General features: G+C 47.9%; 2 protein-coding genes across 3 annotated transcripts; both read right to left on the reverse strand.

The window, feature by feature from the left end:
* Positions 1 to 3,267: 3,267 nt before the first annotated feature.
* Positions 3,268 to 28,205, reverse strand: CRY2 (cryptochrome circadian regulator 2). Of its 2 annotated transcripts, none has more exons than XM_032690398.1 (12): positions 28,149 to 28,205; positions 22,845 to 22,953; positions 19,160 to 19,302; positions 11,892 to 12,076; positions 10,510 to 10,598; positions 9,305 to 9,445; positions 8,505 to 8,816; positions 7,286 to 7,437; positions 6,959 to 7,161; positions 6,405 to 6,494; positions 5,747 to 5,888; positions 3,268 to 5,278 (listed from the first exon to the last, which is right to left on the reverse strand). In XM_032690398.1, the coding sequence occupies exons 1-11, from the start codon at positions 28,154 to 28,156 to the stop codon at positions 5,749 to 5,751; spliced, it is 1,572 nt and encodes a 523-aa protein (XP_032546289.1). In that variant the 5' UTR covers positions 28,157 to 28,205; the 3' UTR covers positions 3,268 to 5,278; positions 5,747 to 5,748. The 2 variants fall into 2 exon arrangements, with proteins under 2 accessions (XP_032546289.1, XP_032546288.1); XM_032690397.1 differs by lacking the exon at positions 28,149 to 28,205 and adding an exon at positions 25,730 to 25,937.
* SLC35C1 (solute carrier family 35 member C1) lies at positions 26,687 to 30,535 on the reverse strand. The gene is made up of 2 exons (XM_032690399.1): positions 29,922 to 30,535; positions 26,687 to 28,205 (listed from the first exon to the last, which is right to left on the reverse strand). Exons 1-2 carry the CDS (start codon positions 30,463 to 30,465, stop codon positions 27,646 to 27,648), a joined length of 1,104 nt encoding a protein of 367 aa, XP_032546290.1. The 5' UTR covers positions 30,466 to 30,535; the 3' UTR covers positions 26,687 to 27,645.
* Positions 30,536 to 71,128: the final 40,593 nt, after the last annotated feature.

Raw genomic sequence — 71,128 nt, forward strand, 5'->3', positions numbered from 1 at the left:
CACAGAGCTGACTGCCATCGAGACAATGGTATTAGTTCTTGGCCAAGACCCAGGATGTCAGCTGCTCCTCCAGAGAAGAACAAGCAGAGCCCTCCAAGGCATACAGTCCTGCTCGCTCTCTCAGGAATCTTGGTCTCCTGCCAAACTGGAAAGAGATGTTACTCCTGGGCCAGTGTGGAGACAAATACATGCCTACAGGATCACCATGTGCAGGTACCCCTGGGGCAGCCTCCTGAGGGGTGTCCCCTTCACCATTTGGATGCACAGACTGGTGCTGGACCCAAGAGACTCACCAGCATTCATTCAGGGAGTTTCAGGGGACCGTTGACATTGCTCCATCTCAAAGCATAAACCCTACCTACCAAAATGATTCTTCTACAGCATGACTGTCATTTGGCCTCTGACCTGGGGCAGAAGGGCCTTGTCCCACAGCCAGATCACCACCAGCATACCTCACCTTCTTGGACACCAAGCACCAGAAGCTCACCCCTTAGGTCACCAGGCCTTTCATCCCAGCCCTGGCTCAGGCTGGGCTGGCAGGAGACCCACTTTGGCCTTTCTGGCTGCATTACTGTTGGGTCATATCTGTTCCTTAGATGCTCAATAGAGCCCAAGGCCCCTGGGAGACTGCATGCACATCTGCAAAATAAGAGACTATGCTTCCATCCTAGCCGGCATCTCTGACCACAAGGCATCTGCTGACTTTTTTTGTTGCTTTCAATTTGTCCAACTGACCATCAGGTTCACTTCAGGCCAACTTTTGTAAGCCCTAAATGAAACCTGAAGAAAGGTTATGTGCTGAGAGAAGTTTTCCTGTTCCTCTCCTCCCGCTGAACCATCTGATCCCCTACTAGATGCAGCTGTGATACCAGACCAGCACTCTACCCTTTTGATCAGCCATCCTTCTTATTGCTCTTTCTCGCTCTGTTACAATGATCACATCTCTTGACTCCCATCTCTTCATATCCAGGTGTGTTTTCTACTTTCAGACCTTTCAGCCAGTCACTCCTGAAGCCACTCCAGCTCCTTCCTTGTGCAAACAGAAGACACATGGGGGAAGGACATTTTCTCGAGCACCAGCACATGGAGCAGGCAGTCAGTCTCTGCTAGAAATCCAAGGTTAGCCATTTTCAACCCTGAGGAACATCACCGTCATTCCTTTGACAGGGAAAACAGATATTCTGGCCAGCACAGAGAAGGAGCCTCAAACCCAACCTCTCCAGGTTTAATTTATATTATTACACTGTGCATAGAGAAAGCTGGACTGAATTTGCTGTCATCCTGGCTCCTCATCTTCTAAGATGTAGGCTGCTGTTTTCAAAAAGGTTTTTGTCATGAGAAGGCCACTCCAAGCACTGAAGTATTATTTTTTCAAGACCACAAGGTCCTCAATGAAAATGAGAACAATTCAGCAATACCATGAGCCTTGACTGCACACCCTCTCAGTTAACCATTGCACTGTACACATTGCCCACCTTGTAGACCAGACATGCTCTAGTAACTCCTGTTGAGAGGTATTAGTTGTTTAGCTTGAGTAAAAGAGCATGTGAGGGGCAAGTGCATGAGTCATATGGATATAATTGTCCAGGTATTTCTTTGTTTGGGATCCCTCCTTGCAGGCACCCAGCTCGAGTTGACCTGCTGCTGTACCATTGCATTAAATTATTTATAAATCTGACACCTGAGACTCTGCTACAGGAAATGTAAGTTTGAGCCTCAAGGAGGAATTGGCCTGAGAATGGGGTGTGTGTGCGCATTAGTAAGGGGTCCAAAAGTGCACCTGTCAGCTCACCGGAGCTGCCTGCTGCAAAGGCCCCTGGTCCGAGTAGTTAAAAGCCTCAGGTGGTACCTGTGTGATTCTTCAAATGGTGTGAGAATGCTCAGGCAGCAGCTTCTCCAGTAGCAGTCTGTGAAACACTCTAATCTGCATCTTCTAACATGTTTTTTTGTTTCAAACTAGCTAAGCAAATGAGACATCACATTTTAAATGCTTATTTACACAGAATTAAAACTGTGTCTTGGTTTGGTTAGCTTGTTTGCAATATTCGTTTAGCTGGTGTTCAGACTGGTGCTATCTGAACATGCCCAACTGTGAGGCACAGGCACTGCTGTCCTGCATCAGCCCCACTGCTGAACGTGGACAGGGAACTGCATGACTACATGCACTTCCTGAATCTTGCTAGGTACTAGGAAAGAAATGTACCTCATTTAATTCTCCCAAGATAAAGAAAGCTTCCAGTAACTGGCTCTACACAGGAGCACCGAGGATGGCATAACACACAAGAACTTGACTTCAGCTGCATCCTAGCTAGTTACTAGACTACCAAGTCTGATGTACTTAATCTCAGTTCATGACTTAGCTGGAGAACTGCAACAGCCAAGGCTCAGTCACCGAAGGAGACCCATCTTGAACAACTGTTCATAGCTCTATAGGACTCCTCTGCCCCAGTGCCCAACCTCAGTTGAAAAGAGCCTTCACGCCACCCCGGGGAGCATCCCAAAAGCCACTACTCTCAGAGCATCAAAAGGCAACTGCTCCCTCTACCCAAGGAATGAGCTCACACTATGCCTGCATTAGGGGTGCCTACGTCAGGTCATATATTGCCACCTAGCCCTGAGACACAGGAAACAGTCATTATCCCAGGAAACAAAGTGCCGCCAATCTGGCATCCATTTCATGCTGCTTCCTTTGTGTCAGCCTCCAGCAGTCCTCTGCTGCTTCCTGAAACAAAGATGGTATCTTCACTAACGCTTTTTCTTTCTCCATGAATTGGTCAAATTCTTTTGAACTCAGTCAAACTGTTAGGACCCATAACTAAAGAAGAACTTGCCACAAAAACTAAGGAAGGTGCAGCCTTGCCCATTCAAACACGTCCAATTCTAAATATTACTGAAAACAGTGAACATCATCCCCTACTCATAACAGTTTTACCCACCTTTATCATTTCAGCTGGGAAAAGATGCCACAGTGGACGAATCCGAGCCTACACAACAGGTTGCTTGCAGGAATTTTTTCCCTTATCTTTGGCTGGCCTGGTGTGTCTGTGTCCTTCCCAGTGCTACTATCCAAGGTGCAGCTCTTCCAAATGTCACCATCCATATTCCAGGTGCTGACAGAAACCTTGCAAATGTGATTTCCTCCTCCCCGACAAAGCCTTCTAAGAGATCACTTCGGAGATGTGGCCTCCCCTTCCTTTGACTCCTTACCCCACAGATCCAGCCCCAAAAATGCCACTTACCAAGTGAAATAATTTGGATGACAGGAAAGAGGGGGTTAAAGACATTTATAAAAACTTGTATTTACAGACCATTGCCCAAGCAAGAAACTCTCCAAACGACAAGTCACAACTTCTGTAACCTAAATGTACAAAGTTCATGTCTTTCCCCTTTCTTCTCTCTGCAGCAGAAGATGGGGGTGGGGGAGTATCTCTTTTTCTTTATACCTTTCTACCCCCAAGACAGTAGGAGTAATATCTGGGTCAGACTGAGAGGGACAAAACCTGCTGATGACAGGGCTATCCACCAGGCAGGCTGTGAATAGTAGTCTAGAAGAAAGTAAGGTTAGGAAGAGTGACTCTTTGTTTACTTGTTCAGTCTGCCCAATGGATTCCCTTGGAAAAAAGAATACAGAGTCAATTCCTTAGGGAGTGGGAAGGAAAGGTTATTCAGCTATTCAATAAATTTACTCACAGATTCAATTCAACCATTTCAGGTTTCTCAGATACATGAGTCAGTTTCAATTCACAGCCCTATTGCTCTGGGTTCAAACATGGGCTTCAAAACTGAATCTGATTATCCCAGTCAGAATGGGAGACAACTCTTATACTCCCCAAGCTGGTAGTTGCATAAGCTCACATATAGCCCCACACTATCTGTGCCAGGCACGGATGAAAGGTTTTGGACAGCAAATGAAAACTGTGCCAACAGCAGCCCATTGCACAGGACTAGCTACTCAGCCTAATCCCTCTTGAAAACAGCCACAAGAGAGAATCTTCTGCAGTACTACCCTCCCTTGTGCTTTTGGTGACAGGCAGAGGTGCTCTGCCAGCACTGTGCTGGAGTGACACGTAAGAGGACTGGGCAAGGAGTGTATGGTTAAGAGCCAGGACAGCTACACAGTCGTTCCACTAGGCTACAAAGCACCAGTGTGAATGCAAATGGCAAGGAGGAGCAGCCTGCAGGGCAAGAGGTACAGGAGTATACTGTGTAGAAACTCAAAACACAGATGCCAATACAGAAAAGAGCAAACAGAATGGGCACACAGAATGGACACTGGACTCTGACTTGAGGAAGACTCACTTCAAGGAGCTGATGTGTAATACATCCTCTATCAGTATGAGGCACTCCACAATCTACACACCAGACATAGGTCACTTCATTTGAGAGAGTACTCATTCAGGGAAGGAAATGCTGTAGAGTGCTGGGCTCAGGTGTAGCTCCCTTATTATTTGGACCATAGCTAATCTGAGACACTGCTTCATTCATATCAAGGCATGATCTTATTCTCTGCAGAATTCCTTTTCTCTCAGAGTGCCTCTTCCCCAGATGTCAAACACCTCTGAAGCTGCCCATTCCAGGCAACAGCACTATGGCTCACCTTGCAGCAGCAAGGTTCTTTTGCAGGAAAGTTTTAAGTGCCTTTTAAGTGTAAGTTTGTATCTGTTCCTGTGCTACAGTTGACCTTCATTTTGTTTCCATCCTATAGAAGCACTACCTTGATTTACTCAGAAAGCATTCCGATGGCAGCGTAGCCTAACCAAAGAAATACCAAGTTTTCCTTGTTCTCTCGTAGGATGGGTACTCTATTTTTGACATTGTAGCAGTTTCCTTCTCAACACCTACAATAATTTGAATTAATCAGCACACATCACTGCCTAGTAGTATTGATGAGAATGAATGTTCACTATTTGTGAGACACGCAGATGCTGATTCCTACATCAATGCATCAAGTCACATGCACTGAGCCACTGTCAGAAAATAAAGATACACCTGCGAGTGAACAAGTTGACAGAAGGCTCTTGCTCCCTTAGATGTGGGCAGATTTGGGGCATGGCTGAGAAGAGACATATTTGGCTCTTTGGAGGTCAGAAAGCCAAATATTCCCAAGCATAAGTAATGCAGTGCCCTTCTGCGGCAGCTACTGGAATTACACAGTTCTATGAGACCCCAGATTTTCTGTTGCAGTTCACAAGTTCCAGTCCCTCTGTGGCAGCAGTCCTACTCTTCTGGTCACCTCTGCAGCACTCTCCCTCTTCACTGGTAGGGTGCTCGTCGCTGGCTGTAGGAGAAAGCAGAAGAGACAATTTGCCTTGACCTCCTCTCTCATACTGAAAAATTGCCAAAACATGTGACCAGCTCTTTCCCTCCTGGTATCTGGAGCATTGGAGGCAGATGACTGAATCTGACTGTTCCCCTCCTCTAGCCCATATCCTCACCACATGGGCAAACCTGGCTGTGAACCCACTCTGTGGAAGGAGAAACAGCTTCACCAGAGCAAACCCATAACTGTGCTCCATGCCTGCTCCAGCAGCAGGGCACCGCTCTCCACTGGACAACTGAGCTAACAGCAAAACAACCAGTGGGCAGGCCACTGCCAAATTATAGGGTTATGGAAATACAGTTAGGAGCCACATCCCTCCACAAGAAGTCCACTTTGTTCATTACAATGCAGCAAGTAAATAAGATTGAGCCTTGTTAGCTTCCAGAACCAGGTAGTTTAAACCAGATCACACTAGGAACTACTCACAGTCATAAACTCTTGCCAGGGATCTCTGAAGCAGGGAGACCTGTCACTTTAGCTCGTTTGTACAGTTCTTCAGTGCATGGCTCTTCTGCTCCCTCATGTTTGCGTTTTGGAGAAGCTTGGTCTGCTTGCGACAGCCTCACCACTGCAGAGGAAGAAGAGTCATTGCAACAGTTCCCCTGCCTTTAGGTGGCCTCACACATACACCCTGGCCTAATCTGCCACAGGGCTGGGAGAAAGAAGACTGTGCAGTCCACAAACACAGAGATGTGTTGCCATAGGCTCCCTGGAAACTTTTAAAAAAATGCTTTGTTAAAAGTAGAATGAAGTCCCCCAGAACAAACATAAAAGCATCCTTCTTTGACAGAGGACAGCTTAATTTTACCTGATTAGCCCTACAGTGATCTGCACTTCTCCCTTAAGTGGCTGCATATGATCCCATATAGGCAGTAAAAGAGTAACTTTAATGAACTCTTATTCTTCAGCCCTTTTAGAAATGAAGGCTCACTGGGGACTTCTGAAGAAAGTTGAAAGGAATGTGAATGTGATCTATATTTTCCTAGCAATACACCCTCTTCCTATTAGAAAAGGATCATCTTCTCCTGCCTATAATTTTTAAGTCAACAGGAAACTCAAAAGCACACAAATAACTCCAACTCACCCGTACTGGTGCTGCAGCCCTGCCCTGAAGCCGTGTCTGTGACCGGGCCACTAAGATCTTCCACACATGAAGGGACTGATGCCAGTAAACCTAGAAAACAGCAAGAGGATATTATATTAAGAAACAAAACACACCTGGGGTGGGACAAGCCTTTCACATGGGAACACCCTAGTGATCACCAAACAGCACATCCATATCCCAAAGCAGGAGTTCGGAGCTGCGCTCACCCAGTGCTGAATCCTGTGATCCAGCAGCATATTTATTTAGGATGCACTGCCTAGGTTTTCTTCCAAAGTGAAGAATGGACCACTGGTGGTATATGGATGGTGACTTGCTACCAGCAGCTCTCAAAACTAATCAAACTCTACTCCTCTTAGCTGTCCAGCAGCTCAATGGAGCTCTCCCTGGAAACCAATTGAGCAGATTTGGCAGGGACTGCTTTCTCTTGCAAGGACTGGCCAGAGAGACAAGTGCTATCTATTTTAAATCATGACCTTTCCTCCCAGCATTTTATCTCGTATTAGACACAAACTTTTGCAATTGTTGGTACTTACAGAGGCCCCGATAGCGTGACAGCTGCTGGTAGATCTGCTTCATGCGCTCAATGTTCAGTCGGCTGGTCTCTGCGTGGTTCACCATAGGTTTGGGATAGTCCACCCCAATGATGCACTTGGCTGCCTTCTGAACAGACTCTGGAGCATTCCATGGTTCATAGATATATCGTGAGGGGAAACCTTTTAGTTTGGGCAGATACCTCCTGCAACACAAGTGAAAAGCAATGTAGCACACACAATGCACAGAAAGCATCATGCACCTGTCAGCCACTGATTGACTTGGGCTCACAGATCCAGCAACAAGGAAGCTGCAGTCATATCACTTACTTAACATAGTCACCACTGGGGTCTGTGCGACGTCCAAAGCCCACAGGGCAGTAACAGTGGAAGAACTGTTGGAAGAATGCGCTGCACGAAAGCCACATCCAGCTGCCTGCGTTTACACTGAAATCTGCATCCAGTAATAGTTCGTCAAATACCTGCAGCAATTGGAGGAAAAGGCACTGAGACCTTCCCCAGACAGGACTTTGTGGCAGTAGGACCCAAGATGCTATTTCAAATGGCAGGCACTGAGCTATGAGAACAGAGCGGCAGCAAAGAGGCGATCTGCTGGCTGAAGGCAGTTGGCTGGTCAATATATCTCACTTCCTGACACTTTCACATACGGAGGCATGGTCTGCTCACACTGATAAAGTGCTGGCTTATCTCTCATGCAGCTACAGACTAAATCACTACCTAGTGCTGCAGCAAGCTTTGGGTATTGATCCTAGCCTGGCAGGCATAACAAGTGCAAAGCATCAACCGTGGGAAGGAGAGGATGCTGCACAGAAGAACGTGCACCAAAGCAAGATGGAAGAACCCCTCTGAAAGTCCCAGAGCACACTATTACCGAGAGGCAGAAAGGTTTCAGCAATAACTCACTCACATCCATGCATAGATGCTGCACCTTAAGCAGCACTTTCAATTATGTTCTGCTTTGTCAGCTTCATGACTAGATACCCCTGCCTCCACTTTTTATGTAGGGCAGTATGTACACTGGGTAGGTTTCAAGATGTCTGTCCCTTCAGATGGCCCAAGAGGAGGGTCTTTTACCTCTTTCCTTGAGAGACTCTAGACTCAGATTTCACAGTCATGGAGCGTTCCCTGACCGGCACGGTGATGGATTACACAATGAGGAAAAAGGTCCGGTTAAAAAGTGGCATTAAACTTGCAAAGAAAACAGATGGACTGAGAGAATTTTTACAAAAAAAAAAAACCCAAAAAACCAAAAAAGCCCCCAAAACCCTAGTCCATATTTACCAGTGGGTCCCACATACATTTAGTTATGGTTACTCAAGGTTTGTGATACTGTCAGAACCTCACAGTAGAAGGCAGAAAGAAGTCAGGCTGTTGGCTGGCCAAGAGCCTGCTAGCAAATCCTCTCTTCCATGCACCTTTTACACATGAAGCAAAAGCCATACCTGTGTGCCCATCCTTGCAGCGAATGCCAGGGAGATTTTGTTTTCCTTTTGGCCTCCTGCAAATATCTGAAAATGCCAGGACTCACCCTGACTCCTGACTCCCAGCTGATCCAGAGGTCACCCCTGGTCAGGAAGCAGGCCACCGCGTGCCTAGCCAGATGATGGATCCATCCTTCTTGTCTCAGTTGGGTCATGATTGCATCTATCCAAGGGAAGCCTGTCTTGCCCTCTGCCCACTTTGCCAAGGCTTCAGGGTTCCTGTCCCAGGGAATTTGTATGCAGATGGGATTCCCTTCCATGCGATCAAACTTCGGGTTGTTGGTGGCTGCTGTGTAGAAAAACTCCCTCCACAGAAGCTGTCCGTACAGAGAGAGGGGGGGCGTGCTGTTCCGCTTCACCTGTGGAGGAGGGAACAAGGATATTCACAAGCACAGGAGGACTGGCTTCATGCAGCTGAGCCATAAGCCACCTAAGCATTTATACACATTTCCCAAGTCAGTTGCCAACCACTGCAATAAAGGAGCACTAGATCACCCCTTACCAGAAACCCTAGGTGGTTAAGTCAGAGCACTGTTTTTGGTTCACTCAGTGGTCACAAGTGACCAGAATTATGCAAAACACCAAAAGGCTCTACATGGCTTGTAATGCAGAAGTCCAGACTGAAGAACCAGGTACCAGCAGATTTAAGGTTTGCTTGAGTATTTACAGGAGAATCTCTTTTTCTCACCCAAGAGCCTCTTCTGTAATAGCAACAAGCTCAGCCCAACAGTCAAACATGAGGGAGGTAACTGGAACTTTTGTACCTGTTCTGGCACTGTCTGGGAACCAGCATCATGCTACATACATGCTCAAACCCAGCCTGCTCTCCACATCTCTTTTGTCTTACCTTCTTATACAGCTCCCAGAGACGATAGTAAAACAAGCGGCAGGACAAGCAGCCAAAACGCAGGTAGGGACTGAGTCCTGTAGGGCTGGCCAGCAATGAATTGGCGTTCATCCTTGGTCTTTCATAATTTGCAACCCACGCCTAGATAGATTCAGGAGAAATCAGCCAAAACCCCCATGTATTTGTGGGACATTGTTAAGGGCAGGCCTCTGTGCAGGTGGTGAGATCACTCAGGTCTGACAGCACAGTCTCTTCTATTCACTTCCAACCACTGCTGGGAGAGATCTCTAGTGGGCAATCCCAACCCCCATGCCCCATTCAAGAAATGCAAACCCTTTCCTCCAGGATTTAAACCAGTTAGTTATTTTGGCAAAGAAAAGGATTAAATTAGCTTTGCATGTAGGAGCTAATAACCCTGACAGTTCCTAGGGATACAAGATAATACAACTGTTTATGTCAAGGTATATCTATCTCATTTTGCACACTAAAGAAGAAAATTGGGGAAATTCCGACCTTTTTGTGGAGCATTATGTTGAAAGTTTAGTCCCCCTTCGGTGCAACTATTTATGCTTTGATTTTCACAACTACCACCAAGCCACCCAGCATTGAAGAAGTACAAACTGGTTAAAACTGAGCCATGCTTCTGCAGCTGGGTCACCTTTCATTACTTTGAAATTGTTTGCCTTATGCATAATAATCAAGAACATATTGAAAATAATTTGATTATTTCAGCAAGGGGTTCAAGGAATGCCAGTCTGTGAGACAACCTATTAGCAGGCTAAAGGACAAGGGGAAGGCATTCTTTTTTTAAGCATGTACTCGCACTAATACCTCAACTAAAGATAAAAAGAGATGGTGTGCAATGTGTAGCAGGGACTGAACAACTTACAGGAGAGTTTCCAAGTTTTCACTCCTCTAAAGGAAACTGAGAGGTAGAAACAAGGAAAAGAATCCTCTCTGCTTCAAACAGCAGCATTAATGATATACAGCTCTAATTCTTTGGGTCTGAGGAAGCCCAGGAGCTCCCTGCTCCACACACAAACCAAGATCACAGATGTACTCCAAAAATACCAAACACTCCTTTTCAGAGGCGAACGCTATGACCACTGCTAGGAAGAGCAGGGAACAGAGTAATGGGCAACCCTCTACATTTTTCATTTGGAGGCACAGTCTGCAGGAATCGCCACTTAAATAACAGGGGCTACCTTTCTTTCCAAGTGTTTATCCAGTCGCGCCAAAGCTTCCGTCTCTCCTCCTTGCCAAACTGCAGGGGCAAGACCATCTGTAGGAAAGCCTGAGAGAAAGAACTTTGTAAGATTTGAAGCCACGCCTAGACGAAGGGTATAGATATTGGATTAAGCATTAATAACAGCAAGACACTACATATTACAGTTGAATAACGTGGCTTACTTGCTGCTCTAATCCTCGTACAGCAGGCAAGGAATATGGGGAGCACCTGCTCATGACATTGCACTACAAGGGCCTCTCCCTGCAGTACTTCTGGCAGCCTTAGTGTGACTTCCCCCGTTGTTCACTGCCAGCAGTCTCTCTGGTGTGTCAGTACTACCCGTAGGGTTCTGCTTCAAAGGCCAGAGTAGCTGGCAATGGAACATCTGCTCCACAACTCTGCCTCACAAAATACCTTGTCGTTGACATCTGCAGCTCACTAGATAGCCTGGCTGCTCCTAGTGAGGCTCCTATTCTGCTGAAAACTGTTGCTGGGGAAGGCACTGGATTAGTGCTAGAGAACCGCTGCAATGAGTGAAGCAATAATGCAGTCTCCCTGCACCGCTCTGAGCTGACAGAGGAGCTTCCCCTGGCAGCAAGCAGAGCAGTGTAAGGTTACAGGCAGTTTCACATTAGGCCAGGCAATAAAGCAAGTGGATCAATGCAGGACTGTGGCTCTGAAGATACTGCTGTTGTGAAGCCCCACACTTCTACAACGCCTGTTGAAATTGCACCTTAAGGTACAAAGTGATACTTCCTATATAGCTGGTACGGAGCCTCCAGTCACAGAAAATATTCTGCATTAATCCCTTCTTCCCGTGCATTTAGATTCACTTCCCTGTAGGTGTTGCATTCCTCATGCCTCAGCCATTCATTCTGCTTCTTCAAGGAAAACACAGGACCATAAGGCATAGCAGGAGGAGTGAAAGAAGCTTCTGTAATATTTTTTGTCTTGCTAAACTCCCAAATTGGTGCTGCTTGGCAATAGCTGAATGAAATTATCTAAGCCTGTTACATAGTTTACCTCTTCAGGTCTGTTACACAATGTGTCTGAGATGGCAGTAGGAGGAAAGCAGCTGGTGAGGACATGAGATATTGATACAGTGGGGTTACATGCTCAGTATAGCAGAGAACATAAGGACAGACGCAGAGCACTTCAGAGCAATGCTAAGAGGGATGCTGGGCATTGACAGCAGTGCAAGGGACACCACAAGGTCCAGTACTCACTAAAAACATTAGCCTGCTTCAATGGCTAGGGGTAGCCCATGTTAGGTGAGAACATGCGCCAGCCATCGGAAACAGCTTCAGTAGATTCTGTTTCAGCTGGTAGTTAATCCTTGCCTTTGCTCTTGACACATACCCAGCTCTTCCAGCGATGGGACCCCATAAACATCATCATGATTTTCCTGGATGTCCACTTTACACGTCTCCATCTGCTGACTTATTACAGTGCTCACTGGCTTCTTTGGGAGCTCCATACGGCTAATGATGGCCTGGAAGCGCTTGTAGGTGAGTGGTGGCTTGTGGCCATTCAGCTCAATTATTCTGGAGATAAAATAAGCATGGTGAAACAACACAGCCTCACTAACACAGAATACACAAGGAAATGACATGCAAACTGTCCCCTGCTATCTCTGTTCAGGATAGCCTTTTACTTTGGATACAAAAATCCTTATAGACCTACCTTTCACTTGACGCATTCTTCAAAGGGATACTAAAACCAAACAAACAAGATCCCAAAATACATCAGAAAACAAAACACTGCACATACTTACTCATCTCCATAGGAAAAAACCTCAAAACAGCTCCAGCTGAATTCAGACTTTGTACCATACCTCTCTCCCAGAGCTCCTAATCAGACTCCTGTATGAAATCTCAATTTGATTACTGCCTTTCTGTCTCCCCAAGATGGCAAATCCTGGACCTGCATCTATTCCCCTGACACCTTGTGATATCCTAACCTGATTCTGACCTTACTTCCTCCTTGTCTGACACGGAGGACCTACCCCATTAGTGATCCCTCCTCCACCTATCGCATATGAGGCAAATCCCAGTTTGCATCATTCTTCTCTCCCTGTGATTAGGGAAACCACCATCCTCCCCCATGCCATAAGGTCACAGCAGCCCCATGTCACGCTATTCACCTATGTCAGATCATGCTACAGAAAGAGAAAGTCACGGTTCCTCATTCCTTTACTTCACTAAGCATCCACAGCCTGCTGGGGCCATGCAGTTTAATTTTTCCTGCAACAGAGAGCTTTGAGAAGTCCTCTGGGCAAGGTAAGCTTCCCTGGGCAAGGTAAGCTTCCCCAGGCTCAAAGATGCCATTTTTAACCCTTCTCCTGCAGGGAGAGGAAGGAGTTAACAGCAAAGCAGACAGTACAGGGATCACCAGCATTACATAAAGCTGAGGCAGCCAACCTCACAGCTCACACAGGAGCTGAAGCACAGCAGCTTTCCCCACCCATTACAATCAACAGCTTATGCAAGGGGCCAGGCTTAAAGCCGAGTGTTCCGGCGGACGCCATGTGCCGTCCCTTCCCCCGTTGCCGCACGTGTAGCGGGGCGGAGCGACACGCCGGCCGAGGGCGCTCCCGCACGTGTGCGCCGCGGTGACCCCGCAGAGAGACCACACCGAGGGAAGGGGAGCTTCCCCACAGGCAGCACAGTGGCAGAGATTAAAAATGAATCCACCTGTAGTTTCCTCCCGTGTTTCTGCTTTGAAGTTGTAAACACTGGGAGAAGATAAAAGACTCTAAGGAACAGGGCATGGAGGGTGGGAGGGCTATCGGGATGTGCAAAGAGTACAAAGCGCTGTACAATTTTAGTGCCGGGTTATAAACATGGCCACAGCACTCTGCCCCGTCCTGGCTGGTGTATTTGTTTGTATTTGCCTTGCACTCAACACATCCTGTCCTGCATCACTATACCAGAGTGCATCTCCTCTGCTTTCCCATATGCACTTTTTGGCTGTCTCCGTTTAACACCCCAGAGGTGGCAAGAAATAACAGAACTCTCATGAATACCATCCACCACTATCTTCTCTGTGGCTTGCTTTGAGTCCTGGAGCTGCCAAACAGGACCAGCCAAAGATCCCCAGAAAATCAGTGTTGTCACTGGAAGAGAAGTGAAGCATTTCCAGTTACAGCACTCTAGAGAGGCTCATTTGTTTCCATGGGAATTCAGAGCTTGGAAAAGGTGACAAAGCTGCACCGTGTCTGCCCTGAGGTGCTTGGGATGGGGGCAGGGAAGCTACTTCTTTCACAATGCCTCTGTTTTCAGTCCTCTTCCACAGATCTGCTGAGGCTGCAGCTCAATCCGAGTTTCAGACCACCACACCACATCCTAGATCCACAGCTAAAACTTTTGTGGTCAGCTAGCTACTTGGAGCAAATCACTGTGACTAGCAGGATGTCAGTGTCTGTATGTAACATCATCAAGATAGTGAATATGAGTGAAGTTACCTAGTACAGCTCCTGAATTCCTAAACAGAGTTACTGGATCTGGGACACAAATCTTCTAAATAGGACTAGGACAAGTTGCACATTTCACTGGCATGATGCATAAAACCTGGACCTCTCACAATACTGCAGTGAAAAGCAGTATTGAATATTTGGTATTGCACAATACTGGATTATTATACCACACATACTGGGTATTGTAGTGCCGTTCAGCCTTCTGTACAAAGATTTGTACAGGAAGCTCCTCAAGCAGGAGGCCTTTCCTTCCTCACATTGTCCTTCTAATCCAGACCATATAACCTCACAGGATTTTTACCAGTGAGAAAAAAAGGGAGATCCCTCCCCAGGATTTAATACTCCCTATTTCATCCATCTCCCCCGGTGCAACCCACAGACAGCATGTGGCAATTTTTTTCTAGTTTTCTTGAAGTGGAACAGAGAAGAGCAGAATCACTGTATTGATCACACAGAACCTAACCTTAGTTAGTGAGCACACGAAATGGCTGTGCTACCAAACTAGCACTATACTGCCCAGCACCACCTGACAGTAGTACCTCGGTACCAGAAATTATGAAGGTCTTTTTCACTGTCAGTCACACAGTCACACTTTAACTCAAGAAAGTAGGCAACCAAAACCTGAGCAACCACAGTTCCAGCACTGCTATGATTATAAGGTATCCTACAGTCAGTCACCTGTGACAGCAGAGTGTCTGCAGACTAGAATGCACACCCTCACAGGTATCAGCTTCTGACTTGCACCTCCACAGAAGTGCCACAGCAGGATGGCTAAAGGGATAGGGAAAACTGCTTGCCTCAGAAACCTGAAACCTCAGCTCACTTACAAATAACAGGGCCAGGTTCTGGCAAGAGACTGAATATACTCCCCCTGCTTCCTTGCATGAGGAAGAGCTGGCTGCCAGCACTCGGCAAGCAGGCTGCTCAACGCACCCCACTACCAATTCACGCGGACCATTTAGTTAGCCTTGCCAGCTTATGCAATTGCTCTGATCTAATTCCCTGCTCCAGAGAGCTCATGTAGGGCTACGTGTATGTAAGACAAGGGGTATTTCTACAGATTTGAAGAAGATATGGAGAGATAAGCGACAGATACATCCATCCAACAGATGCTGAACAAAGTACAAACAATTCAACTTCTGCAGACACATACTGAGCAGATGAAAGATGAAGATGTGACTTGATGACAGGCTGGGTATCTGTACTGGGGGAAAACACCTGACACCAGAGTATCATGCAAGATAGGAGAGGATAACAAGATCTGGCAGGCACAAGTTTGACTTGAACTTCTCAGATGGAAATAACCCATCTTTTTACAATAGTGTACTGAACTGCAGAACCACCAAGGTGTGCACGCTTCTCCAGTGCTTGGTTAGGATGTGCTTCTATTAAAACATGTTTAACTAACCTTTCAGCCTTAGGCTAGGGCATTTGAGGAAAAGCTGCTTCTGGATGCACGCTACAAACATACAAGATCGCAATGTTCTCTTCTGACCTAAACCACTCCCTCAGACTAACCCAGGCCTGCCCGGGATTATGGAAACCACAGTGCTGACCATCAGTGATCACACTACAAAGGATTTAGATCCTAAGGAGAAAATAGGCAGATCCAGAGAAGAGACAAAAGAACCTGTCAGCTGGAAGCTGTCAGAATAATTGCCAAGTAAAGACTTTGAGCAGGCTAGGATAACATCCAAGAGATTATCTTTTCTGTCTAATTTCTACAACCTGAGCATCACTAATCTTGACTGGGAATTCCCAGATTTTCTCAGGAGTATTCTCCAGCACTGATATTGAGTTTCTATAGCCCTCTCTTTGTTTTGGGGAGAGCAGGGGAAAGATGCTCTGATAATCACACAGCTATGCTGGCACTGCCAACAAGGGGCACATTGCAATCTTCCCACTGGGTACAACTGGTCAAATTCAGAAGTTAACTGCACAGGCTCTTGGTAAATGTTTAAAAGGAGCTGGTGGAGGTGGTCCCAAAGTGCTGCAGCCCTGCCTGCTGCCTCCCTGGCCAGGCACTGTCTCAGGGGAGGGCAAGGGGAGGACTGCTGGAATCACGTATGTACCTGTGGAAGATTAGTCTAAATTGCTTAAAACCAGGCTAACGATCTTGTTGGAAATCTGATTAAAGAAAGATGAGAAGTAGGATGCTACTACCAGGTACTATTACTGTCAGCTAACTATGCAGGAAAAACATTAGGGTGAGCAGAGGAAGAACACATACTTAGAAGATGGTAACACAGCTGGAGGGTGATACACTATGAGGCTTCCAGGAGAAATACAGTATCAGAACTGTATTACCATCTGCTGAGAAATCTCAGAGATGCCAAGAAGGAAGAAATGTCAGCATAACTGGAGACTTCGACTGCGTCCACACAGACTGACTAGCTGCCACACCTCATCAGCTGCCCAAACCCCATTTTCTAGTTGCCATAAAGGACTTCTCCATGGAACAGGTAATGAAGAACCCACAAGGAGAGGCAATTCATTATTTGGTCTTAGGCTGTGCAAAGGTATAGCTGAAATGTTAGTTATCGCTTGCCTGCACTAACTGTGACTTTGGCATGCATCAATTTAACAACTTTCCAGAGCAACAATACCATAATGACTTTGCTTTCAATAAGGGAAACACATTACAAAAAGTAAGAAAGTGTGCTAAGCAAAAAGAACAAGCTGAGATGCAGATCACTGAGAGGTAATGATTTTGGGGGAAAAAATTCAACAATTGCACACAAACCATGAAAAAACATTTCAGAAAGATCACAGGAGTCAAAGCAATTAAAGACTAACATCAGCAAAGACAAGAGAAGGCAGAATCCTTCAGAAAAATGAAGATAAAGATAGAAACCCATCAACCTGGTAGGTTAAATTAAAAACCACAGCCTCCTTTGCACCTTCCAACCCAAACGAAAAGTTTGAGAAACCTTTTGAAAAAAGCTTAAATAGTAAAAAAAAAAAAAAAAAAAAAAAAGTAAAAAATGCCCTTTACAGACACTCCAGGATATTTACGGAGCCAAGAGGTGATCAAGTAATTAAAAAAAGCAGAGACTGTAACAGCACAGCAAAACCCTCTGCATTTATTTTTGCAAGTGTATTCACTATGGAGGTATCTACAAAGGTTATGAATCTTGATTTTTTTTAAAGGACATGTATCAGATGTGATCACAGACTGGGAGATCAGTGCCACAAAACAAATTATGCTTGAACAGCAAAAGCTTGCCAGGACCAGCAAATATTCACCTGGGAACTGTAAAGGGCATCATGAAATACACAAACTGATAGCTGCCGAAATGTACCATAAAACTGTCCGAATACTGCAAGGGGGAAAAAAAGCAAATACAGCTCCAGATTTTAAAAGTGTTTCAGGGGCATCAGAGGGAGGAATAAATAGAGTCTGCTATGAGCATTAGGCAGATGGGTAGGAAATACTAATGCATGGGTATATGCAATATGCTGGGGGGTTAATTTGGGCTTGGTAAAGGGAAGTTGTGCCTAAAAATCTATTAGTGACATTTGAGCTTGAGGCAAGGGAGATTCAGTTGAAATATCCTATGTGGATTTTGAAAAGCCATCTGACTAGACCCCTCACCACAGTGATTCAGGATAAAGTCCATGCAGACAGAAAATTGAGATACAGGATAAAGCAGGAATCCATTTTTCCAACAGGAAGAGAAATACTACACAGGGATGAGCTAGGGCTTGTGCTGCTCAAAATTTTTTAAAAAATATCTGGGAAGGGACAAAAAAGAACATGATGATAAAGCTTACTAATGCAATAAGCTATCTGGGATAGCAAAAGGTAAAAGGCAACTTAAAAACTTCCCTACACACCACATGACCAGCTGACAAAAACACCAGATGAAATGCAGTTTTGGTCATGTTGTTTCTCTATATGCATAGCTAAGCTATCCTAAACTTATTTAAACAGTAGCAGCCCCTCAAATAGCTATGACCATTCTTGAAGAAAGCCCCAAGACATCAGTTCAGTGTTTACAGCACTCAGAAAAAGCAAAAATAATGCTACTATTAGGAGAAGGACTATTAGAAGAAGACAGGAAACATCACAGCACTCTAAAAATCCATGTTGCTCCTACATTTTGCACACTAGTCACAGTTTTCAGCACTGCTCTCCATCTCTAGAAATACCCAGAAGTACAAAGAAAGGTGACAAAGCTTATGAGATATAGAACAGATTCCACTTGAAAACTTAAAACTAGGACACTCCATCTTGGAAAACACAAAGAGGACATGAGGAAGAATGTGAGGGCCATTGACATTGAAGGGGTGAGGATGTAATAAACATTGGTAAATAAAAATTAGAAAGCAGTATCTGCTCATGAAACAGGTTTAAGAAGAATACCCCTCGCTCCAAAGACAAACATTCCCACACGGCATATGCTAACTGCAAAGCTCCTTCCCATGGAAAGTTATGGATGTTAAAGATTTATAGGAGAAAATCCAAATTCAGCATTACTGGCACAAGTCTAATAAAAAAAAAAGTTAAAAAAAAAAGAAGGAAAAGAAAAAAAGTAGGTAACCTGTAAGAAACATCATTGAAATCAAGCACACCTCAGAGTCTTAGCTGAAAGACTGTCTCCACCGCTTAAAATCAAATATATATAGAGAGATATAATAAGTAAATATACAAAACTCAACATCAAAACAAAGCTCCTTCCTAGCAAATACACAACAAAGACAAGGCATTCAGGTTTGAGAATAAGGTAAGTTTGTTCCAATCTACCTTATTTTACTTCTTCCAGTTGTCCTGGCACATCCATGAAATAAAAGCCCTGCCTTCATAGCCTGTTTAAGACAACAGGTCAACTATCTTTATTACAATGAAGCAAAGGAAAGCAGTCCATACAGTGAGGACATGCTCAAGGAGAGCAATCAATCAGACACAGCTGAGCAAATTAAATGACGGTCAAGTGCAGAGTTTAATAAGCTTGAGGCAATACCTGTCTGTACATTCACGTCACTGTGAGCACTTTGACGTGTTCTAATCAAAAGTGCGAGTGCACAGAGTAATCCTTCTAGGCTCACACAGGATGACAGTGATCAGTGTAATGGAGGAGACTGAAGTCTTCCCAGACATGACAATCCCAGCCTAGCCCAGACAGCACCTTTGCCCTTGCTCTCCCCATACCTGTCCAAGTCGTAGAGGGTGTGGGAGTTCTCTATCACCACCTCCACGCCAGCCTCCTTGGCCAGTTTGATGATAGCTGCATCCCTCTCCTTTCCAAACGGCTCTGAGTCGTATTCAAAGGTGAGACGAGTGACTCCCCATTCCTGCAAAAAGCACAATACGCCCAGCTGTCAAAGAGAAGACCCTTTCTAATAAGCACAATTACAAACATGGATTTCAGAATTCCTGAACAGTGTGAAGTCCTGGAAGCTTAGAGTGTGTTACTGTGAGGAGCAGCAGTCTGGATTTGAGATAACCAAAGACTCAACAATTTTATCAGCTCTAGCAAACACTACATTTGCTATGCAAATTTGCAAATGTCAGGTTTAACATGTCAGAGGAGGTTGAGTTCTCCTCCATTATCATTTAGGTCTCAGCTCAGTCCCCAAGCCTAGAAACACCTTGTTTTGTTGCATATGCTATCCCAAAGTAACCCTACCATTCTATTCCAGCATTTGCAGAGAACATATTTCAGGCAACTCTTTCAAGACATGTTCCACTCAAAACCCTGCATTTTTATGTGGAAACTATCATTAAGTAAAACCAATACATTCTAAATTTTTCCCAATGTCTCATTAAAGACATGACATCTTGGGGAATCAGTGTCCAACCCAAAGCGCAAGAAACAGGTTGTAGGAAATGCAGGACACAGGATGGCAACTGAGTGAACCTTTATGGTCTGCACAGTAGAGTATGATACTGTGATTCAGATTTAAGTTAAAGTCCTGCCTTTTGGGAGTTATTTTAGAATTGTAGAATCATAGGATGGTTTGGGTTGGAAGCAACCTTAAAGATTAGATAGTTCCAATCCCTGAAGTTTACCCTAGTCAAGCCATGCACCTGTTCTGCTCTTCGTACCATTAATAGATCCCTGACAAATTACATGGAATAGGCCTTATGAAATAGCATTCAGCCTCCTCCAGGCTTTTCTAGAGCACAGATTGTTCTCAAAGTCTATGGCCTAGTTTTCCTCAGAAAATGAATCCTATGAGAAAAGGTTTCATGGTTTCCACAGCGACCCTCCCAAGACATCCATCAAGCAGAGCAGCAGCCCACAGATTTGTTTAGCAAACACTTTAGTCAAAGACAGCCAGAAATCTACAGACACTTAAAAAAACCCCCACACAGCTAACATGCGAACCACATTCTCCAAGTGAGACAGTCTAAGTTAGCTCTGTATATACAAGAGACTTCTCCACCTCCAAAACAGAAACAAAGCAAAAGAACAATTGTGGCTAGTTTACTGAAGACCATTAAAAATAATGCCAAAGATGGGGAAGGGAATTCAGAAGCAGAAAACAACTGCACAAGTCCCATTCTTTTCCAAACTTGCTGATCCAGTCCTAAAACTAATTTTAGCAAGGACAGAGAAATAAACCAGTTATGTATCACTGAATGTACATCTCGGAGAGATCCTCCACTCATTTTTCCAAGTAAGAACATGACAGCACCCTAACTCAGAGCAGGGGTCAGATTGACATGTTCCAGGCCGTGCCCTGCTCCTATGTGATTTATTCATTTTAAACTTTTCTGTTATAAGAAAAACAGTATCAGCTGGAAGGCTTGAAAAAGATGGATTTAGTCTTGAAGAAATATGTATTACTGCCTTGAAAGAATGGAATGGAATAAAAAAAAAAAACATGTAAGGCTAACAGAAATTTTAGGTAAACATCCAAAACTTTAAATTCATGTATTCCTACAGTTTTGAGAAGGCCACTGCTCTATGTGATACAGTAGTACATAGGAAGCAGAGCACAACCAACCAGAAAACTCGTTAGCTGTATGACAGTAAATTGCTGCAGATATACAAAAGAAAAGGCATGACTAATAATTTCTCTCTTTTATCTATCCTATAGCAAAGAAAAACTGTAGGGGCAAAAGACACCAAATGGATTGTGAGCAAACTTCAATGAACAAACAACACACTTTTACAGAAGAGGTAAAATTACAGACATTTGTTCAGATAGAGTGAGACAAAAAAACTTCTGCAAAGGTTAACATTGCTAACAAGTACACTTCTCACAATATCCATGCACAATAGTGCCTTAGCAGCGACTGTTAGCAACAAGGTAGCTCAGCTACTGGCAGCAGGAGCAGAAATTATATTAGGTCTAAGTGCTGTATTACCACGTGTGACATAACTCTCCTTCCACAACAGCTGACAGCAAGGCATGAGCTGCTGCTAATTCACTGTTCAGTGTAGCAGCTCTGCAGACTCCTGAATCCCCATGAAAGCCATAGATTTACCATGTAATAGCATAAACTTGCCTCTGTTTTTTTTCAGCTCTGTTACAGCACACCTGAGATACTCATCAACTCACCTCCCCAGACAAAACAGACTACAGCAAAAAGCAGGTCTGGCTGATTTCACAACCATCTCTCCAAACCTCAGACTCTGCCAACTAATTTTTGTTCTTTAACCAAAGCATGCATTTTTCTCCAACAAAGTTTTAATTATCCTGTGAATACCTTGAACTAAAATAAAGAGGTCATGAACTACTAATAGCCAGAACTTATTTGCAGATCAAAAGATAAAAATAACCTACACTCTGAAAAGACTAAAAGCAGCACATAGTTTGTGTCATGTATTAAGATGCAGAAGCCAAAGTAAGTATCAGTGCCCCTTCTCACCTGCATAGTGCAATTCCCCTCTCCAGTACTGCCCTCCTCCAGAAAATACACATCAGAACCATTTACTGCACGAGGGTACAGATTCAGGTTTACCTCTCCTTCTCAGCAGCTGGTCTATAATAGGCTTTGGGGACACTAGTTCTGTCAACCATATGTAAAGCACAGTCCACATGACAAACCCAACTCGTAAGACTACTGGGAACTGTGTTTTGACACTCTAGCAAAGACGCCGTCAGAAAGCTTCAAAGACATTGGAAATACAATCTTAGAGCAGGACAGAGAAGAATGATACTGCTTGAGGAGCCTTGATATTCAAGGAGATGCTCTTGTCAGCCCTGACATCTGCAGCACTGACATACCACTTTAGAAATGTATCCCCCTAATCCACCATTGACCATCAAGGTAACTGCATATTCCACATCCTAAATGGTACATCAGCAAGAAGCTTGGACCCAAACCATATTCCACTACTGAGCTGACTGAAGTGCATCCTTGAAAAGAAGAAGAAAAGGAAGGTCAGCTAACATAACAGCTTTTGAATTTTGAAATTTTAACACAAAGTCCTGTTTGCAATTCATAAAGATCAATGTGCTTTTCCAGTTGTCCGTAAAAGTGTATGGACACAGCAGTCTTCCCAAGTAAAAACTGTAGGAAGCAAATGACCAGCAGGGAAAAAGCTCTCAACACAAGAGAGTCAGTATGTTACAGTGCAGCCATGTGAGAGGTGACTTACAGTAATGAAGGTCAAGACCACAATCCAAAAGAGAAGCCTGAGCGCCCTGACACTAGGTTACACCCTACTACTAAATTTCTTTGCCAGTCTGAGTTCAGGAGTGGATCTGGCTCCCAAGCTGGCCCTTATGGATAGTAGTTAAAGACAAAAGTTTGTTTCAGTGAAGAATTAGTTATAGCTAAGGAGATGCCAAAGGAATCTCCAATCATTAGTGAGTGAAAACAAGTTTAGCACCAGGTCATCAATTTTTCTTCACTATGCTCCAAAAAATTATTCTCTTACTTTAAAGAGTCTTGGGAAGACATCTGTTGGCTGTCCTCGGACAACAAACAAGCGAGAGTTCAGTTTCCTTAAACTGTTGTCCAGATCTTCCAGGGACTGGAGTAGAAATCTGCAGAGAAGAAACAACAGCAGTTAGTGTCAGTCAGACTGGTTACAGCTAAAAGGCAAACGAGAATTTGCATGGAACTCCAGCAAACCTGCATCACCAAATTCAACTGGAATTCAGACTAGAAACCAAAACCAAGAATTCATATTGATCCCTGGTCTAACAACTGCTATAAGATTGCAGCACCAGCCAGCTTGTTCAGATGCAAGAGGTTTCCAGGATTTTCTTCTTCCTGAAATCCCCTTCCCATGTTCTCCCTCAGAGCTGGGAGAACACTCCTGTCAGATGCTCTCTCCACATTATGAGACGTAGAAAAACATAAACCATATAATTCCCTAATGTATATTCTTTCATAGATTTAGGGGCAAGGAGTGATTTTGCATACGAAGTAGAAAAATGTCGATGCACTACTCCAAGGAATGTAATGAAGTACTGCAAGAACTGTGCAAGTTTTACAGTTCTGGCTACAAATACGCCATGTCACAGCAGAGAAATGTACTCTCCTAGCTCATCAGTAGCACAAGACTGAGCACCAGGATCTCCCGAGGCAAGAATCATCTGTATTTAAAATAGTTGCAAAGAGAACTGCAATTCATCTTCCACCATGAAGACACATCGATGAGAGCATACCAAGGCATTCATCTATTCCCTCTCACCCCAAAAATCTAAAGACCCATGTAAGTGCTTTCTGCAGGTAACGGTGTGTCTGACTGATCCCCCACTAAACTATAAAACATTAAAAGGTTATCACCTTTGCTTTCCCAGTCACACAGGTCCTCCCCACCTACACAATCACTCTGCAGCATGATCTGTGAGACAGGAGTATCAGCAGCAGCTCCCTTAAGACCACACACAGCTAAGGAAAGCTAAGCTACAATTAAGTAGGGGTTTCCTCTCTCCTCAGCTGCACTGCCCATAGTGTGAACTGAGCTTACCACACAGAACAAGCTCCCTCTGCACATCCCAAGGGAGAAAAAGACATGGGGTTCATGGAAAGAGAGGCCCTCTATCAAAAAGCAGAACATCTAGAACCAGGTCCAGGTAAACAAACCACTCCCCTAGCCCACATTCCATCTATTAAATAGGAATGTCAACTTTCCCAGGTGTTCTAAAAATTTATCAAGCATTATTCCTATATGGCTCACACATGCTGTGCAGTTAACAAGTAATTTTCAAGATGATAAATTTGTGAGAACTAGGTAAAACACAAACCTTTGCCTTTGGAGAACAGAACTCTGAATACAAGTATTTGCGTTAAAAAAAAATTAGCAAAACAAAGCCAAGTCTCCCAATGGGAACCAACCAAACTTCTATTTCAACCTCTGGTTATAAACCCTTGTTCTCTAATTAGTTAGCATAGTACCCTTGGGTGTTTACTGACACCTGTCCACACTTTTCTCCACCTTTCACATGCCATCTTTTTTGAACTTCGTTCAACATAAGTAACTTGCTAATACATTTTTCCCCAACAGTCAGTGGTGCTAGTTTCTGACATCTGCAGTAGGCACACACCTCCAAGAAAGCATTATTTTAAAAATTTCACTTGCTCATATATTCCATGACTACAACATAAAGAAGACCACTAACTGCTTCCCTTCCTCCGCAATGCTGGTAGAAACAAACAAGGATTAAACAGATCAGGAACTAATCTGTTGTGGCAGTGCTTTGGTTCTTCCAAATGGGGACAGTCAGCAACAACAGCAGCACGTGAAAGGCATTTCTGCTGCCTGCAGAATGTCTGGTCTACTGAAAGACCACTTCAGGCTCCTACAACATTTATCTGTAACAGAATCCACAATTTTCTGTAATTTGCATGTGTACATTGAGGTAATGTACGCACATTTAGAATTTTAAACCATCCTCTCATGTGGGGTTTCAGAAACGCATAGGTATCACTCATATAAACCCATTCCTTGAGATGAAGCTAAGCAGGCGCAATCAGTTACTACAGTTCTCGTAGTGCACAGCCACATAACATTTCAAAGGGCTCTCAAGGGATCTTTAGTCAGTTGGTTGTCCCGGGGTAGTATGAGGGGAGATCTGCCTCATTTGTATTCAGGGGAGTCTTGCCGAGGAGAATCTCTACCTGGATTGGGTTTCCAAATGTTTAGGCAGCTAAGATCTGAGACAATAGCGTTATGTAATGTTACTGGCTACAGGTACATGAGGTCTTGTTCTCTGCACACGCGACTCATGAAGTACATTTTTCCATTTGCAGACAGTGGGAAAAAGCCCACACATAACTTCCTCTCTACCTTCTTAGCAGCAGTCAATATGTATTTCCATAGAAATTTGTGGGGTGGAAGGAACGCGGCTGCGTGCGCACATGCCTACGCGAGCCCAGCAGCCACAGGGCAGAGGGAAGGCGTGGAGAGGCCACGCAGCGCTAAGGATTCTTTGCGCTTGTTTCTTAATCCAGGGAACAGCGTCCCCCAAAGCTAAATGCCCATGGGTCGCTGCTCTCATACATTCGCCCAGCTGGTAAGGAGGAAGTCTAATGACATTACATAAAGTTGAAGGCATCCTCCTACAGAGTGAGGCAGCACCGCTGTGAACACCGCGGCGAAGCCAAGCGGGTATGGTACAGCCGCTCTCCTGCAGAGAGGGCAGCGGAGCGGTGCGTGGGCAGGGCAGCGGGTGCTGCTCCTGCCGCTGATGCGGCCTGACCGACAAGGCCCACGCCGCACCCAGAACGCCCCGGTGCCGCGGGACCCTCCCCGCCGCGGGTCCCGCCGCTCCCGCCCCGCTCGGTCCCGCCCGCAGGCCCGGCGCCACTCACCGCCAGCGGTTGATGCCCACGGCGGAGGAGGCGGCGAACCAGGGGTCCAGGATATAGATGCAGCGGAGGGACGTGGCGTCCCGCAGCGCTTCCTGCAGCGCCGGGTTGTCGTGGAGCCGCAGCCCGCGGCGGAACCAGTGCACGGAGCGGCACAGGGCCGGCGCGGGGCCCAGCGCGGCCGCCGCCATCGCCGCCGCCTACTCCCGGCGCCGCGGCCACCGCGCGCCGCCCGTCACCGCCCCGCCCCGCCCCGCCGCGTGATTGGCGCGCGCCACGGCAGCCAATCAGCACGCCGGGCGGGGCGCGCGAGGACCCGGGGCGCTCTGCTGCCCCCCAGCGGCCGCGAAACCCCCGCAAGGGAGATCCCACCCGCAGCGGAGCCCGAGAGCCACCCCCGACTTCCTTCAGCAGGATCGGCCGCCCTGCAGTACGTGCAACATTAAAATAAAAATATCTCAAGGACCCTCAATGGCTGCCTGCGTCAAAAAGGTACCTGTGGTCATGAAACTTGGCACACTCCCAAATTAAACAGGAACATATTCCGGGCAGAAATGGAGTGTTTTTCTGTAGGCGAGGCTAGACATCACTCACGGGGCACAGTACATCGTGTAGTATCCTTGGGGCAGCGTATGAAGCATGGGGCATGGATTACCCAGGATCACTATCCAAATAACTCCTTATGTTTAAAGGGGCCAGGGATTTAGAAAGCTGGTGCAACATCAGCGCTCACAACAGGGTGTTGCTGTTGACCCCTGGGATTGGAAATCGCAGCAGAGTATTGCACAGGACCACATGTCAGGGGAAGAGATTTCTGCAGAACTAACTGTTCAGCAGCAAGTTCCAAGCCAAGGGATCGATGCAATTGAGCAAACCTAGGATTTTTTTTGAGTTGAAGATTCACCGAGCTGGCCGTGGGGATGTTTAAAAGGAACAAGTCAAAAGACAAACTGCAAACAGCAGAGGAGATGCAAACTATGTATGAAACAAATCTCCTGAAACAAGCCTAATTAGTAACAACGCCATTTTCAAACACAAACCTAACCCCCCCCCCAGAGGGTAAAGAGGAGAAGTGTTGTGAACTCCGTGAAGTGGGATCCCCACCCTACAGCAGCAAGTACTTCATAGTAACTTTTCCCCTTCTGCCTGTCATGGAGAGACAGAGAGGCCAAGCTCATTCCTCCATGAGAAAGTCCACTGGATTGAGCCTGCTCTCCCTCATGGGACACAGTGGAGAGGAAATAAGAAGTTTGATGCCGGAGTCTTAGTATGCTTCCCCAAACTGAGATATCAGATGTAGGGCAACACAGAAAAAAACCTCAGAAGGATGTGATACTGACTCGCTGGAAAGAAGACTTGGAGGCACTGCTGTTGCTTAGACTTGTACATAGCCAGAAGGGGAGGAATTTCTATCCTCTGCACTGAATGAGGCAACAGGAAGAACAGCTGTTGCAAAAACCTTTTACAGCAGAAGTTTACTGGAGTCAAACCCAAACAGTCTGGCTACTTGCCTCTTCCTTACCTCGAGGTTCAGGATTTTATAACTTCAGTCTACATTCATTCAGCTAATTCTAGATCCCTAACTACAGAAAGCTCCTACCCCAGTCTTTGTCTACTAGGAACCACCCCCCACACACAGATGCAAATTTCCCCAATTAGGTCAATAGCAACATCCATTTTAAAAAACAATCACAAAAAAACCCAATTGATCTCTATAGCATGCTCTCCACAACTCTGATAGGGGTGAGATCCCATGGAAAAAACATGATCCAGTCAGGTCTTTGGCTCCGGTTCCTGACACAGTTCCCCATACACTTTGCAGGTGAATTTTTTCCTGATCCCTGCTCTTCTTCTCCCCAGGAGGCAATGAGCACCAAAGGTTATCCCCCTAGGCACAGAAGTGGAAGTGCAGGAGCTGCCTACACACCAGTTTCATTTCTTTCGCCGCTTCTGACATTAGGATCCTCTTGCGCCTTTCTCATCTCCAGTCCTTTCACCCATGTGTAGGCAAAGGAACCCCCCAAAACCATCAAGTTACTTGTCCACCACAGGAAGCTCTTTGTTTCCTCAAAGTAGATAACAGCCAACACTGTTTGGGCACAGGCCTTGGCTGTCCCAGACACATTGTGGGTGAGTGGGCTAGTGAACTTAATCTGAAGTCCAGTCACATACCCAATGGCAAAGCCGAACACTCCCCCCAGGGTCATCACACCCCAAAAACTGGGGCTCCCCAGTTTGTCAAAGTGGTAGAGCGTGCGGAACTCGCCCAGCAGCATCATGAGAGGGAAGAACAGGACACAGGCATTGACATTGTTGTAGAAGGTCAGGCGCCAGATGCTACCATCCACCACAGGCAGCACCTTCTTGGTGTAGATGGCATTGAGAGAGACACACAGGCTTGCTAGGATCCCAAAGAATATACCTGTCCATGATAGTGTGCCCTCTGCTCCTTCCTGGTCAACACCCAGCCAGAAGCCACCTGCAACCAAACAAATCAGGCATCACCTGAAAAAATGCTGAAAGGCTCAAAACATAGTCAGAAATTCATCATCTACTTTATACTGAACAACCACAATCACAAACAGACAGGCTTAAGGATTTTCCCTTTCTATTAAGCGAACACTAAAATGTTCACTACTAGTGTCCTGGGAAAATTTATTTTAGGAGGGCAGGTAGTTTACTGTACGGTTAATTCAATCTCAGAGGACTAATTCCCACACTGCGCAGGCAGCACTAGTTCAGAAACTATTATTCCAGCTAGTCTTTGCATATAGGTAATTTTCAGGAGACTGTATGACTTTTTTAATTGAAAAGACAGCAAACTCATACATGGGTAGAAAAATACACAAATCTACATGGGTAGAAAGGTTTGGGGAAAAAAAAGCCTCACAGGCTTTCCTGTTAACAGGAAGGAAAAGGTCAGAAAAGAGGGAAAGATAGTAAATACATGGATGTAATATTAAGAACCACAGTTGAGAAAAGATCACAAGGCAGAAACTGTGTGCAGTATCTTCAACATATTAAACTTTGATGGGTAATGAACTCTTCAACCACCTCCAAAACAGGAGCTACAGGCTTTGTGTCTCCTTATCCAGCTCATAAGCAAAACATAAAAGGGGAGATGAGCTACTGAAGGAGAACTGCTTCATGTTGGAGTTGGTCTGGCAAGTTACCTGCAAAGCAGCCAACATGCTTTAATCTAGGCCCAAATACAAAAGGGTTCAATGCACTGACAGAAAGGGCTTTGCATCAGACCACAGAGGATGCTCAGCTGTGCTACTCCAGGCATACTGTCAATGCTCTCACAGCAAAAGGAGACAGAGCCAGGGGGACGGAGCCTTGGAGAAACCCTGTAAGGCTGGCAGACACCATACTGCTGGGCAGTATCCAAACAAAAGATTAGCTAAAGCAATTGCTTGCATCGCTTGAGTGGAAAAAAAGAGTAGTTCTGTTCCTGTTCACCTATTCTATGGAGATGAGATTTCTCTCATTTTCACCTGAATCCATCTACTTGTCTAAGCACCAAAGTGAACACAGGTTCACCTGGAACCAGACTGAAATAAACACTCCACCATTCTTGGCATCTAAGTGACCCTCCAGTGGAAGGTAGCTTTTGACATTCCCAGTGCCTTTGGAATTAAAGACTTATAAGCATCCCCGTTAAGCCAGTCAATGCCCAGCCCTACATCCTAACCACACAACCAGATCTTCTAGTGGTGTTTTACATTTGGCTTGATCAGCTAACCATTCATCACAGGCATTCAGCCTGTCTGAACTGGCTGGCTCCATTGCATGGGCCCACTGGTGCTGACGTAAATGTTATTGTTACCAAAGTTAATAATGAACAAGCATTTGGGAACGGGGAGAAAGCCACCTGCTGTTTTATGGCCTGTACAGGGGAAAAAGAAAAAAGGTAAGGCAAGTTAAGCATCATTAGGGGCCAGAGAGGTTTTACTGCTCGAAGGAAAAAGGGAGCCATGGTCAAGGGTAATTTCCTCTCTTATTGAGTTATCCACATCCTCCAGACATACAAAGCAAGTTGCCGGAGGCAGAATAAGGCATGAGCCCTGAGCTACCCCCACCTCACCAGGGAGCTGCCACACATATGGGGATGACTTCCAAGGGAAAGACACTCCATCTCTGTCTCTCTGGGGCTGGCTGCGGGATCAGTGCAGCCCCTTCTGCTCCCCCTCACCTATGATGACTCCGCAGGCCAGGAGGGCGTAGAGGGAGGTGGTCTGCTTGAGGAGCAGGTAGGAGAGCAGCACGTTGAAGACGGTGGTGAGGGAGCGCCCCACGTTGTAGAAGGCCACGCCGACGTGCTTGAGGCAGAGGTTGTTGGAGGTGACCATGCCGATGAAGACGGCGGAGAGGGGCAGGACGCTGCGGGACACTTTGGGGTCGAGGCGGAGAGTGGGCAGGCCGGAGCAGGGGGGCCCGCAGGCTGCCCCCAAGCTGAGGCCGAGACAGAGGGCGGCCGTCAGGGCGCACTGGAAGAAGGTGACGAAGAGGGGAGCGTCGAGGCGCAGCGAGGGGCTGTCCAGCAGGTACTTGTTGAGGAAGACCATGGCGATGGAGGTGAACCAGTAGAGGCAGACCACCACGGCGATGCGCAGCGCCCGCAGCAGGAAGGGCGCCCGTCGGCCCCCGCCGCCCTCCGCCGGCAGCAGCGGGTCGGCGGCGCCACCGCCCAGCGCCATCCGCAGGATCCCCGTCCGCGTCAGCTGCGCCTTGCTCATGGCGGGCCGAGCCGCCCGGCCGCGGCCCGGCCTCCCTCTTCCCGCCGCCGCCGGCCCCGCTCCCCGGCTCCGCTGCCGGCCCCGCGCCTCCAGGAGCTCCACCGCCCCGCCCGCCGCCCTTTATTCACGCCCCGCGGGCGCCGCTCGGCGCCTCCCCGGCCACGGCGCCATTTCGGGGGAGGGCCCGGCCCAGCCCCCGCCGCCCCGCTCCGCCCCGGGCAGCGCGGCCGGGCCAGCGGGGATGTTGGGAAACGTGGGATATGTAAAAATGTTATTCGGAAAGGATGCTCTTTCACGTTTACTGTTTGTATACTTCCAAGCCTAATCAACAAGAAAGGTGATTTACCGTGAAAGAGATAGCAGCGAACAAGTGATGTCCATGTGTTAGAAAGACAAATCGCTTGTCGGTAAATTGCCTTGTTAAGGTTTAGGGCTCGACGTATTTCAGTGATATCAGACCTAGGGGCAGGTTAACAAAGCTTGGGAAGAAGGATGTACCACTGATAGTGGACACAAAGAATGAAGAATTTGCGGGCCACAAGGACATTTGTCAGAACCCCCAAGATAAGGAAGAAATTAACAAAGCCCAGAGATTGTGTTGAATCAGCTCCGACTGGGTAAAAGGTAATTCCGGCAGGGGGAGATCGCAACCACCGACTCACCGACCCAAATGAAAAGAAAGACTGAGCATGCAGACTAATTAGCATTAACCAACAGAGGATAGAATGCTAATTAATAAAAGACTTGGTAACCCTTGTAGCCAATGAACTACCTTTGTTCCATAGCAAACAATGCCTTTGTTTTCTAAAATGTATAAATAGTGTACAGTTTTCGTAGAGATGGTGCTGGCTTTGTGGATTTGCCACCCAAGCACCCCTTCTTGCACAGAACTGGAAATCAATCAAATACCTCGACTCTGTGTGAGAATTGGCCTCTTGCACACTGGGTGAAAGAATCTACTTTGGGACAACAGGGGCAGCCAGCAGATAGGGCAGTTTAGCGAGGAGCAGTCCCCTGAGCGCAGTCCCCAGTCACCCCACTCAGCCAGGAGTGAGAGGGTCCCTGCGGGGCCACTGGGGAAGGGCTGCTGCTCTCATGGTCCTTAATGGTGACCAGCACTCCATCCACGCTGGGCAGTGGGCAGCAGGAGGGGACTGGTAATGGTCCCAGTATTGGGAACAACACTGCTCTGCTGGCTTATGTCAGCATCCTTTGTATGCTGGTTGGAGCAAGTGGGATCTGGATGTTGGACATGCACTGATTTGCTAACACAGGTTTTGTCTACAGCCCACACAAAGCACAAGTCTACGCTCTGCTGCTTAAGCCCTCTGTACAGAAATAAGGTTTGCATTTTTAAGGTAAATAAAACCTTCCCAACACAACCTAAATGAAGTAGGCATGATAACATAGTGCAAACAGCTCGTGAGGTCAGCACAGGGAAGTTGGCTGCCTAGTTCCCCTTGCTGCTGTGACAACTTTGAAATCTAACCAGGAGAATGTCTCTGCCAATGCCACTAACCTCTCTGGTGCAGCCTGTGCTGAACTCTGCATTACCTGGCTACATTGTAAGCTATACAGGTGCTAACTACTTTCCAGGTAGCCTGAGTATTCGGGTAAGCTGCACACATTCTCATGCTAAAGCAATTACCCCACAGTCCCACATCATCATTCCAGGTATAAAAGACTCATCTGCCCATATTCACATGTCAAACTTTCTCTTAATGGTACTTTATAACAAAGGAGCCTTTTCAGTACCAAACTCTAGCATGCTGTGAACTCAAACTGCTGGACAGGATGAAATAAATTAAAATTAATGCCAGATTCCGTGTGGCGGGGGAGGCAGCAGTGAGCTCTGTGTCGAACATTGGTCAGTATGATCCCCTTCTCCTTATTTCAGCTGAGACTGCTGCAAAGTGTCTGGTCTGCAATGTCCTGGGGCCCAGCAATTTGCAGGGGACATAATTAAGAGGATTTTGGAGGCAAGGCCAGAAGCTTTAATGGCCCCCATAGCAGTCTGTGCTCTTACAGTTGTGAAGGACAGAAAAATGTGGGGACAAAAATGATGCATTTAATTAGACCAATTGATGTGGCTGGAAAATGTTTCAGGCATAACATGCTTTTCTCAAATCTCTGAAGTCACAGTTGATTTTTTTTCTCCCGGCTTCATCAGTTGGTTTAGTAAAAGATGTTGCCTTTCCTCACAGCCCTTCCCCTTTAAATAGCATCTGCGTGCTGATAAGAATCACATTTCCTCTGGACAGAGAAAGTTAGTGCCTGTGTGCTTGCTTTGGATTGCCCAAATGCTACACAAGGTGATGGAGACTTCTGTGTACATGCTGAGCACCTTCTCCCACCCTTATACCTTGTGATGGGTACCTGGTAGAGCCCTTGCAACCCCAAGTGAGTTTTGCCTTCTCACCTCACCAACCTCCTCTCTCTACTTGCCTGCAAAGCCAGGAGTGCTGGCATGCATGGTACTTGCCTGAGCTCACATGGGGCATGAAATCCCACAGATGCAGACCTGCAGATCCTGCTATGGAAACAGAAGAGATCATGACTCTGCAGAGAAGCTGGCATTCAGGTATGGAAAGCTGCTATTGAAATAACCAGCTACTGTCCCCCTCTAGCTCAGCTGTGCTTTGATTCTACTGGGAGAAGTGCAGCTAGCACTTACTCATTGCAAGCTTCCTATCCTCTGTCCCTTCCCATCCGCCTTCTTCCAGTGCCTGGCCCAGCACTCCTCCCATAAATGGCACTGGTCAGGGAAGAAAAGAAAGCAAATAGGCTAGGTGTGGGGCACTGGGTTGGTTCTAGAGGTCCTCACGGCCTGTTACACATATCTGTGGCTTCAGCATCAGACATTTGTCTTGAATTTCAAGGAAATGACCTCTCTTACCACTAACATTGCAAGAAAGACAGTGCCTCTGGCAGAATCAGAGCAGATATAGATATTTTTTTCCCCTCTCTGCCACTTGCTAGTGTTGTTCAGAGTGCCTTCTCTAAACTAAACACAGAAGTTGGAGCAGTCCTCAAACCCAGTCCTCAATTCCATCTTGTCTGCTCATTCAGTGCACAGAAGATTGCTTTGTCTTGCAGAAGTTTGAAATATCCAAATCAATAAAATGTTCATTGCTTCTCCTGGGGGATTATTCTACAGCCTTATTGCACATGTATAGCACATCTATGTGGGAGAATTGACCAGAATAGCTCTCTCATCTCTGCCAATATAACTCCCTGGTGCTGACAGTGTATTCCAAAATAAAAGTGATTTATTCTTGAATAATCAAGTAGTTCTGTGATAGCTGTGCTGGTCAATCTCTCTAGGCAGAGCTTGTCTACAGCATGGTTGTGACAAGTGCTTTGAATAAAGCCTTTCTAAGGTACAAAAGCTGACTGGCAGAGTTACTCTTCATAACTGTGTCTGCCTACCTGCCTCACAAGGATCTTTGTGTGGCAGTAGATCTGCATTATATGGGAAATCTGTTGTTTAAATGTGTCTTAAAATGGCTTTTGGTGGTCTTTGCAAACACATGCTTCTTCTTCCCAACCCCCCCCACGGTAATGTTATCCATGCAGGAATGTCCTGGGAAGGTGTCCTGAGGTGTTTCCCATTGGCCTTTGTTAACCCCTTCCTGTGATTGGGTGTTCCTGTAAGCCCCTTGAGTCTTCTAATTGGTTACCCTGTGAATCCTCCTAAACCCTATAAATGTAACATCCCCAACAATAAACGCTCTCTTGCCTCCTCTCCACTCCGGTGTGCTGTCTCTGTGCCTGCCATGGGGCCACATGCATGGGGGGAGGGGAGGGCACCTCTCCCCTCCAGCCTCAGGGCCAGAAGAAACCCCTGAGAAAACCTCTGGAGTTCCCTTTCCCCATCCTTCAAGACGTCGGAATGGTTCTTCAGATGGAAACGGAACTAGAACTGGGCCGCCCCACGTCGTGGGTGGGGAAAGGGATCCAGATCTTTGCTTTGGGGGGAAGGTGTTTTAAAGTTGTAGTGGTTTAGAAATTTCAGAGTAAAGGTGGTAATGAACAGGTTATAATGCTAATTGAAGCTGTTGAGACAATGTAGCCTGGCCTACTGCACAGCACCAGCCTTAGGCTTCCCTGAATTAACTCCTGCTTGAACTAAAGTTGATCTTTTACAAAAAAAAAATTAATTTTGATTAAAAATACTTCCAGGGAGACTGAACTCCATAGGGCACTATAATGTTATTCTGGTGGCGGTTCTTTCTCACTAAATAATGCACACTCATTTTCATACTTGGCATTGCCTGGTTCAAATTTTCAACTTCTGGGTCTTATTACAACTTTGCTGATTTTTTTACAAGCAAGCACTTGCAGGCAGATGAAGTTACCTTTTAACCTAGTTTTTGGAGAAGATAAATAACTTTAACTTCCTTACAGAAGATGTTTATTATACTACTACATAATAAACCGCAGCACTTCATTATGCAGACGAGACCTTGACGTTTTCCTGCCCTGCTGCCTGGTTGTGTATTAATATGGTAACATGTATTGTGAGGAGCCAGCACAGGATTATTTCTGGCTTAGGACTGTGCTGCTTCATGTTCCCTGAGTGCTTACAAAATAAACAATTTTTCACTAGTGGAGGTCTGAGTCTGGAAAATAAGTAGCTTTGACAGGCTCCTCATGTTGGGAAATCTGGCTAGTAGTGTCCTTGCTTTCATGTCTTGTGATGAGCCTCTGCTGGTGCTGGTGTCAGTGTCAGGAATGCCCCATATCCTCCCTGCTGCTGGCATGCACATGCACATATGTGCCCTCCTGTATCTTATTTAATCCTTTCCCAAGTGAATAGAAAACCTTTTAAAATATGACAGGTGCTGTTCATCCGAGGTGAGAGCTCTCCCCTTCCCACTTAAATTAGGAGACCTACTTGAAAGTATGCAAATCAGCTGATAACCAGCACCCAGCTGATAAAACAGCAATAGGCTTTGGGACATCAAACCCAGTGGTGAGACAGCATAAATTGCATTTCCTGGCTACGTAAGAGACCTGGACATATCGACCAGCATGTTATTGTAGATATAGGCCCTCTGTAAGTCATGTAAAATAGCAAATGAAGCAGCAGAAAACATTGCCATTTTTTTTTCCTGAGTCTTCAGGAAGAGGCCTTTGAAGTCAGAAATAGGACTCATTCCACTACGTGGAATGAGACATGAGAAGAAATCAGCTCAGCAGTGAGGTCATTCCAGTGTATTTAAGAATTTATTGTTCCTTGCAAGTATAGGTATCTGATTTCCAGTTAATACAAGCATCCTTGATGCTAACATTTATAAAATACGAGTCAAGACATCAATCTAGCTTTATATATATATAGACACACACATATACACAAATATGTATGTAAGTATATGTATATCTGTGCATATGCATATACATATGTGTGTGTGCATGCTCAGACTACATACAGGCAGTGTGGTGTCACAACGGTGTCCAAGCAGGGACCAACAACCTAGGAAGGTTCTGTGACAGGAGTATTACTTTACTGAACCTACTGGTTGATGATTCCTCTGGTTTGCTGTGTACCTCAAAAAAATTAACTTGAGCTTTCAAGGTTTCAAGTTTGAACTGAAGATATTGCCTAATAACAACGGGTCTCAGCTGTCACACCATTATTTAGTATTTGCTGGTAATCAATATATGAGAAGAAGGCCCATGCAAAATCTAAGCCTGATTTATCAGCTTAGAATAGCTGAATCAGGTCTCTCTGCTCAGGTAATAAACATGAATCAGGGGGAGAGACTAGAGTAATCTCTCAGTATTGTCCTCAAATAACACCTGTTTCTAGTACTGGTGTTTCCTATTACAATACAGCATCTTTCCAGACTCCCCCTAGTTCGTAGAAGAAATTGCCTTGGCAGGGTAGTGCTGCTGTAGGTCTCTATTGTACAGGATAATAGACATTGCTGCAGGTTCATTGTGGAAAAACAGAGCACCGGGGCAGTCCAGTGCAGAGGCAGCCCGATGTCACTGCAGAATAGGAACATTTTTGATCAAGGTGGATTTATTAGCTGTGGTTCTGTGCCACCTTTGTTGGCCCAGACAGCTGCTGCAAATATGCGTTGGTGCCTGCCCCACATACTGTCCTCCAGCAGCTTGGTGGCACCAGCTGGAGACTGCTTGAATCCAGCTACGCCCAGCTCAGACACCTTCCTGAACCCTAGAACATGGGGGGACTCATACAGAATCTGCTGAAGCTCAGTCCAGAAGGGGCTGACTCCCAGCTGGATCCAAACCAGCTTTGAAACTGGATCAAAACCAGCACTGCCTGCACACCTCTGCATGTCTGGTGCCAGGCCCCTGTAGCAGTCATGCTGACTCAGCTCTGTAGAGAGGCAGTGGGGTCCAACAGGACCTCTACAATGGCTCTGCCACATTAAAGCAGCCCTGGGCTTTGCAGACCTGACGTGTTTCTGGAAGCAGTGCAGGTGCCCCATCAGCTAATACACTTGGCCACATCTCAGACTCTCTCTGCATCTGGGGCTTACTGAATCCCCAGCCTGGATAATCTCACTGATCTTAAGTGGTTAGCAGCAGCCTAAGAAATAGGCTGAGCCAAATGATGTAGATGGGTTCAATCAGGATACCCTAGCATGGCCTCACTCCTATCCCAGGCATCTGGGTTTCTGCTTCAGCTGCTCCCTGGGGGTAGGAATGGCCAGCAGGGAGGCTGGGGAGACCACTCCTTCCTAGTGGTCATTAACATAAGAAATAGTTTATGAAGGTTTCTCCTGGTTGTCTTGTCCTTTCCTGGCCTCCTCCCCCCTGGACTGGGGAAATGGTGGGCATCTGCTTTGACAATGGGCAGACACAGGAGGTGAAGACAATAGCAATTTCCTTGCAACCCAGATTACAGCATCACCATCTGGCAAATCTCTGAGCCCGAGTCCTTCCCCTGCCCTGCTCCCCCGGCGTGAAAGACAAGCTCTGCCTGAAACAGTCACATCTGAGTCCCTGCTGAATATCTTAAACAGCGCTGATGGGGAAATGATCTGAGTTATAAGGTGTGGCTGTGGCAGAGGTAACACTAGAGGGCAGGGCTGGCACACGGTTGGAGTCTTCCGAGGCAGGGCTTGGACAAGCCTGGGGCTGTACTGGGGCGCAGTTGGGCAGGACTGGGGCGAGGCCGGGCAGGGCTGGGTCTGGGGTCGAGGGGAACCCTGGTCTTGCTGTCCCGTTTCGCCTGCCCGCTTGCAGCCGTGAGAGGCGGGAGTTGGTGCACACCGTGCAGCAAGGGCTGGGAGCTCTCTGATTCTTTCTGGGGTGCGTGGGGATGCTAAGGCAAGGAGCACATCTCCAGCTGCCCATGCTGAGCTGCTCTAAGTACCTGGCCTCTGGCACTGCCCAAGAACAGTATGGAATCAGACCCCAAAGGCACAGTTGACAAATTAGAAATCACAGCATGACACAAAACATCACGGATTACATACACTGTTTCCCGTGCACCCGCCCATCTCCACCTCATCCCTATGAGCTGCGGCAGTCTCTCGTTTCCATTCACACCAGGCAGGCACTGGCTGGGACCTGACCGCCTGCGCAACAGAAATGACTTAACAAGGCAGAGTGAAAACTGGCAGCCCATGGCAAAAAAGTGAGTTAGGTGTGAAGAAGCTGCTGCTTTGTCCCTCTGATTCTGAAGAAAAGGGGAGAACCTTGATGGAAGCAGACACCATCCCAGGGTGGCCCCCAGTTTGGACGGATGGCTGGGGATCTGCTTGCCATGGCTCAGGAGCAGCCTGGCTGCAGAGATGCTGAGCTCTCTGCCTGGAGCTGGAAATTCCCCCACTGCCAAGGCCAGGTCAGGTGAGGGAACAGCAGCCCAGCTCCCTAGGAGTAGGGCAGGCCGGTAGTGGGCTGTGATTTATGAGGCAAGCCCTTGGAAACTCTCCGAACCCAGTGCTTAAGTGCTTCTGAATGGCAGCATTAATTACTATTAAAAACACACATTTATATCTCTCTCACCTGCTTTAAATCCTGTGAAATTAGATTTCCTACCCATCCCTTCCAGCCTCTGTGGCAGCTCAGGGTGTTTTATAGGCCTATAAAGCCCCACTGTAGCTGCTGTCTACATGGGCTCTTATTTACGAGGCCTTTAACAGTCTTCCTGGCTGCACCATCTGAGCCCCCTAATCACTTAGTTTCCCTGTCCCTTGGAGGGAGTGGTCCCCTCAGCAACCCCATCGGCCATTCCTCCCTGCAGGGAGCAGCTGATGCAGAAACCCAGCTACCTGGGATGGGAGTGAGGCCATGCCAGGGCATCCTGATTGAACCCGTTTACACCATTTGGCTCAGACTCTTTGGTTTTATGTAGAAAAGGGATTCAGTGAGACAACCACCTTGTGACAGGGTTGTGAATGTCCTTGTTTGCGTGTCTCTTTACAGCAGAGTCATGCCAGACATCACCAAAAGCCACCCAGCACCTGCCAGGGCTGGGCTAAGACCCTAGATTTACTGAGCAGAGAGATAGTAGTTTGAATGTATGTAAAGTTATGTTTGTGTAAGTCTCCTCTAAAAAGCAAATAAAATGTCCATAGATTATCCTTTATTTTGGGGGCAAACTATGTAGAAGTATCTTAAAATAGCCAGCTTTTCCCTAGTGGACTGCAGCCATTTTGCAACTCATCATATATTGAATGCCTTGATGTTGTGTTTAAAAATGTACTATGCTTTTGGACTGAGCCATGAACCTCATTTTGCTGGGGGTCTTCTTGACCCCAGAACACAGAGGACAGGGTGAGGTGGAGTCAGAAGCTTGATTCTTCTCCAGGTCTCTCCCGTATAATTTCCCCACCTGCCCCCCCAGCACTTCTGGGTCCTCAGATCTGCTGGAGACCAGATGATGCTCTGGGGAACTGCCCAAATTTGTGTGCCTGTATCAGCCTGCCAGGGAGGAAGTGATAGATATCTCTGCCTCCTGACTCCCAGGCTAAGTGTGTTAATTTATAGATTGTATCTGTCACTCCTGATAAACGATGTCTTACTTCCCTAATGCCGCCTTCAAATTAAGTTTTTAAGGCTAGGTCAGGTGGAGAAACCAAAGCGTGACTCTGCTTTCTCTTTGATCTGGCTTCATTCTCTGCAGTTGGGCTGAAGTTGGCTTCTCAGGTAAGAGGTGGAACTGGTGTGGCAGGGTTGTCCCCCTGCTTTGGTGGCCAATTGGGCAGCATCCATCCCTAACGGGGCTCCAAAGTTCCCTGCCTGGCTCCCTCAGGTGCTTGGTTTGCTCTGATGTGTTCCTGGGGAGTGCCAGCTGAGGCATCTCTCTCCTCATCCTCCTCCATCCAGCTCAGTCAGTCAGCTCCATCAGTCAGCACTGTTCCATCAGTCAGCACTGCTGAGCTGACTGAGATGGTGGAGGTAGATGGAAGGCCTTTCTAAAGAGAATGTCAGAGCCTGAGCTTCTTCAGGAGCACAGAGCATTACCAGAAAGCTTCCAGCATTGGCTTCTGCCCACACCTGAAGCCAACAGTATACCTGTTGTCACTCTCCAGGGAAAAGTGGAGTTTTACTTTCTCTACATGTTTCAGGTGGGATCTGTTGAGCATTAATCCCTTCAGGGGATGTGTCTGAATGAGCTCAAGCAAAGCTTTGGTGAGCATCTTCCTCTAGCAGCAGAGAAGACCATTTTCTGGAGCATAGCCAATGGCTTAGAGCTGCACATATGTGAGTAACTTTTGCTCCTCCTCCAGGGAGCTGACTAACAAAGTTAAGAGTTGGCCAAGCAGGCGAGGATTAAGCATATCATTGCTCTAACACTCCTGGGGTTATGGTGGTTAAAGGCATGTGCATAAGACCTGTTTAGCTTGTCATTATTAAGCCTTGGCTATTTTCTTGTTCCCCGAGAACAGTTTGTTGAAGCCACTTCTTTATACCCTTTATGCCTGAGTATCACGGCAGTAACACAAAATAAATCAGCCCAGTGAATACCTTCTACGGGTGACAAAAGAGGAAACCAGCAATGCCTCACAGAGGCAGGAGCCTTCTGCTCAAGGCTAACTCTGAAACCTAGTAAACCGTCATCCAAACTACACCACAGACCTTGCCCAATTTCTAGCAGCCACAGCAGTAAAAATTTCCCTGCACAACAATTACAGCCATTTGAGATCACAAATCCTGCTGCACATTGGAAACTAAAGATGATGGAGCTGGGAACAATAAACTGAATTTGAACTTCCAATTAAAGAAACACAGAGGAGATGGCTGTGATTTGATTCAGATTTAATTCAATTCAAATTTCTCCCTTTCAAGGTTTGCTTTTTTCCCCCAGCGGCTGCAGAGTTTCCCATCCGCTGCAGTGCAAGCTGCAGAACAAACCTTGCTGCTGAATTTAGGTCAAGCTTGCCAGGGAATACACTGGGCCTTGGCTATTATTAAATGAATATGGATAGCATGAAGACCACACTGCAAATGCAGGACTGGATGCTTTAAAGCCAGCACCTAGCTTTGTTGTTCCTGAAGGACCTGTGGGCAATTGAGGGGGACAGGAGCTGGCATGGAGTACAGGGGATCAAACATACTTGTGAGCTGTGTCTCCCAAAACTAATAAAATGGAAACCTCAGCCTCCCTGTGGCCTAGGATCTTGGTAATGAGGATGCAGCACCCCAAGCGCAGAAGAAAAAAATCCTGGTCAGAGGAATCCAGGGCAGAGTGGAGGCTGACAGCAGAGTTCTCCTGACAGCTGACAGCTGCCTCCTCCCCTGCCATTCCAGCTGGCTGCAAAGGAGATTTTCACCATATTATATTTGTACTTTTTAGCATCGGGCTCCTGTTGGCACGATGCTGAACATTCTCACACCCAGAGTATTAAAAAGAAGGACCCATGAGAGCCCAGCACCCATGAATGAGTGGAGGAAATGAGGCAAGGAGCCCTGACCTCCCAAACTTTTTGGAGCAGTGGGAGAGCAGGTGTGGGCTGCCCACAGGCAGGAGCTGCTTCTGGACATCCAGCTGTGAACCTGTGAGAGCTGAGGAGGAAAAACCTGTGTAAGGCTGAGAAGCAGGCTCAGACTGGGCATGGGACCGGGAAGGTGACTCAGTGCTCCTGCTGCAGTGCAACCAAAGCAATTCCTTTTTTCTTTGTCTGTGTATTAACCACGTAGGATATGAGCAGCAAGAGGGCAGCTGACAGTGCTCCAGTGCATGGAGCAAGTTGCACCCTGCAAATTATCCCATGGATTAAGGCAGAGAAGGGCCATATTACGCCTCACAGAGGAGCTGTTGGCTACTGTAATGTAACCCAGGAGCTGCAGGGCTCCTCAGAGCAGCTTGCATTCTGATGACAGAGGTGTGTATTGTGATGTTGCATCTCCGCTGCCCCGTTTTGTGTGGGTTGGCTCAAGGTCCATATAGTCAGAATGAACAGTTTTCTTTTCTCTTTGAGATTTTTTTTAACCATCTAGACATCCTTTCTGATAAGAAAAACTCCTTCTCTCAGCAGGCATCCCTTCCTTTCTTCCACTTAATCCTCAAAGGGTATAAAAAGCATATAAAGACCTTTCCCAACGGCTCACTGAATGCAAGCACTCACATAACTTCTGCCTTGAGCCCCCACCCCGGTTCCCTCCGATTCCCAGTATTCCCTGCCAGCTGGGGCAGACAGGCTGGAGAGAAACAAGTACCAAAGGCCGGAGGGGAAACATCTCACAGGCCCAGAGAGTCCCACAACAATATGTCCTACTGGTCCTGCTGAAGGTGCCTGGGGGCTGACAGGGAGAGGAGTGAGGCCTGTTGGTGTGCATCTTGTCCCCAGCTTATCCCCTGCCCGTGTTTCCCAGCACACTTGGAATGGCGTTACGCCAGTCCCCCCAGCATCACTAGCCATGCCTCTCATCACACACCCTGTGCTGAACTCCACTCTCCCCCGCACGTGGGTCATCACATCTCGTTTTGTGCTAACAGGGCTGCCGTGACTCTGACTACCTGATAAATATAACTGAAGTCGATGGCTGATCCTGATATTATTACCTGGAGCTGCTGATGGGAATTACCAGTAGCTGGGGTGCAGCTGTGGTGCCTCCTGCCCTTGCAGCAGCACAGGGGACTACTGGGCAGTCAGTGCCATGCTCTGGGTCGCTCCCCTGCTGCCTCCTCTGAGCTAGGAAAATGCTCTGCTGTGCAGCCCTGCTGTATCCAGCCAACTCAGACAGTCCTTTAAGCTGCACCTTTTTGATCACGTAGAATCTTTCCCTCACTTGTACACCTGAAGGAAGCCCTTTAATGCACTTCTGGTTTACTTGTCCTTTTAAATTTACCTCTAGCCTGTTACACTGAGTAAGCCCAAACTCTCCTGCACTATTTGCCAATAATGTTGTGTTGTTGCAGATAATTAGACAAAAAAAGCACTCAAAGGATTTTTCAGGTATCCTCTCAAAATCCATTGATAAAACCAGAGACCAGAGCATGTGCGGGGCTATTGCATCAGGCAAAAACGAGTGGATGTATGTGATTGTAGAGCATGGATTGGGGAAAGTGCTTGTTCTCCAGCATCCCAAGGGGCTACTGGCAGAATTAGTCATGTTAGTCTGCATCATTTGAGCATAGACTTTGTTAGTCATCAAGCTGAGCAGCAGACTTAAAATAAGGCATGGAAGTCCAGACTTCTGCAGAGAAGGGGCTGGGCAATATTCTGCTGATGTGGAGCGAGACACTGAGGGTGGTGGATATCCTCTCAGGAAGGTCAATAACCTCTCAGGGAGTACTCTGATAGAGAACAAATGACAATAGCAGGGCTTTGACAACTAGTATTGTCCTCCTTGTAATTGCAACCTCTTTTGTTTGAAGCAAAGAATGCCCACAGATTAAATTATATCAGCTAAAATTGAGCACATCCCACACTGAAGAGATCCAGAATGCATTGACCATCTGGAATGTGTCTTTTTATCTGTTTTTCTGAACAGCTGTTAAAGATTTGGAGCCCCTATGGTTTTCCACAGTCTCAAAAAGCTCCTCCAGCCAAGACCTGTTCAGCATCAGGACATTTCTGCTACACACCACCCCTCTATCCCTGCTTCCCGAAGTAAAGAAAAGTCAGTGCTTACCATTCTTTAACAAGCAAAGAGGCTTTGTTTTTAGGGTGGGACAACAACCATAATAGTGCCTGGAGTCCCTGGTAAAGGAGTATGTGAGAGCAGTGGTTATATAGCTCTTTACAATGCAAAAGCAGAGAAAAAGGATGCAATTCAGCATTGACTAATGTGCTTCATGACTCTAAAGCCAGTCCATGAGATACCTGTTTCTGCTCACAGCAGTGTCTCACCTGCACACCAAGTAGCACCCCCAGAGAATGAAGGAAGTGAGCCTAAGGCTTGTGATCACACAACAGAGAAAGCTGGGGCAAATTTGCCCGCGAAGAGAAGGGAGAAAGAAGGCAAAGCAGGCTGAAGCCCCCTTCTGAAAGCATTCACTGTGGTGCCCAATTCAGGTAACCTACTCCCCCAGCACACAATGCAGGGGCCAGGGCTGACTAAAACCTTTGTCAGGAGCTCTTGTCCCTCCAGGAATGTCTTATGTTTCTCTAGTCAAGGGGTGTGTGTTAAGAAGAAAGAAAAGCCTTTTGGACTATCCTCTCAAAGATCCTGTAGCACCAGAGCACGTGGCACAAAACAGGTTCAGAACTGTGCACGATGGAGCTGGTGCCTGACCACGCTGGCTCCATCCCATGCCATCCCATCCCATGCCATCCCATCCCCAGACATAGTAGGCTGTCACCGCTGCTCCCATGGGCAGCTGGCCCTTTGTTGTCACATCAGCCGTGGCCATGATGCCACATCCCTGTCCCCAGCAGAAAGTCATGCCGCATGCTCCCAGCTGCAGTATTGACCTGGAGCTCACCACCTACAGCCCCCATCCCTGGATGGTGCTGAGTCCACAAGCCCTTGGAGAGGGAATGTTGTGGGGTTGTCCTCCACCTGGTAGAGAAAGCAAGGCTGGAAGAGCCAGAGCAAGAGCAAGGCATTTCCTTGCCCCTCAGCTTCCTCCAAGCTATTTGTTTCCTGCCCTCCTTGCTGGACTTGGCCATCTTATGGAGCAAAGGCCCTCCTAGCAAAAAAAAAAACAAATATGTGGGGGAGAAAGGAGGCATGACACAGCCCTTGCACTGCAAAACTCTGCTCCCCCACTTTTTCTGCCTTTCAGGGCTGGTCCCATTCCCTCCCAGGAAGGCCCAGGTTCTTCATTTAACTCCCAAAGCACCTGAGGCAGCTCAGCTCACAGAAGTCCCTACCTCTAAGGAAGCCTCTTTCTTTTTTTTTTTTTTTATTTTTCTGGGGTGTTATAGAGGCCTTTGAAGATGCTTGTTGCCATGGAAACATGCTTTAAAGAGTGCCTTTTCCCTTCCCTGTCTTGAGAACTTCTGTTGCCATAACAGCTGCATCCAACTCCTCCTGTCTCCCTGCCAGCTGCCCCACTATGGGATGCGGTGGGGTTCTGCCTTTGGGGTCCCTGAGCCCCTGGAGGTCAGGGCCAGAGGAGATGCTCATACTCCTGCAGGTGGTCAGTGCCTGCTGTCCTTGAGCCTGTACATGCTGGGTGTGGAAGAGAGCCTGTTAGAAGAGCATTTCTGGGCCATGCAGTGCCTGCAAGCCCCTTGCTTACACAGTGGAGGGGCTCTGCCCTCATTCTTGCCCCTCACATCCCACATTTATGATACTGGGTGTTTTTTGAACCATTTCTCCTGAAGTCTGTGACTGAACGATTCTCCTACAATTCAGTGGGCAGCATTGTAACTGAGCTGAAAGGAACACCTCTGATTAGAATGGATTTGATCTCTGCAGCACCCAGTGTTAGGCAGATGGAGCTGGTTTCTGGTTCCCACAGAGGGCAGGGTCCCTCATCTTGGTGGCAGCCTTCCCTGGGCAGTGGTGCAGGTGGATGGAACACTCTTGTTCCAGGAGCAGCCATCTCCAGAGCAGTCCAGCTGGTAGCACTCAGCAGGAAGGATGGCATAGGTGGTTGCTGACTGTTGCCCACCTTCTGGGCACCTCATGATAGCCTTGCTTATCTCATTGTTGCTGCAGGCAAACCACAGCAACTAACCTGTTCCTTTCCAATTTATTTTGCAGCCAGCAGCTGCTGTGGCCACAGCGCCTGGTTACTCCCCAGCAGCTGAGCAGCCTTGGATACGCTGTGAACCCTCTGGGCTGGCAAGTCCAGGCTTAACAGCGGTGGCTTGGGATGACAAAGTGAGCGACAGCATCTCTGCTCTAGCAGGTTGGCTGTGTGGCTCCACGCAGGATCTGGGATAACAGAGAGGAGGACCTGGACCACATCTGGCTGTGCTGTGCCCCTCCATTCCACTGCACCTTTAGCCAGCCAGGTCTGAAGCCACTCCTGAGCCCTGAGAGGCCAAATTTCTGCGTTAGCTCAGCGCTCCACTCCGCTTACACCCCTCGCTCCTGGCCTGAATCATCTCCCTTTTCTCCCACTCTCACGTGTTGCCTGAGTAATATCTTTCCTTTGCGTCAATGAGTCATTTGGGGACAGGGTGCTGCAAACCCCCGCCCAGACCTTGCGGTACCTCCAGGCACGATTCTAGAACAGGTGGGAGGATAGGGGGTGAAAAAGGGGGCTGAGATCCCCCGCCCCTTCCTGCTGGGCACGCACATGCCTGTCACAGATGGTTGCTTGCCTCCCACCCTGCTGCTGCATCAGCCTCTTGCATCTCTTTGGCAGGATGGTCCACCGGGCAGGGGTCCCCAGCACAAGTCAGCAAAGCCAACTGCAATGCTGGATATGGCACAGCCCACGCCAAAGGGGTATGGAACCACAGTGAGTGGCAGAGGTGCAGCTAATGAATGCTCAGAGTACCCAGGGGGAAGGGCGGGTTTCCCTCCTGCCCCCTTGCAGTCCCTTGCCCAGAGCATCTCTGTAGCAAAGCAGACTCTGTCCTCTGTTCCCCTGTATTTTCTGCTTCCCCACAGGCTGCTGCAGAGCCAAGCCTAATAGAGAGCACATTGCTGGCTGCCGTCATCTCAATTAATGCAGCCCTGCTTGCTTTAGCAATTACCTGCCAGTGCTTTGCAGCCCACTTCCAGCTGGAAATCTCCTGCCAGCATTTACAACTGATGCACAGAAGTGGGGAGGAGATGAAGGGAGGACAAATTCATCCATGGATGCTCTGAGGGCTGGTTACCCTCTCTGCCAGAGACACCTGCGTGCCCAGGACAGGCATCTGGGACTAGGGCAGGGAACAGCTGGCCACCAGAGAGCTCTAGGTGAGTGCATTAGCTCCTGGCTAATGGCTCCAAGGAGCAAAGTCACCCTGACCAGAGAAGGGTGTCAAGGCTCTCAGAAAAAGTATGGCTTCTGTGGCTGTGTCCATGCTCATGGTAAAGCTCTCCATCAGGAAAGGATGTCAGTGACAGCAGTGCTGTGGTCCCCCACAGCCATTAAGTGCTGGCTGGCAGGTGACAGCACTATCCAGCCACTGGGACAACTCAATGTCCTCAGGAAGGGGCAGAGGCCACCTTGGCTTCTTCTGCACTGGCACCACAACCCAAAATCCCCTAGAGGTACTAGCCTTGAAAGAAAAGAGGAGAAAAAATTTCTCCTGAATTAGGACAAGAAGAGTTAGAAAATTGCTGGGCTTTTTTCTGAAATGTGATTTTTTAACTCGGAAGAGAAAATACTCTTTATTTACTTGCTGCTTTCTGAGCTTTTAGGGTGCATCGAGGTCAGCTTTTCAAAGTGTACCTCCAAGCGGTGAAGGATAGAAGCTTATTTAAAAGTGAAGGGAGGTGAGAGAGAGAGAAAAGCAAGCCAAGCCCCTTCTGCCATTGGAAGATGGGTTTGCAGAAGCAACAACCAGTCCTGAGAAAGGCACAGCAATGGTGATATCCATGTAAGACCTTGGCTCTGGCCAGAGCCACCCTTTGCAGCTCTCCAGTTTGCTGAGAGCCTCAAAACCTTGTCACCAAATCCTCACGTTTTTCCAAGTATCTCCTACTACCTTCCTTCACCACTGTGTCTTACCCTGCGTGGCCCTGTGTGCGCTGCAGCACTTCAAGCCCATCCCAGAAACTCTTCCTTTTCTGGAGCTCAGCTCTCCAGTAGCCCTGTATCAGCTGAAGTAGTCAGGCCGAATAGTCGCAAGAGACAAACATTATTATTCCAGAAGAGGGAGAAATATCTCCAGCCTTCTCCAGAGGGCAGCAGCAGTGGAGATTCAAATGGCCACAGTGCAATTTCCCCAAGATGTTTGAACACAGCTTTGCTTCTGAACTAATTAGAACTCTTTACACAGCATTAGTATTTGCTCCACACCATAACAAGGTCTTGCCACACTTGACTCGACCAGCATGGTTTCCCTTTGGCTGTGCACGTGTGAGGGCTGTGTGTACATGCATACGTGTGTGCACAGAGCCAAACAAAACACTTCTGTTGCTAAAAAGTCAGAGCTGCTTTTTGCTACCTAAATCTTATGATTTTGCTACTGATCACCATGGCCACCGAAGTTTAAATAAGAGGTTTAATGTACCTGCCCATCCCAGAATGCCTCCGTGTCATTTCATGGTTTCTGAGCCAGCCTGCAGGTTGGGGAACAGCTCAGTGTGCTGTCCTGCTGCCCCACCAGACAGAGAATGGACTTTAAGAAACAGCTGTATTTTCACCACAAGCTGTCACAAGAGCATTACGCTAAAGCTCTTTGTATGGTGACGCCTATCAACTCTCCTTGGCTTTATGGGGATGATGCTCCTAGTGGCATACATCTCCTTTGGGGTGGAGGACAGGGGGTGATGGGGATGCATGCAGTCCTGCAATCAGCCTTGGTCCCCTCAACCCTATCCTGGCATACCAGTGAGCAAAGAAGCTCCACACCTGGCTCTGGGGATGGTAGATTTCTGCAGGAGGCATGGACACCGCAGAAAGCAGTCTCAGAGTCAATGCCAGCAGCCTCCATCCTTCTAGTCAGCTCCAGAGCCACCTGCCCTGGCCAACCGTGATAGAGACACCTGTGCCAGCTCAGAACCTGGCTGTGCCCAGGGGACAGACTGTCCTGCGAGTCTGTCTTTAACCTCTGCATGTTTGAACAGTGTGGTTATCGAGCAGCTTGTTTGCTCTACCCAAGAAGAAGCTGAAGGCAGCACAGGTCAGGTTGCATTAGGAGAGGCAATAGTAAGGTCCTTTTGGATGGCAGTCCCCTGTGTCCCCAGGTGGGGAGTTCCAGCCACCCACTGAGCAGTGGCAGCCAAAGGGATGCTGTGTGTGTTTGCTATGACATGAGAGCACCAGCCCCCTCACACAGATCAGAGGTGCATCAGCAGGGTTTCCTGAAGCAGGATTTGTCTGGAAGTCCCAGATGACTAGTTTGCACAAGTACCTGGGTGCTTTCCAACCAACAGTGGTGCTATGTCCCTACGTCTTACCATGCCCAGAAGCTGGGCTTAAAAGAGAATACCAGCTTTGTCCATTGCAGAAGGGTCAATGCTCACCGCTGACAGTGTTCTATAAAGCAGTCCCATACACTGTGGGCACCAGGACTCCAAAGGGTCAGATAGCAGGGGATCAGCCATGAGGCATCATGGCTCAGGCTGGGGCTCACAGTGCAGCAGGCTGATCTGTCAAGCTGCATGAGGCCAGAGGACCAACCCCTCCAGAGCCAGGTGGGACTTCAAAGAGGCTCATCTCCTGCTCTGTTTGCCACATCTTTCCTGCCAAGGATTTTCTTGGCCAAGGAGTGGCTGGGTCTCGGCGCTGCTCCCTGGTGCTGCTTGGCTGAAACAGAGCTACCCCGGGTGGGAGGAGGGCCCAGCAGGGATGAATGTGCCTTTCCAGCCTTGCTGGGCTGGCTGCTGAGTGTGTGGCTGCATCTGACAGGCCTGTCCTGGCACCAGATTGATGTCCTTTTTGTTCCTGATAAGGATCCGAAGTCTCCTCTGGGTTCCAGCAGCAATTCTTTTATCCTTCCTGATTGTGGCATCCGTGCTCCCAGAGTCCCTGGAGATGCATCAATCGCGGAGCTGCAGGCGCTGCGGCTGCTATCGGCAGAGATGATGGAAAAGCTACAGGAACAGCTGTCATTTCTCCCTGTTTGCATTTTGTTCTCGGCCTATCAGTAGGATGTTTTCCGCCAGACACCTATCAATCTGCCGCAGTGGAGCCCAGCCTTGTCTGTGTGCCTGCCACTGCCCGTGCCAGCGCCTGCCTGCAGCCTCCTGCCTGTGGCCAGCCTGCTATGGTGCCTTCTCTCCTGCCCGGGAGCTGCCTATCCTGCAACCCTGTGAGTGCAGGGCTCCATCCTGGGGCCAGGGCAGCAGGTGAGATATTGGGATGCAGCTGGGGACCTCTGCACTTGCTCTGGCTTCTGGCCTGTCCCCATGTGGCATTTGCTACTCCCTTCCTTAGGGCTTTGTTTCAGCCTCCTGCTTTGGGCTGGCTGAAGTGTGCCCTGCAGGTTCCAGGAGATGAGGAGGAGAAGGGCACTGGTGTCTGGCAGCAGACAAACCCATTTCAGCCCCTGGACAAGGAGGAGCAGAGGGGCACTGTGGAAGGCAGCATGGCAGCCCATGTGCCAAGTGGAATGGCAACCCCTGAGACAAGCTCTGCAGAGCCCAGCTTTAGGGCTAGCATTCAGGATTACACTGGGGGTTGCCCCATCCGCCCTCTGCCATGCTGGGCTCCCCCTGAAGTACTGCCCTGGGAGGAAGAGCTGCAGCCCCAGACAAAGTGAGCCAAGCCCATCCCCGTGGCATCAGGGCTGACAGCACTGAAGAAAGAGGGTCTCAGGGACATAAGTGTCAGGGGATGCCTCTTTTAGGATCATGTAATGAGGTAGAGTATCTCAGATAGAAAAAGCTTTGGTTTGCCTTGTGCTTCCTCAAATTCTTTTGAATTTTCCATGGCTTCTGGATGCACAGAGGAAGAATCACCATCCAGTTTTTAATAAGCCAGGGCTACAAGACCTTCAAATAAATTTCCCTTCAGAAGGGCACTTCTAGAGCACTGTGAAGCAAAGAGGACTGTGGGGTCTATGATGCCCCCAGTCCCTTCTGCACTCTGCTGCTGGCATTACTTGCCTCCAGGCCAGCAAAGGCAGCAGCTCCCATGACCTAAGTGCTCAGCATTTATGTTACCCTGTCTGTGATGGCTAAAGACAAGATAAAGACACGCACTGAGTCCCATTTAATGCCACTTTCTATCCATCACTGACCTCACAGGCATATCGTGCCTCATTACTTAAAGTCCTCAGCCCGCTCCTGCCCTGTACCGGTGTCAGCACTGAAACTGACACCGGCAGTAACCCAAAGTCTTCCCTCCCACCTGGCATGGGAAACTCACTGTCCCCTTGCTGCTCCCTGAAAATGGCCAGAGGAGGACACGGTGCCTGTTCTACAGCCAGTAGGCACCTGCCAGCCCAGACCACTATCCCTTACTGTCCGCCTTGTCCCATTGGTGATTTCACATCCTTCCATGCTGGGCTTTCCTCTTCATGTGGGATTGTCTCTCTCTCCCCCCAGCTTCGGCTGTGCTCCTTGCCATCAGTGCCACTGCTCTGCCAGCAGATGCCCCAGTTATTTCTGAAAGGCTGGAAACACCTGATATGGCAAACATTTGCATGCAGACATCTGTGGGATTTTTATGGTATCTTCATGTATATTTGTTGTTGGTATGGCTGACAAGTGCAACTGCATACCTGGGCTGACAGTGCCACCACAGAGTGGCTGGGAGCATATTGCAACCCCGGTTGGATGACCCTGCCCCTTCAGAGGAGCTGAAGCAGCTTCTGGTTTTGCTCTGGAGTGTCCAACTGGCACTCACCCCTTTGCTCCCGCTCCTAGTTTGGTTGGGCTGTCTTCAGGCAGAGACGAAATGTTTAAGACACCATCTGGGAAAGCAGACTATTCTTAAGACATGTTTCTTTCTCTTTGGGTTTGTTTGGTTGGTTTATTTAAGCCTCATTTAACTCAACTGAGTGACAGATGCTGCTTTTGGTGAAAAACCGCTGTTTTCTGCCACATTTAGGCTGGGATTGCAGACTGCTGTGATGGCCCCTAGCTTTTCTTCCTCAGGCTAAAGCATCTTCTGTCAAAGCCAAGAGCTGATTGCCCTGCTAGGTGCCACATTGGAAAACCTCTTCTGGCTCCTCATGCAGCAGTGATCAAGCTGCCCCAGCGTAGCAGGTTTTTCAGATGCAGACTGCTCTCCTGGGGTGCCCAGCGTCCAGCTCTGCATTAACCTGACTCCCCTGTGAAGCTTTTCCATCCAAGCCTGTGTTACAGTGGTGCTAATTAAACAAATACATCTCAATTCTGATTAAAATCTACATGTAAATCGTTGTGATGTTTCACAGCAGGCTGCATTTTAGCAGTCGGCTCTACAATCTCTTATGCCTTCTTGGAGAGTGCTTGGTCAATGAACCTTGGTGGGGGCTGAAACCTCCCAAGCCCTCCTGCTCGGGAGACAGGACTCTTGCTGTCTTCATACCCTGCCAAACCCAGCTCTTCATCCTTGACTCCCTTCACCGGACTGTGTGCCAGGGCAGGGACTGGTTTTTTTGGGCACCTCATTTACTAAACCTTACTTTTGTCCTGTGCAAAAACAAATTGACTGCCTCTTCAGCTGGGATGAAAACTCCAGGTATGAGGTACAGGATGAGCTGAACCACTTAGGCTCCATCTGCAATACCCAGAACATCCCGTGGTTTTGCACTACACAGCTTGACTGAGCCACCCAGTCCTGCATCTTGTTTTATGTTTGTTTGCTTTCCTCTCTTCTCTGGCAATTGAGCAGAAAGAAGAGAGGGAGAAAAGGGTTTTTTTCCTGTTTATAGATTCAAAATAATTATAAATAGGAAGATCATCTACCTTTTTTGGTGAAGTTAAACTTCTTGAGAGACAGCCTTTGTGCACATTGAGTACTGATCCTGAAGCTTCCTCTCACTGCTACCAGGATGCACGCTGCACATAAGATACATCCAAGGGACTAAATATGGCTGAGACACTCTAGAGTATATATATAGGGCTATTATATATATATATATATATATATATATATACACATGTGTGTATATATACACATATAAAATACCAATGACATTTTCATCCTGGGGAAAAAAAAAAAGAAAGAGTGAAAAAAATCTACCTAAAACTTCTGTCTGAGAATATGAATTTCCAAATGGGTCTGATCGTGGAGGGGAGCTTTTTGGGACGCTGCCCTGCTTCTTCCTACTGGCATTTCAGCTGGACACCAGCAGTGCTGGGTCTCCTACTCCACCACCAGCTCTGGGCTCCTTAGCATTTAAATTCTCCCTGCAAATGCAGAGCTTGGACAATCAAAGGCTAGTGGGATGCTGCTGCTGCTGCTTGTCCCTGCTCAGTCACTCCAAGCATCCCTGGTCCTTTCACCAAGGTTACAGGAAGGTGGGGGTTGGTCTCTTCCTCCAAGTAACAAGCGATAGGACAAGAGGAAATAGCCTCAAGTTGTGCCAGTGGAGGTTTAGATTGGATATTAAGGAAGCATTTCTTCACTGAAAAGGTGGTCAAGCATTGGAACAGACTGCCCAGCAAAGTGCTGGAGCTACCTTCCCTGGAGGTTATTTAAAAGACATGTAGATGTGGCACTTAGGAGCATGGTTTAGTGGCGGACTTGACAGTGCTGGGTTAACAGTTGGACTTGGTGATCTTAAAGGTTTTTTCCTACCTAAACAATTCTATGATTACCAGACTACCCTCACCCCATGGTGGCTTGGGAAGCTATCTGCTGCAAGCTATTTGTCAGCCACACATGCTATCTTGCAACCATGTGCTGACTGACAGCAGCTTTGGAGTAACCAGCTGCGATGCCACAGGGTGTTTGGGCAAAGGTTTTGCAGCCCAGTGTGGCTTGAGACCACTCAGTCACCATTGCTGTGCCAGAGCAGGACTGCTCTGAGGACCAAGACCCCCAGCATCAGCGCCGGTGAGGTTCACCCCTGCCTTGGCCTGCTGCCATGTTGCCTATTGTAGGAGCACAGATTTGCCCCTGGCATATTTGTCCTATCCACAGTCTGTGAGAACAAAAGCAAATCAGAGCAGGGAGGTGCCAGGGTTTGTGCTGAGACGGCACTTCCCAGCTCAAGTAGTTCCTGGGCTTTCACCGTGTCTCCAGCCATAGCTGTCTGGGACTCCAAACAGTAGTCATGGCTGTGGTCCCTCACTGCTGCTCTGCACCTCACTCACCACAGTCACAGGTTGTCTTGAGACTTGGCGATTAACCATGCAGGAGCTGTGCTCTCCCCTTTCTTTCTCCTCCTCCCGTCATCAGTTACTTCTTCCTCCTTGTGCTCTAAGTAAGGAGCTTCGTCTCTTGCCAAATCCCCCGTCTGTGTTGGGGGATTGGGGTGAGCCAGGCGTAAAATGAAAATAAATCACTAATTCCTCCTAATAATGTCTGATTTCCTGATTTGATATCCCACATTAATTCTAATTACTCACCCAGAGTCAGGGCATTAATCAGCACGTTAAAACTTCTCCTTGCTTAGCAACACTGACGTGCCAGGCATCTGGCATGGCCAGGGCACTGGGGATTTATCTGTCACACCAGCCCCATCTGCAGTGGTTCTGTGAGGGGTGGGGCAAGGAGGGGCCCCTCTCCTGGATGGGCACATTGGGGGCACAAGGGTTTAACCATGGCTTCAGGATGCACGCACACTGTGGCCAGGTGACCAGCATCCTACTTCCCTCCTTGCAAACAGGAGGACCTCAGTGCAAACAATGCAGTTCCATGGCATGATCCAGCAGCTATGGCTTCCTCAGTTCCTCAGATGATTCACTTATCTCATAGCCTGTTCTAATATGTAAATAAAAACTATGTACAACGCCTTTCTGTGGAAAGAGGTGAAGAGGTAGTAAGGGGGAATCACACCTGCCACAATCTCAAATCATCATTTTCCTCAGTGAACCGCTTCCAGGCAGGAAGGATGAATGGATTTCAATTCAAGTTGATCTAAATCTGTAAACAGGAAGCCTTTAAATAATCCACTCTAATCTCGTTTCACGTTTGAGTTACTTCCCTGTTTCGCTAAAGCAAGCTGACTGGTGCTGGTCAGCAAAACCCAGTACTTGCTTTCTGCCAGCTTCCATTGTAGTTAAACCAGCATATTAGAGATATTATGTAATTAACATTTATTTGGATTTTTTTTCACTTTGTGTTGAAAGGCTTAATATTGCATTTTTTCACTAGATGATTTTTTTTTTAAAATTCATCAGTTGAATAAGCTTTAATTTGGATGGTAATTAACTGAAACATGTGCAAAGAATCTACACTTGGTTTTATGATCCTGCCTTACCTGTCTTAGATACAGGACAAAAGAGGTCTCAAAATATGTGTGCATTTAAAAGCCATACAATTTATTAAAAGCAGCATTAGAGGCAGTTAATGAATTCGGCTTGGTTTCTGGCTCTGGGGTCCTTGAGGATTTTCAGCAGTATAGATTTCAACCTTGCAGATGTCACTGCTAGGACAAGGAAAATAAGCCTTTCTCATTTTTGATGTTTGCAGCCTCTTGAAAGTGACCAAGCTCATCTTTGAGCTGAGGACAGTTCTTTTGCTGCACCAGAGCCCATTGCTGTTGCCATATTATGATTTTGTGCTTCATTCCGGGTTTGGGGTGCTTCCTGTGTTCTTGGCTTAGTGTTAACTTTTCAGCAACAAATGTGCATTTTGTCAGTTATTTTATGCCTTGACTTAGAGTTTCCAATCAAGAGAATTAATTTTTAGGAGAAATATAGACCTAAAATACTCCCAATTAGCAGTAATATTTAAATACCTCCTGCTCCTAGAGCTCAGGCAACAGCAGCCATCTGAGCTTGGGGAAGAAGCAGAATCCTCCCACGCTCAAACCTAAAACTGGGTTGTTGCTTGACAGCATCAAAACACACTTGCTTCTGTCCCTCCAGCAAGGCTGAGACCTGGTGGTTGTCCTTCCAGTGGTGACAGCCACCAGCCTACGGACAATACCCTCTGAAATTTTCCTTTAAAGAGAAATTAAACATTTATGGTCAGAAGATAAACTGGAAATGGTGCTGTAGACAATGTGGAGCCCACCATGTGCCCACCATGTTCTGAGCCCCATCCTGTGCCAGAGCCTGACAAGGACAGGACAGCTGCCTGCTCCCAACATCCCAGGGACCATGTAGCCCTTGGCCCGGTGGTGACAGGTTTTAAATGGCAGGTAGCAGTTTTTAAACTAATAGCCTGCCCTGGTGTGCATGGCTTTTCTGGGTGGCAATCATGATGCTGTCCTCTCACTTCCCCCCTCTACAAGCTTCAGGTCGGTGGTTTACAGCCAGGGATCAATGGATCCCGAGAGTGCTGTGGGCTATTTCTAAGAGTAACTAAAAAAAGCGAGCCTCTTGTCAGCAGCCTTACAGTTACTCTACAGGAATTTGTGACTCCATGGAAATATTCTTAGGAGGTTGCGTCAGGGACCTGAGTTGTGTCTGAGGCCGTGCCATAGCTGGTCCATGGCTGTGCTCGTCGATATGGCATAGGAAAATATTGTATGGTTTCACTGTTGGGAACTGAACCTTAGAAAGAAAAACAATAGGTTAGGTTAACTGGTGAGAACTTGACCTTTGGAAGAGAAACAACAGAGCTGTTGTTAGCATGGAGTTGGTATCATAAGCCATTGTAGTCTTGGTTTGTGCGCTGGCCACACGTGAGCTGATGTCGCAATTGAAAAATTCCACTCCTGTGAGGAGGATACAAGAGGTGGTTCTGGGTTGGATGGGTGAGGAGGATGAGATGCACATGATTTTGATCCAGGGGACGTCCTGAAGGTGCATTGCCTGGCTGCCCCTTCTGCCGAGTACCATGCTCCATCTCCTTCTGCTCAGTGGCTTTTCAGACATCCAGGGGTCGGTATGTATTAATTGCTACTGTGAGTAATAGAATAAAGTTGCTTTGCTCATACCCTTTGTGTCTCAGTGTTTATAATTTTGAAAATCCTCACAAACCTAGAACAGAGGTATACAACTGGGAAAGCTCACAAAGCTCAAACGATGGTGGATGCACTCACCCAGGAGAGTTTTACAGCCTTCATATTCAAACTCCCGTCTATCCCCTGGGTAGTACACAAAATTCATTATTCTTCATCAATGCTATCATTGTCCCATAGCAGATGAATTGCTGTCATCCAGCCCAGCTGGACAAATTCATACCTCGGAGCACCTCACCATGTACAGAAGGATGGACCACGCTCAGTCCCACCTGGCACAGAGGAACTGGGGATTTTTCCCCTGCTCACGTAACAGCACAGGTACTAACAGGGGCTTCATTAATGTGTGCAGCCTTCCTCTGCTATCTCCAGGTCTCTGCTTGCATCTAAATCATCTGGTTTGGAACAAATTCACTGGGAAGAACTATAGCAAGTCAAGCAGAGGTCTTGGGCACGGGGAACAACGGCCCATAAAGCAAACATGCAGCAGTGTGCTCAGCTGCTGGGGATGCTGCTGGTACATGTACTCAGGAAGATTAATATGCCCTGAGCAACCAGGAGTGGGGAGGGAAGCTCGCAAGGTTCCTCTCATTAGCTCATCATTCCAGCTGAATTAATGACTCACAAGTTTCGCCCAGCCCTTGCTGGGTCTGTTAATAAATGGTACCATGGATTAGCGGAGAAGAGAGTGCATGCACATGTGAGGGGGGCTGAAAAGCCTCTTATATCCTGTGTGGGGAGAGAGAGATCCACTCTCAAGGTACTGGGATCAAGTGCAGAGAGGTAGGAGGGGAAGTGCCATGCTCTGCCAGCATCCTTTGCTGCTCCCTTTCCTCTCATACAGCAGGAGAGCCTGTGTGTTCTGAGCAGCAAGAGGAAACCACAGACAAATCAAAAATGAACCTGCTTCGGGCAGAAGAGAGGGAGGTTGTCAGAGAGTATGCATATGGAAGCTGGGAATAAGTATGGGCAGCATGGGAAGTATGGGTGACTTTAACACCTGACATGCTCCCTGCATGTACAGAGAGACTTTTGAGGGCCCATTATCAGTGGCACCAAAGCTGCAGCCAGGTCCAAGCGAAGGCAAGGTCTGTGCTGAGATGACCCACCAAAACAGCAGCAGCTTGGCTGAAGATACTGTGTCCTGCTGGTGCCAGGGAAGTGAACAGAGAGTACCTTCATGGACACAGAGTGTGCCTGGGGACATTCAGAAAGGCTCTGGTTTCAAGTTGCTTTTATTGAGGCAGAGATGACACCATGGCAAAGTAGAACTGGAACAAAGCAGACTCCAGCAGAAGACTCTGGGATGTCCAGCGGGGCAGAAGTTCATAGCTAAGCCAAGCAAGAGGGGAGAATTACTTCTGTGAAGGGTACTGTTTGCCAAGGCTATTTTTTATACTAATGGTCACAGGCCAGACCCAAAGAAGGTGCTAGACGAGGATTAGAAATAATACATTTGCCTTGCAACCCAAGGCAGAACAGGGCCAGATCCTGCTCCAGGCCTGTCTGCTTGGCAGGGTCCAGAGCCAGAGTGAGTGTTTATCCAGATAACCTGGAATATCCCTGTATCTGAGCAGTTTGATCCCTGTGACAGCCTCCATGGAGAGTACTCCAGGGCAAGAGCAGGGACTGGAACCCAGGAAGCACTGGCAGAGGTGGCTCCTGAGTTGAGGAAGCTGGAATCTTTGGAGGGTGGGCTGGGGCAGCAAGGCAGAGCTTGGGACCCCAGGTCAGGAGCCTGCAGCCTGATGGAAAGCCCTGTGGGTGGCTTTGCATGGCATTACAGGTACAGGGTGCCCCACAGAGCTGGGAGGAGGCAAAGCTAATATCTTCCCTTCATGGGTCAAAGGAGGAAATTGGCTTGTGCCACACTGACTTACTGGCCAAATGGTCAATGCATCTGGACTCAGCAAAGACAGCAGCTCCTTCAGTCCTGTCCTGCCAAGTCCTGCTGGGCTTCCCGGTGTGTCCCAGACCCTGCAACCACCCAGTCTTCTCTATCCACCTCCCATTCATTATTGCTCACCTCCAGCCACTTGGGCTTTGCTTTCCAGAACCAGGCAATGCCCTTTGACTGCCTCCTCCTGTGGCTCAGAGAGGACCAGCCCTATGGAAAAGCTGTGAGCAGATGTTCTGCCTTGTTGTCCTTTCTGATATTCCTTTCCTGCCTCCTCTCCCCCACCTTCTCTTCCTTTATTCTTTGACTCAGGAGCTGAAATGAAAACACCTCCTTCAACAGCCCCCAACAACAGCAGGAGTGAAACCAGCTCCATTCTCTTGATTTGCGAAAAAAACCCAAACAAACCAAAACAGAGAAATGTCTTGATAGCATTGTATCAAAAAGTGGATGCTGTGCTGTGCTCAGATGTCTCAGGAGACTGGATCTCAGCTCCTCTGACTGTTTGAAGACTTGCTGAGTCTCCAGGGATCTCGGCGGCTCTAAAGCTGCCATGGCATAGTGAGAAAAATCAGACACATCCACCACTGGCAAAGGCTTCCTCTGGAGAAATCAAAGGAAGCAGCACAGAAATAGTATTTATACAGTATGGCCAAGGAGCAAGAAGACTGGGAAGGGAAGCTATAGGAGCTAACCTTACACCACTCAGTAACAGGGCTGGGAGAAGCTATGTCTTCTCCTTGCTGCCTGCCAGTATCATCCGAGAAACAATCCAGAGAAAAAAGGGAGGAGGTGAGGTCAGCCTTGGCTGATCAAAGGACTTGAAAAACTGATTTGGGAGCCAGGACATCAGAAACCTTGACCGCTGGAGGAAGGAGAGGCACTCAAGTTGCTTGTGGCATCAGAGACTTGCTCTCCTCAGTACCTCACTAGGATCAAGGATGAAAGAAATGTATTAACAGGCTGGATCTCCTCTCCTGAAGTGGATGCAGTGTCTCCTGTCCACTGCTGCTCAGCATGGGCTGGAGAGTGGCCATGTTCACTGGGAGTGGGAGAAAGTCTCTCTCCCTCAGTCCTAAGTAACACCAGTAGATAACTTGGGATCAAGGCTCAAACAGATGAAGAGAAGGAAGAAGGCAAGGATGAAATGGAGCTGAAGGTCAGTGTGAGACATGGGTCACTCCTGCCTTGCTTCTGATCCCAGCCAGGAGACCAGTGAGGGACCAAAACAACCACAGGCAATGTAGGATTCTTACTGTGGTCCGTGACAAGGAATCAACCAGTTGAGCTGGGGAGAAAGTCATGCTTCACTTCAGTTGTTTCCTAGCAGGTGGGCTGGGATGGGAAATAGGGTCATCAAAGCTCCCTGTTACCTCCCTGGAATAGTCTTCCGTTTCTGAAACAGATGTAGCAGCTGCAGAGGGGCACAGAGGCAGCACAACTCCTTCCCCACCCTCCTGCACTCCTCTGTCATGCTCCATCACTCAGACCTAACTTGTGCAGTGGACCGATGGACATCGTGCCAGACCCAGAAGTGCAGAGGCCTGATGGTTCTGTCATCTTTGGGAAGAATTAATGCTAAAAGTTTTCCAAAGCAATGCTATAGTCATCTACCATAGTACACATACTGTTACTGCCTTCACAGGCAAGAGCATCAGGTAATCAGCCACATTCATTAGGAGCTCATTAGCTTTATGGAAACATCCACCTCACTGTGGACTCAGTTGTGCCTCCTTATGGACACATTACAATGTTTGCGCTGCAAATGGCTCCAGCAAAATCAGTGAGAGCAGTCCCATGGCAAGATGTTTTATGGAATGAGGAAAGGTGTTACCATCTGGCCAGATGGAAGCACAACATAGAGCTCTCAGATGGAAGAAAAGCACCCCCATATTCAAAAGCTCAGTCACCAACATCCTAAAGTACTTGAATGACTAACTCAGCCACTGCTCCAAGGGCAGTAGCATTTCACAAATAACACAAGGAGTTCTTTGCTCTTCTTCATTGTACCAGCTGTGAGGCTTGCATTGCTGTTTTCTAAGAGATCCCATTACATTTTCTTAAGATTCCCTCAAAAGCCGCTGTAAGACTTCAGTTTTAAAGGAAACACAATTCTCTTTAGTGCTTTGATCCTCCTATTGCTCAGCTCTTTCCAAAGGGCTCAGGATGTTTCTTCCTTTGAAGCCATATGCTTTTAGCTTTCATGGGTGGGTATGCCGCAGCAGCTTCTCCTGGACTGGTATCCTTCTGCTGTTGCCCCTCTGGCTTCTGAAGCCTTAAAGGACACCTCAGCAATAGAGCTGAGCTGAAAGGGATGATGCTCCCTGTGACTCTGGGAGCCCTGGCTCTCTCTGAAAGCATCGCATGCTCTCTCATTTTTCCTACTGCAAAGGTGCTTTTTTTTGTCCAGAAAAGATCTAACATTACACAAAAAGGGAGCTTGGAGTAACCTGAATCCTTTGCAGGCATCACACTTCATACTGAGAGAGCTATATCAATTCTGAGAAAGGAGAATACGTTGGCTTATGCTGCAGTAAACCAGAAGGCACAACCATAGAGAAGTCTGAATGACTCCTGGAGGAACCCTGATGCAGGGACTTGCCCTGGCTAGCAGGAGCACAGGGAGGGAAAGAAGGAGGGAGCTGCTGTACACCTCAGCAAGCTGAAACCAAATCCTTTCCATTTTGACATATTTGGGACAGGGTACAAGAGGCACATTTGATACATGTTGAGAAATTTCTCACCTTTCTACTGATGCGTATTGCAGAGGCTTACAGATGCCCCGAGTTCCAGCATTAATGTCTCTCTCCCATGTTACCATATTTGCGCCCCACAAATCACAGACCCTCCAGATGGCTGCACATCCCACCATAGGCAAGGCAGGGGTGCAGAGCCAGGCTGGTGACACTGAGTGGGGATAGCCACAGCCCAGCCATCACCAGGCAAGTCTGGGCTTAAGTTGGAAAGTCAAGCCAGTGGGTCAGGGTTTGTGGGCTGGCACAGAACACAGCTGTAGTGTGGTTCAAGCGGGAATCAAGGGCTGAGCTGCTTTCAGGGCAGTCCTCTGCCTCCCTCTCCTTCCCTGTGCCAGCCCCACTGTGGGCGTGGCTGGTGAGGTGGCAGGATACAGAGGGGGCAAAAAGGCCTGGCTGTACTTGGCATGGATGTAAAGGAGCCAGCTGCCCACAAAGCCGCATGAGACACACCTTGTCAACATGCCTAGCCATATGTTTGCCCAGGATTAGTGAATGTGCTGCCAGATCCAAACCACCATAATTTTACGAGCAGAAAAACACTCAATACTCTCTCTCATGCAATTCACTCATTGCTACTTTATTAGCATGATGAGCCAAGCCGGGGATGCCAGCTTTTAGCCATTTGATGCTCTACTCCTGTGTCCAAGGATGACACGGACTGCTCTGGTTATCCTTCCTGCAGGGCAGTGCCACAGGGAAGAGCTTCACGGGGCTGTGTGTGGAAAAGCCTTCCCTGGTCTCTGCTGATGGCTACCATTTCTCACATGCTGGATCAGGTCCTCTACCTCTGTCCATCTGCTCCCTGGCACAGAGCTGGGGCTGGCCTCAAGGCAGTGGTCACAGCCCTGGGCTGCTGCCAGGCTGCTGCCTGCACTGGAGCCCTGTATGCAAAGCCAGAGCCATCCCAGCAGCCGCTGCTGCTGTTGTTATTTCTCAGTCTCTCTGGATTTTTCCAGCACTGACATTGCTTTCCCTGGTGTTGCCATAACAACTGGCGTTAAGAGCTTGTTGACATTGCCCTGTTGTACTAATTGCACAATTTCCTGTCACTGTAACATGCCAGTTATTTCTTTCGAAGGGCTGAAATTGCTTTCGGCCACCTCGTATACTCCCTTGCTGCCTCCTTGGGTCTAGTTAGGGAGCTTGAGAGAGGGAGCACATGTTCCTGAAAGGCCCCAGGGAAGTGTCATTTAACCTGGTCCAGAGCAGCTGGAGACTCTATAGCTGAAATGCAGGTAATTTCCGATATTTTGCCTACACTGATGCTTTCATTGTTGTGCTGGCTGGAGGCATGACACCTACAGCAACAGGAAAACTTAAGGATGAGTGGCTGCCATGCCATGTGGACAGTGCAGGACAGAGCTTGGGTAACATGCCATGACCACTCCCTTCCCCTGCCAGCACCATTGCCCCATGCCAGGAACCCCATGTCGGGGATAAGGAAGAAGCATGAAGGGGTGTGATTTCCCCAATGACAGGGTCAGCCACCCCACACTGCTCTGTGCCCCTTCCTCCAGGGGTGCAAGCTCTGGCACATCAGGAAGGAACCGGTGGTGTCCCAGAGGTCCACATCCACCAGGATAGGGATCCCTGGGCTCCTGGATGATCCTTGGGGCACTGGGGCATGAGGCTGATGGGTTGCCTGTGAGCTCAGGGGTTTTGCTCCATGTTTTGATGGAGAGGAAATGATTTGGAGGATTGACTGCATTGATCCAGCCCAGTTTTCAAAAGATGCTCAGGTCACCTTGAAGTGCTCATCTTAGCCCATGGAAGCCCAGTCTCTCTCCAGACGGAGCTCTTCATGGTTGCTTTCTGGCCTTGGCCTACTTTCCTTGTTCCCAGCAGGTGCTTCAGGCTGCCTGGAAAGCCCTTGTGATCCCAGCTCAGGGTCTCTCACAGCACTTCATGGCTTGCAGCAGGCAATGAGAGGTCAGCCTCTCTCCAAACACTGAGGATGGAGGGGAGAAAGCAGCTCAGTCTGAGCACCCTGAAGTTTGGCTAGGAAAAGTGGAGAACCTTCTTCCCAGTCCTGTATCCCTATCAGTCCCACAAACCCTAATATCACCTAGGGATGCTGGGTGAAGTGCCCAGGCAGACTGGAGGAAAGGGGAGCTCGCAGTCCCATCCAGTATTCCCACACAAGCAGCAAGGCTGCCCTGTTGTGTTCCTTAGTAATTTATCACCAAGACACTCACTTTATAAATATTAAATGAAGGGCTGTATAAATTTTTAACATAGAAATAAAACTGCATTTGGTGAAGAAAAGAAACACCCTACTCCTTACCCCTTCTTACTGTCTTTCTTCCTTTCCTGGGCCTTGCCAATGGTGGAACACAGCACTGCACTCTGTCCCATGGCTGATGATGTGAGGACAGAGGTGATATTTCTGCTGGGTGCTCGCAGGAGGATTTATCTGCACCAGAGCACATCGTTAGCATGCCTGCCCAACTTGCTGGATGTTGAGCAGGCCCCACCGCAGAGCATCGCACTCTATTATGTCATTAAATGTAATCATAAAAATACTGTGTCCTGAACTAGTATTATCCAGAGTGACCTGGTGTGCCCTCAACTAATACCATCCAAAGTCACTACTGCCCATGTAACACCTGTGACTGGCACCACTCTTCAGTACTTGCATCAAACCAACTGGCACATTTTGGTTCCGAATTCAATTTTGTATGGGACTAACAAAAATGGCTACCTCACATGTGTAGTGTACAGGTGTGATAACAGGTCTCCAAAATTCTCTAAGACCTTGGCAAGGTCTGGAAGTGATCTCTGTCCATTCAGAGTATCTCTAAGTCTCTCTCTAAGGGTTCTGAGAATTGCTCAGATCCCTCCTGCTCCCCTGGGTCTCACATCTTGGACCAGGCAAAGCCAGCAGCGAGCATCAGTGTCTGTTTCACCCTGCAGCTGTGGCCACCACCCTGGTACTCCAAGCTCCAAGTAGTGTGCAGCAAAACCAACAGTGGTGACTGTGTGAGCCACCTGCACTTCAGTGTTCTCAGTAGCAGGGAACACATCTCTGTTCCCCAGCTCACAGATCAGCATGTCACTGCCTGTGATCATTTTTTCTTGTTCATTCAAGACTTGCTGCTGTTGTGCTCTTCCACTTGTCATGGCCATGTCACTGGGCCTCCCCATTCCTGGACCTCTGGACATGGGTGAAAAGAAGGTGGCCACCATTGACTGCAGCTGTGGAGGCCAGCTGGCATCTATTTCAAACTGGCCAGACATCTGCTTTGAACTCATCCCTTTGTAGTGGCTGCTAACGAGGGTCACAGCACTCCAAGCAGAGCCTGCGCACCCCTGGGAGCTGCGCAAACACATCGTTCCTCCCTATCAGCCTGCTGCAATGAAGAGCATGGATGAATTGTTAGGACAAGTGCTACTACAGCCCAAGTGCAAATCAGGGAAGATTGGACCTTTGGCAAATAATAGCTCTTTGCTCAAGTGTGCTACTCTTCTGTATTCAACTATTCAACTGTGGCTCCTTATACTAACCCATCTCAGGGGATGCATGGCTAAAGAGGTCACAGTGCAGCTTTTTTAGGGTCCCACACGTGTGCCTCTGCAGTCCAGCTGCAACTTGGGCACCCCCAATGGACAGCAAAGGAGTGGCCAGTGGTCAAACTGGCCCTGAAGATCCTTATGTCTCATCAGTCAATGCAGTATCTCAGTATTGCTATGCTGCTTATTGAGTAGAAAAAGTAAACTTGGATAGAAAAGCCTGATGCCAGGTTACACCATGCCTCTTGTTCTCCCTGAACTCTCAGTGGGACCCACTTTGTCCACTCACAGCTCTCTGTGAAGTGCAAATGCCAGCAAATCCCTAGTCCTTCGTCATTAACTGCAGGGAGGAAAGTAACGTCGGCAGCTTTCTAATCAGGGTGCCTCAGGAGGACTTTGCCTGGACTTCCCTTGTCCACGCAAGAATGAAGAGGATTTCTACCAAGCTTTCTCCTTTCTGTTGAATGCCCTGATGGAGTCATCTTGAGCTCTATACAGCAGAGGGACCATAACTTTGCAGCCAAACTCAAAAATATCTGTAAGAGTTCATCACTGCTCTGATGAACTCCAACATTTTGGCAAGATCTTGTTGTTTCCCTTCAGGTGAGAAACATCAAAGTCAATGCTTACAATGCCATGTTGATGCAAAGGGATTAATTGCCCAAGAGCCCCAGCTGAGCAAGGTAAAACTGAGATGTACCTTCCCCTTGGTGTACCAAGTGCTGGCTCCTGCAATCAGGAAGCCTTGAAAGCGTGAATGATGCTGCATCCACTGTGCCTGGATGTCTTCAGGCTGAACCAGCCCTCTGCACCTGCTGGTCTTCCTGGGCAAGGCCCTTCACCCCACCATGGGCTGCCTTCACCATGGCTCCTTGGTCTCCTGGAGCATCATCTCCACAGCTAGGGTTGGTGGGGAGGACAGGGAAGCAGGTTGTGCTGCGTGCTGATGTCCACAGCCTGGCAGGTAAAGGAGGATTCCTAAGCCCCCAGCTGCCAATCTGAACAACAGAGCCAGGCATTAAACAAAACAAAAACTCATAAAAGTGATTTAAAAAATAATAATGGCAACACAAGTTATTTAAATCTGCACTCAGATGGGCGTGGGGCTCATCGAGTATTTTCCTGGCATTTTGTCAGACTGTGGGATTGCCCCAGATGCTGGGGCAGGGTGTATGACAAGGAGAGACAACGATCAATTTTTAATATTGCATATTTAAGCAAGCTTGGGCTCCAATCCATCATATCCCCTGGCTTTCCATAAAATTAATCTTCAATAGCTTATAGAGAACTTCAGAAAATTAATATCCTACCACTTCACCTTAGGGGAACAGCACTTTCTCTGGCTGAATATGCATGTGAGAGCAAAGGAGCAAGAGATGAAGTGTCTCCCTGCAAAACTTCAGGTTCAAAAGATGGTTTTAGTGGAGCCGTCCACCACCTCTGCAGGGTTCCAGCTCTGCAGGCACTGCTGGAGAGCTGAGGAGAGGCACTGCAGGAAAAGCTGATAGAAAAGAGCATCCTGGGAGTCACTCAGAGCCTGCATTGAACACTGTGATCCCATCTCTTCTGTGGCCTTACTCCCACTAAGGAAGGATGCACGGTGATGAGCAAGACCCAGGAGACATGACCCTTCCCAGGCAATACAGGACGCTTCACCTTTCTGCTTCCTATTCAGGCCCAAAAATTATTGAATCTGTCCTTAGTGTCAGTCCAGGGAAGCGTGAAGAGGAACAGGAACAGGTTGTTTCCCTGTTGTCTGGCTCCAAGGAGCAGAACATCTGTGCTCTCACTCCCAAATTCAGTGGTGGGTAAAGGCTCCTGCTGGGAACGTTCAGGGCATGACAGAATCTAACCCCCACCAGCCTTTCAGAGAAGAATGGTGGGAAGCCATCAAGGGAACTCAGTCTGTCAATCGGGCACGGCTCATGTCCCCAGAGGACCACACTGCTTGACTCCCAGGAACACCTTTTTTCATGAATGAATGGCTTTACATCCACAAAGGAGGGTTGGAATCCTCTGTGGGCTGGCAGCAACCCAGCAAACCCTGGCAAGGCACCAAAAGTGACCCCCCCCAGCTGAACCAATGTGGATCCCTCACAAAGAGATAACCTGTCCCCAAGGAAGTCTTTTAGTGGCAAAGTGCTCACCAGGCACCCAGGGAAGCTGCTCAAGTAAGCCCTCAGTAGCATGTATGTGTATCTGCACATTAGGACCAACGTTTCCAACCCACTGCCCAATACAAATACAAACATGTGTAAGCACCAGTAGGAATGGCAAGGAAGGGCTGGAGGGGTGGATGCATTTCCAGTTGACCAAAGCGAGGAGGACCCAGTCCAGGTGGCTGTGGTCTGCTCTGGCCCCAGGATGAGTGATTTGCTCGCTAGCAAGGAGGAGGGCAGTGTACTGTAAACCCACCTCTTTTTCCATCAGCTCTAGTTTTGGAATTTATAACCCAAATTTCCTCTCAGCAATCTCCTCACCACTGCTGACTGGATGCTTTCCCATATACCAACCTTCTACCTGGAAGCTGGGACACAACGGAGGGCTGCTCTGCTCTCCTCCTCCACACTGTGCCCATCACAGCCACCCCTCTCAAAAGTGGAGCAAGGCTTGCAGAACTGGGGTTGAACTTGTGTTGCCAGATAGTTCACCATGCAACTGCCTGGTAAATGTGCCTGGGAGCGGGATTCCCCTTTCCTGCCTACTCTTTGCTTCTGTGCAGCTGAGGGTCTCTCTCAGGCAGAGAGGAGGAAGGAGAGCTGAGAAGAGGGAAAAATGAGATATTTCAGTCCAGATCCATGCTGAGCAGGAATGAAGGAGGCAAGAGGGGCAGACAAAGAGCTGGGGGCCAGGGGAATGCCCCAAGCCATTTCACAGGAGCCCTTACCAGCTTCCCCATTAAATATGTTCTGTGGCAATAGGATTAAGGGGTCAGGGAGCATGGGACCACAGCCGAGACTGGATTATCTGAAAAAGAATTAAATGGAGATTATCTCCAGCCTAGCATTCTTTGCCAGGGCCAGGTCACTGTGCTTGTTAAATCTCCCTCTCTGGCAAGCCCCTATCCCCTGCAGCCCAGGTCCTCCATAAGCACAAGGACTGGATTTAAAGCTCCCCCATGTCTCTTGCCTTGGTCCCATACGGGGCACTCAAGGGGCTACAAGCTTGTCTGTGTCTCCCTACATCAGAGCAGAGCTGGAAGAATTTGTAATTAATAATTAAGCACCCACAGAGAATAAGCAGAGGAGGGCTGCAGCACCACATGGGACACAGGGCATCCCAGGAGAGTGTGATTCAGCATGTTCTGGAGGATGCCAGTGCTGAGCCAGTGAGCCATGCTGTGGGAGAATATGGGGAGAGCCCCTTAAGTCTGGGATGCCCTGGGGACACAGATGCAGGGCTGGGGTACAGAGAGGATTTTCCAGGGCTGCTTGGGGCATAGGCAAGTCCAGGATGACCAGGAGAGGGGTGGCCACCAGGTGGGAGAGCTCTTGGCCAGATGCAGACTCCTCCATCCCACTGCATTTATTTGCTTTGTTCTCCCATTTCCCGAGAGGAAATTGTGTCTCCTCAAGGAGATGCAGCCAACTGCCCCCTCCTCACAGAGGGTCTTTCTGTGCCAGCCCTGTGAGCCACCTCCACCACATGTCAGCAGCTCCCTGAGAGGAGTAATTTCATATCTCCATAAAGAGGGCACTTATGATAGGTTCATCTTCCCCAGAACCCCTGGCTGCGCTCTACAAGCACTAATTAATTAAGCTGTATACCTGGAGCTGTGGTGGGATCTGTGTCTGCCTGCTACAGCGGGGAAACCCAGATGGGGTTATAGCTGAAAGGGTTTGACTGCGGAGTAGATACCGTCACAGCCCAGAATGGACTCTGGGTACCTGCAGCTCAGTTGCAGTACACAGGGGTACTCCCAAATGGGGAAATCAAAACCTTGCCTGGCAACAAGAAATTACAGCAGGTAACAAGAAAGAAAAAAATGAGGCAAAATGGATTTCTGGAGAGCAGATGGCTGAAGGTGTAAAAACAAAAAACAACAAGAAGAAAGCCTTCCCCCCAAAAAAACAAACAGCACATAGTTGGTAGCAAATGTTACACTGACAATAAAAATGAAGCCTCCAGGGGTAATTTGGGGAATTACAGATCAGTAAATTGCACATCTGTGTGCACCAAATTGATTGGAATGATAATTAAAAACAGAACATCTCATAATACAGCCCAGTGTGCGTCTCAGAGGAAAACCATGTCTCACTAATCTCCCAGATTTCCTTGAACGTATCAGCCCAGCGGCGGATGCAGAACAACGAAGTGGCTATTTATTTAGAGCTTCTCTGACAAAAGATTGTCCAGACAGCTGCTAGAAAAGCTAATTAGCCAAGGGGGCAAAAGACACCATCTTTTTCCTACATGGGAACCTGGCAAGGAGTCCTGAAGCAGAGAGGATAAATAGTTGGGGTTCATAATGGCAAAAGATTAGCAGGAGTGAAGCTGGGACACACACAAGGCTTCCTGCTGGGCAAGGGTGTTATTAATGGCCTGGACAGAGGAGCAGAGACAGGAGGTAGGAGCAAGTGCAAACTTCCTCAGGTGATTCACGAGCTTGGGATACAGCAAGCAGCTTCAGAGAGCCCTGAGGGTACTGTATGGATGAGTACCACGGTGACAAATTGTATTGATGCTGATAAATGCAAAGAAATGCACTTTACAGCATAAAACTTTCAGGTTTTGTAAACCTGGGAGAATTTCTGTACCATCCACCAGAGGAAGCTGGGGCTGCCCCGGGAACAGCTCAGGCCACAATCCCTGCTGACAGCACAGTAGCCACTGGTGAAGCCTCTATGCAGCCGAGACAGGTTGGGCAATGTACAGCAAATAGCACAGGGATGGTCCTGAGGCCACTGGGATGGGCACAGCAGGGGGGACAGTCAGGACAGCAGGGGGGACAGGGGGGACACTAAGAGGAGCCGGGAGCCTGAGGAATGGGGACCCTGACTGTCAGGGAGAGGAGGCACTAGGCAGACTTACAGAGTAGTAAGTGTCAGAAAGAAGATGGGAAAACCCAGTTTTCCCTGTTGCCTAGTAGAAGAGTAGAAGGCTGGTCAGTGAAACACGGGACAAAGCAAGAAAATGCCACTTCACCCACTGTGAGATTAAACAGTAGTTTTGCCACAGGAAATAGCTGTTTGAGGCCAGAAACTCAGTGAGATTCAATTCTGATTAGATAAATACATGGAGATCAATGTAACCCAGAGCATCACTATTTCCTGTGACATTTTGTGAGGGGGATGGGAAGCCTTGTGCTTGGGACTCTGACTACCCTGTCTCTGACAGACCCCCCAGGGGGCCAGGCCACCCCATATCTGCTCTGCCAGCCTTGCTTCTTACCCTGCCTCAGGCACTGCAAGCAGGTCTGCATCAACCCAGAGGCAGCGAGATGGCTTCTACCTGTCTGGACCTTATTATCAAGAGTTAATATTGCTCTGCTGAATGGGACAATGAGGGTGGCAATGGGACAATGGGCAGGGTTAGCTGCATCCCCTTCAGGGCCAGCTATGCTGAGACCTGAGGAATGCCACACCTGGAGTATCTTCCATCTATACTGGGAAGAAACTTCCCCATATGAGAAGGCAGGCAGCTGGCCTCAGCCCTCTCGCCTGCTGAAAGGGACAAAACATTTGAGCAGAGACAAAATAGGAAGTAGAAAGCTTTAAGGAAATGCCAAGCTGAAGGATCACAGGGCTGCTCCAGCTCCAGCCAGCTTACAGACAGCTCTGGCCCCTAGCTGTGCCAGCTTTTCTCCAGCAAACTCTCACACTGGGATCAGTGCTAAACTGCTGCTTTCCTGTTTTTTCTCTCCCTCCGAGCCCCGCAAGAGGCAGCTGTGCTCATGGACATTTTTTTCTTTTTGATGCCAACAAACAGAGCCAGCACTAAGTGAGTGAACCCTGCAGTCACCTTGCTGGAGGTGAAATCCAGCCTCAGAGAAGGCCTGGTAGGGGCAAGAGGAGAGTGCATCAGCCTGTGGCATCCTCCTCCTTCACCCTCTCCTTGGGAAATGTCAAAAAGTTCCTAGCTTTTCTCTTTGGCTCCTATCAGCTGCAAAATTATTTCCCATTACAACAAACAGATTTGTCTTTTCCAGCAACACCAGCCCCATGGCTCACCTTGCCAAACACAGTATAGGACACAAGTTATTACACTGGGAACATACTCTTCCAACCTCCCAGTACTCCTTTCACATTAATTTTTAACCTAGGGAGGAAAGAGTCCATTTGTGGCCCAGGAATATGTCCCTTACACATATGTATCTGTACCTTTTAAGAGAGAGGAAAGTCTTCCCCTCCACTCCCTTCCCAACTTCTCTCTCCCGTATCCATCATCATTAGTGACTATAAACATCAGAGCTGCAGCCATTAAGCTGCTATTCCTGGATAAATAATGCTTTTCATATTTAATTTACAAGAGGTTTCAGAGCTTCTTTGGGGTGCACAGGGTTAATTAAGAGCTGAATTAGATGTAAATGCTTCTCCCTGAGGAAACTCAAACTGTTCTGGACA

The sequence above is a fragment of the Chiroxiphia lanceolata genome, chromosome 6 (genome assembly GCF_009829145.1).
Source record: "Chiroxiphia lanceolata isolate bChiLan1 chromosome 6, bChiLan1.pri, whole genome shotgun sequence".
NCBI classification, from domain to species: Eukaryota; Metazoa; Chordata; class Aves; order Passeriformes; family Pipridae; genus Chiroxiphia; species Chiroxiphia lanceolata.

Coding starts and splice junctions, on each gene's coding strand:
- SLC35C1 (XM_032690399.1), bottom strand. CDS start 30,465: ATGAGCAAGGCGCAGCTGACGCGGACGGGGATCCTGCGGATGGCGCTG. Junction 28,206..29,921: donor GGCCTGCGGAGTCATCATAG/GTGAGGGGGAGC, acceptor GTTTGGTTGCAG/GTGGCTTCTGGCTGGGTGTT.
- CRY2 (XM_032690397.1), bottom strand. CDS start 25,917: ATGGCGGCGGCCGCGCTGGGCCCCGCGCCGGCCCTGTGCCGCTCCGTG. Junction 9,446..10,509: donor ATAAACACTTGGAAAGAAAG/GTAGCCCCTGTT, acceptor GAATCTATCTAG/GCGTGGGTTGCAAATTATGA. Junction 7,438..8,504: donor GCTGGGAGTCAGGAGTCAGG/GTGAGTCCTGGC, acceptor CAATTGCTGCAG/GTATTTGACGAACTATTACT.